Raw genomic sequence first — 72,089 nt, 5'->3', positions numbered from 1 at the left:
ACAGCACTGGTCCTAGGACTGACCCCTGTGGGACCCCGCTGGTCACAGGTGCCCACTCTGACACCTCGCCACGTACCATGACTCGCTGCTGTCTTCCTGACAAGTATTCCCTGATCCATTGCAGTGCCTTTCCTGTTATGTGTGCCTGATCCTCTAGCTTTTGCAGTAACCTCTTGTGAGGAACTGTGTCGAAGGCCTTCTTGCAGTCCAAAAAAATGCAGTCGATCCACCCCTCTCTCTCTTGTCTTACTTCTGTCACCTTGTCATAAAATTCCAGTAGGTTTGTGACACAGGATTTCCCTTCTCTGAAACCGTGCTGGTTGTCAATTATACACTTGTTTCTTTCCAGGTGCTCCACCACTCTCCTCCTGATGATCTTCTCCATGACTTTGCATCTAAGTTAAGGAAAGACTATGAGAAGACTGGCTGACCGGGGATCACCCAGAGCATAAGAAGCATATGTAATGGTAGTAGTAATAGTAGTAGTAGCAGTAGTAGTAGCAGAAAGAATGTGTTAGAAGTAGAGGGAGTGTTAGAAGTAGTGGGAGTGTTAGAAGTAGTATACACGTTAGTGATACAAGTCTGTAGTTTAGTGCCTCATGTCTGTCTCCCTTTTTAAAAATTGGGACTACATTTGCCATCTTCCATACCTCATGGAGTTGCCCAGATTCAATGGATGTGTTGAAAATCTTTGTTAATGGCACACACAGCATCTCTGCTCCCTCTCTAAGGACCCACGGAGAGATGTTGTCTGGTCCCACCACCTTTGAGGTGTCAAGTTCACATAGCAGCTTCTTCACCTCCTCCTTGGTTATGTGTACCTCATCCAGCACTTGCTGGTGTACCCCCCTGTTCTGATTTCCTGGAGTCCTACTGGTTTCCACTGTAAATACTTCTTTAAATCTCGTGTTGAGCTCCTCACATACCTCTCGGTCGTTTCTTGTGAGCTCCCCATCACCCTTCCTCAGTCTGATTACCTGGTCCTTGACTGTTTTCCTCCTGATGTGGCTATACAACAGCTTCGGGTCAGACTTGACTTTCGATGCTATGTCATTTTCATATTGTCGCTGAGCCTCCCTTCTTATCTGTGCATATTCGTGTGTGTGTGTGTGTGTGTGTGTGTGTGTGTGTGTGTGTGTGTGTGTGTGTGTGTGTGTGTGTGTGTGTGTGTGTGTGTGTGTGTGTGTAAGCGAGCAAATATCCCTGTTATCACTCTAAATCCAAGGCACATTTATCAAGTTAAACACTCAACACACTTACCCAACAAAACAATAGACAGTAAATAAAAGAGAGCAAGTGAGTGGAGCAAGTGAACCAGTTAGTGAGGCAGAGAGCGAGGCAGTGAGTGGAAGTGACGGGAGTGACAGTGATCATATTAGACAGGTAGTGCAGTATAGTAAGTGCAGTGCGACAGTGTGGTTCGTATTTTCGGGGCTTTCATCCTCTGGACGCTTTGGATACATTCGCAACACTCTGCTTACTGTACTCATAAGAACAAAAGAAAGGAGGAACACTGAAGCAGGCCTATTGGCCCATACTAAACAAGTCCATCTCAAGCCTATTATGACCATAAACCACAAATACCAGCTCTATCGTTGGGATAAAAAAAAGAAAAAGGAAGGGAAAGTCGAACTGTTAACTCTCTATTTGGTTCGTTTTAAACAACTCGTCTTCTATCTTGATAAAAATATTCTTTTTTTTTTTAACTTTTTTTTTTAATTCATTGCAAGGTAAGCACGGAAGGCGGTAAAATTAACCCATTACATTAACGAAGTAATTTTTTTCGGCATCAGAACCTAGATAATCACACGGTTAATTATACGCTGAGACACCAAAACAATCCTCAATTAATGAGTCTACTCATTCAGCGTTCGAACTTTTCTTCTCGATGCTTTATTGGCTCAATTTGTCAGTACAAGGATGCTCAGATCGCTTGTTTTTATATTTTCCCTACGCAGAATTTTTCCTGGTGAAAGTCAGGGAGACGGGAAAGATTCTGTAGATATAAGAGACTGGGAGAATGATGAAACAATACCAAAACTTTTGTCGATACCGATTCTTAATTTTAGGCCGATACTGATACCATCAAAATTAGTCGATACCCATCCATACTAGGCCGATACTGATACCATCAAAATTAGTCGATACCCATCCATACCAATACTCTGGCACACCCCTACTGTGGGACTCAGTAAGAGAAGAGGGTGAGAAGGGTGGGCAGGGAGCCTAAAAACCCTCTTTAAGAAAATAATCTTTATATAAAAAGTCTACGGGGTGACAACTCAAAAATGGCGTCAAATTTGGTGATTAACACCGACAAGTATGTGAAAAAATACGTGAAAAGACAGAAGAAGCCCCTGGTGGGCGAAACGTTTCCTCAATAAATGTTTTGATAATTACATGTGTCATTTTTATTTACAACCCAAACACAAGCCCTTCTAGCACATTACCTTTACTGGCAAAGTGAAGAGACCGGCGGTGAGGGAATAGGCAGTGTGTGAGGCAGACAGTGAGTGAGGCAGACAGTGAGTGAGGCAGACAGTGAGTGAGGCAGACAGTGAGTGGGACAGACAGTAAGAGAGAGGCAGTATGTAAATTAGACAGGCAGCAAGAGGCACTACAGTACACAGAAGGCAATATGAATGCTCTTAGAAGCAAGCATTGAGTAATGCATGTCTCCAGACCCTCCTAGTCAATGCTCCAGCCAATTACATTTATCTCCTTACTAGGGCAAGAGAAATAGGAGGAAGCGAGGGAGCAATGAAGGAAGAAGAGAAGGAAGACCGGAGAAGATGAGAAAGGGAGGAAAAATGTTAGTTAAAGGACGGGTTGAGGAAGTAGTGAAGACGAGCACAGTTGAAGGAAATAGAGAGGAGACTGATATGGCGAAGATAGAATGACATAAAGTTGGATTTAGAGAAGGGAGAGGAAGAAAGTAAGAAAGGAAGCTGGGACCGAGATTGGAAGAAAGTAAGAAGCCAAGAAGATGAAGGAAAAGGAAAAATCAATATTTTTGGAGGAAAAGGGAGTTTTAGATAAAAGAAGAGGCAAGAGGAGTGTTGTGAAGTGCAAGTAAGAGCAGGTTCTGGGAGGTGAGCATCACAACAAGTCTTGGTGTCTCCTTATATGTCCTCACTATACTCCCTCCCTCCCTGTACACACTATAGTGCTCAGCCTCCCTCCCTCCCTTTCTTCCTCCCCCTCTATGCACGCACCCTCATTAAGTGCACAATCCTTCCCTCCATTCCTTCCTCCAGGTACACACTATGGGACTCAACTTCCCTTCCCTTGGTTGATAGGTTTTCTACCACATAAAAGAACAAAGTATCAGCACCAAGTAGTGCCCTAAGATGTAACAGAGGAGAGAGTCGTCTGGAAGGCGCCGTTGGCTGCAGACTTGTCTGGAGCGCGCGTGGACAAGAAGCCAGACACCCTCAACTAAGTGCATTCCATTTTCTTGCTCATGGTCACGTGGCGCATCATACTGAACATAACCTAAATGCTTATTACGTGCAACCTTAGAACTCCTTACGAACGTCATTTCTGTAGACATCAAGAAATTTTCCAACGAGATCCCACCAGAGGGAGCGACTTAATTTGACTCAAGGAACTGGCGCTACCCTTCCCTTCTGGGATCAAACCTGATTGCCCCATCCTACTCATTTCCAAACAACTTTATGACCACTGCGGATTTAACTCCTCCACTTGAATATAATAATAATAATAATTCCAAATGAGATGTAGATAACAAGTGACAGAAAGACATTTCCGTGTGGTTTATGGACATCTGATGACATTAGAAAAATTACTCCTGATAATATGGATATTCCAGACATTTTGTAATGTTAATGTTAGGATATTTACCAAGGGCTGGGCCGCGGGAGCGTTGACCCCCGGAACGACCTCCAGATAGATATTATATAAAAACTTAGCGTGATCAGTGCGCGCGCTTAACATTTAATCTCAGTCACTGGGGATGTATGAAGCAAGGAGGAAGAAGGTAACTGGCAGCAGTGCGTCTTCGAAGATACTAAACCAATATGAATAGGGAGTTGTTACTATTGTTATTTGCAGATGACAGTGCAATTTCTAGATTGGTTTAAAAAAACACGCGAACAAATATTAGGAAAACGTTTTGGTTCTGGGACTTTAATCAAGGTCCCAGAACCGGAACATTTTCTAATAAATATCCTAGTGTTGGTTCACATGTCTTTTTCAACCACTTGTCAGTATCAAATACCAAGGTTTATACCAATTTCTAGACCCAAAACTGAAGTGCAAAAACCGGTGAAGGAATTTGAAAAGATGTGCAAAGGAGTGTCTGCAGAAATCATAAACAGGGTCTTTATCAGCGATTAGGCAATGGATAGCCTGCCTGTGCTTACTGGGGCTAGGTTTTCCATCCCATTAAAAAATAACAACTCACATTTTCATGTCCTGGCATTTCTCAGTTCGATATATCCGTGGCCAGTTCCCAGAACCAACTGCAGCATTGTCTGCGATGACAGAGAACCCTCGGAGCCAGCCACAAGTAAACTGACAGAACAACCTAAAAATTAAGTGATTATATTTGGAAGTTGCACATCCCTCACGGCATAAATCAGAACACAAATATTTAGTGGAATTTTTTTTCATGACAGCTCATTCCACCGTTTTCATAGTTTCCCCTCGGAAGATAAGAATAGTTTAATATTCTTAATGTATGCAAGGAATTTTTCTAAAGTCGAGAGGTTTTTCTAAAGTAGGCAGGAAGTTTTGATAAAGTAGACAGGAAGTTTTTCTAGCGTTGGTAGGAAATATTTCTACGGTAAACAGAAAGTTTTTCTACAGTTGGCTGGAAACACGGAATTAAATATGTACCGATGTTCTCGAGTCGAAGTAAAAAAAAAAAAACACAAATATAATCTATACGAGGATCGGTTAGATGTTGCATTAATTAAAGAACAAGGATGGCAGTAAAGGGTACTCACCCTTTCAGCTTCTTCTTGAATGCCTCTACCTGGAGGCAGCTAGCTAGCTTTGGTTTTTTCTTCCCGTTTCGTTTCCGTACGGCTTCTGTGCCAGTGCCCAGTAGGAGGAACACCAACAGAAGCAGCAACAGCAGGCTGACCCCCAGCACACGGTGTGGGGGGCCCCAGCTTCTCGTCGAAGCCATCACCAACAACTTGTCATGAAACTTCTGAAAGGTGTTGGAAATCTGGGTGTTACCTATGTCCCAAAAATCCCCCCCCCCCCCAAAAAAAAAAAAGTACCACAAATGAGTATATACACCACGAGGTGTATAAAGTGTATATCTGTGTATTTACACTAAGAGTATACTGTAATCCTTACTGTAAGCATTAAGGTAATCTTAGCTGATGAACTCAGGTGACAGGCAGCCTAATGATGTTCTTTAGTTGGTAAGCTTTAAAACAATATACCGGAGAATGAGCTACGAACAAGAACAGAGAAAGTGGCATAATACCAGCGGTCGGGAAAAGAATGAAACATTTCCAGATCACAAGAGGCACTGTTTCATGAAGATGACAAATTAAGATTTACAAGGGGCCATAATAGAGTCGCACAATTTCATTTCGATAGGTAATCCTATGTTCAATGCCTATGACATTTATGTTTTCAGAAAGACTGTAAAAAAAATATACTACTGTCTGCAAAATTATTGTAGACATTATGAACACGGCTTATTTTATCTTGGGACACATAGGCACATCAAGAGGTGTATCTAAGGGTATACTTCCTGACAGTTTACTTAAATCCCTATTTTAGGGATTAAAGCATTCTTGCCTCGGTGAAAAAGTTATGTGGTGTAAAAAGTATTTTTTTTTTACCCTAATCCCAAAGAAAACATTGAGAAATTATCCTCAGAATGGCAGACTACAGCTGTATACAATAGTCTACCACTCGATATAGTTTTTAAAAACGCATTTCACCAAAACCCGCATTTAGGCAAGGAGCCTTATGATGATATTTTGATCCTCCCTGAACCACTGTCAAGTCATAATGGTCTAGACAACAGGTTTATCCGGGGCCACAGGCATAATTACGGGAATGATTACAAATTATAAAGTAAATCAGGTAACGATAGTTGCAGATATATAATAAACGCCTTTATAGCGGTCAAAGGTAACCCGCTTGTTATATTTAGAAGAGCTAAGCCTGTAGGGGTTATACAGCGCCTGTGGAATAAGGGGTAATGAGGCTTGATCCTGGGAAGGAAAGGGCACGCCAAATTAATTGGATCAAGAGCTCCTCACCAGCAGGGGAAACGGACTTCTATAACAGTTCAATAGTTCTTGTAAAGACAAACTGTCCACTGACTGGAAGAAAGATACCGAGTACTGTATATGAAATGGATTCTCTTACGTTCTATTTTGTTCTTGTTCTTATTATTATTACAATCATTAGGAAGCGGTAACCTCGTAGGGGTCATACAGCGCCTTGGAATGGGAGGTAATCAAGTCTGATCCAAGGGGAGGGTGGATCTGATTACTTGAATCAAAATCCCTTCACCAGCATCAAGGTAACCGCTCCCCTCCTTGAGAGGAAGTCTTCCTTATGCAAGATGAGGAGTAGGTTAAGTCTCGCTGGGTTACTGAATCCCAACTATTGACCACATGTATATCGTTGAGACAAGGAAGATTGTGTTTGCTACCTGTCTGGTTCATAGCCACGTTATCTCTTATATTACTTGATCTAAATGTAACAACTCATTTAAACTAATTTCAACTTTTTTTTTGCCAGTTATAAAACATACTTTTTGCAAATGTTTACATTATTTTAATTATAGTATGTGGCTTCTTACAAGTCCACTCTTCAATAACTACGAGCATCAGTCACTTACCTCTTGTAGTTATATAATTTTAAAAGGATGGTTCGTTATAATAAAATCGTAGGGGGTCGTAGAGCGCCTGGGGTAGTAATGAGAGGTAATTATGTTTGGATATATCGATCTAATGAAGGGAGAACTCAGGTCTATTTCCTTGGATCAAGAGTCCCCTTACCGGCATCATGAAACCTTTCCCTGAAGGAGGGGAAGAACTGCCTTACATGTTGCCTCTTTAGTTTTAATTTTTCGACCTAATTTATTAGGTTTAAAACACATTAGACAGGGGTCATTGAAGTCGTTGTTCATCTATAAACTAGCATCAAGAACACTTCAATTTATAAAATATAAAGTCGACTCAAGTGTTTATACACATATATACATTACTCATGGTATAATTCATATATGTACCTCTAGGTATATATACCGAGATGTACGATTGTGTATATAACCTAAAACCTACTGCATACACTTATAAGTGAATGTACACTAAGAGATGCACATTTACAAATACATATATACACCTGTGTATATATGGCAAGATATACTAGTGTATATACAAATACATACCTATCAGTATATATCCTAAAATATACAACTACCAGTGCAAAACCTAAGATATACACCACTCAGTATATAAACCCTAAAATATATATCCTTCTCAGCATAGATACTCTGACAAAGTAAAAACACAAAACACTGGTCGAGTGCTTTACCTTCTCCTTGAGTGGAGTGCCAGGGGTTAACCTCACGCTGGTTTTGAAGAGACTGCGGCCCATGAGACCCGTCATCTTGCTTGTATAACCAACCTGCCAACCCCACTCCTAGCGTTGCAATATTGAAAGTGCCGCTTATAATCTCTCAGATATTTACTTAATGTATCCCTTAGTTTTCAGGACGTGGTTTATGATCTCTCCTCCTGCTATTGCTGCTACACTTGAAGAACTGTCAATGATTAGAGGTGTAATTTATTAACTACTGCTGATTGACGGCAGGTTCTGTGTTGCATGGGAGTGCGTGCGTACACTCTTGCGTGAGAGTCTGCCGTTAATTATATTTTTAATGTTTTTTTTTTGCATAAATTATGACACAGGATTAAGTTATTACTGTGGCAGACGTAACTGTTAAAGAAGAAAGTCTTAGCATATTTTTTTCATATATATATATATATATATATATATATATATATATATATATATATATATATATATATATATATATATATATATATATATATATATATATATATATATATATATATATATATATGCAAAACAACCACTGTGAAAGAATAGAGAAATTCCAAGCGCTTTCGTGACTACTCACATTATCAAGGAACAATTGTTCCTTGATAATGTGAGTAGCCACGAAAGCGCTTGGAATTTCTCTATTCTTTCACAGTGGTTGTTTTGCATATTCTGAAATCACCTGTTTACTGTGATCTTATCGGATATATATACATATATATATATATATATATATATATATATATATATATATATATATATATATATATATATATATATATATATATATATATATATATATATATATATATATATATATATATATATATATATGTCGTGCAGAATATGTAAAACTGGTCAATTAGCAAGAACTCATTTAAAATTAAGTCCTTTCTGAAATTTTCTCTTATACGTTTAAAGATATATTTTTTTCATTAATGTTAATGTAAAAATTTTTAACTTTGCACCAAAAGAATCTTAGAAAACTTACCTAACCTTATTATAACAAGAGCAATTTATTTTAGCCTAACCCAACTAAATATATTTTAAATACGATTACAATAATTTAGTAATAAACAAACACAATCAAATATATTTTTTTCGTTAGGTTCAGAATGATTTTGGCGAAATTATTGCATACACAAATTTTCACTTGTCCTATATGGCAAGATGAGCGTTGCTATTTAAGCCAAGATCGCAAGTTCTGCCTATTCGGCACGACATATATATATATATATATATATATATATATATATATATATATATATATATATATATATATATATATATATATATATATATATATATATATATATATATATATATATATATATATATATATATATATATATAGTGTGCGTGTGTGTGTGTGTGTACTCACCTATTTGTGGTTGCAGGGGTCGAGACTCAGCTCCTGGCCCCGCTTCTTCACTGAATGCTACTAGGTCCTCTCTCTCCCTGCTCCATGAGCTTTATCATACCTCATCTTAAAGCTATGTATGGTTCCTGCCTCCACTACTTCACTTGCTAGGCTATTCCACTTCCTGACTACTCTATAACTGAAAAAATACCTCCTAACATCCCTTTGACTCATCTGAGTCTTCAACTTCCAATTGTGACCACTTGTTTCTGTGTCCTCTTTCTGGAACATTCTGTCTCTGTCCACTTTGTCTACCCCACGCAGTATTTTTGTAAGTTGTAATCATGTCTTCCCTAACCCTTCTGTCCTCCAGTGTCGTCAGGCCGATTTCCCTTAACCTTTCTTCGTAGGACATTTCCCTGAGCTCTGGAACTAGCCTTGTTGCAAACCTTTGCACTTTCTCTAATTTCTTGACGTGCTTGATCAAGTGTGGGTTCCAAACAGGTGCTGCATACTCCAGTATGGGCCTGACGTACACAGTGTACAGTGTCTGGAACGATTCTTTAATAAGGTATCGGAACACTATTCTCAGATTTGCCAGTCGCCCATATGCCGCAGCAGTAATCTGGTTGATGTGTGCCTCCGGAGACGTGTTCGGTGTTATGGTCACCCCAAGATCTTTCTCCTTGAGTGAGGTTTGCAGTCTTTGGCCACCTAGCCTATACTCTGTCTGCGGTCTTCTTTGCCCTTCCCCGATCTTCATGACTTTGCATTTGGCAGGATTAAATTCGAGAAGCCAGTTGCTGGACCAGGTGTCCAGTCTGTCCAGGTCTGTGTGTGTGTGTGTGTGTGTGTGTGTGTGTGTGTGAAATTTTTGTAACTATTTGGAAAATAATGGCTGCTATCATCCACAGTGCTATCATTCGCGGCTAGTCATATTCTCTATCCAAGTGCGTTGCGAGCTATAGAACTTTCTAGTTTTTCTACCCAGTTATTCTTTACATTCAGCACTGTCATCTCATCAGTAAATATAAAGAATAATCTTTTGAAGGGTACCTAATCATTGTGATTTTCAAAGGTATAAACTTGCGGACGCCTCTGTACCTTCAACAGTTCGAAAACTTAAAAAATCTCCTTCAGTCAGTTACCATTTTCCTGACACAACGCTTGAGAGAGAGCGTTGATTTACACTAAGTTTTTTTCAATAAACTCTTACTGTCCTGCCCACCTTACTCTATATACTCTCCTCTCTGAAAATCCTGTCTTTAATGGATATGCCATATAATGACCATTAAACAAACGAAAAATTAATATACGAAATCCCTCTAATATTTCAACCCTAAACTTTTCGGTAATGGGCTTAATAATAAATTTATCAAATAAATGCCCCTCGATAAACAAAGTCGAGAATAATATATAATGGCTTTAACAACTATGCCACCATAAGTTCCAAATACTACATGTTTAGACATCATTTGAGGATTGGAAAGTGTTGTATTCTTAAATGCAGTCCAAAAAAAAGGCCTGAGCTTGCTACCACCTGCAGCTCACAAGACTGCCATCCCCACGAGCCCCTTTGGGGCGGGGCAGATGGCAGACCAGAGGCCTAGCTTCTCCCTACGAGCACCGTGAGGGCGGGGAATGTGGCTAGGCCTGGGGACAGTTGGTCCCAAAGATGAGGAGGTACTTGTACCTCCTCCCATGGGAGACTTAAGTCTCGAGACACTCCCCAGATAGGGAGCCAAGGCCGGGTCACCACTACTTGGAAAAGACCCGGGCCGGGAGAATACCGGCGAATAAAAAAAAAAAAAAAAAATGCAGTCGATCCTAACGGGTTTAGCGCTTTTTTTTAATTAAATGCTGTCACAACCATTATGTTACTATTATTATATCGTGACTGGCTGTTTAAACAAGATGGCTATATTTATAAACAGGAAAATATAAATAAATGTGGGAATATGAAATATCCCTGGTAAACTATACAAATTTAATAGAATCAGGTAACTCGACACAAAAAAAAAATAAATATCCTCCCCTTCAATTTGTCCGTCCAGAAGCACAAGGCTATCCTACATTACCATGGCCTTACACTTTTCCTAAGTAATGTCTTCCCACAGCTAAAGTCAGTACATACAAAGGCACCTGAAGTCGGTACCTGACCAGCCGGGCTGTGGTTCTTACTTCAGCTTGCGTGCGGCCAGCAGTAACAGCCTGGTTGATCAAACCCTGATCCACCATGAGGCCTGGTCTCAGACCGGGCCCCGGGGGCGTTGACCCCCGAAACCCTCTCCAGGTAAACAGCGCGAAAAATTTAAAGGTAACCAGAAGAGGTGTGTAAAATTTTGAATTTTCCTAAATTCAGCATGTGTAAATTTGAATAACATAATAACTGCATATTAAAATGGGATGCTATTTGGACCCTTCGAGAAATTTTAAGTGAAGGGATGTGTGGAACAGCCGCAGAGTGAGTGGACGGGGGGGGGGACGCCATAGTGAAACTGAATGAGTGAACACTGGTCTGTTAATTAAGCAATGTAATCAGGCGTCATTGAAGTTTATTTGGTGTATATTGAATTCAATCCATAATTTAGAAATTGTTGACACATTCCCGCTGAAGAATTGGGATAAATAGTGTGGAAAGTCCTTACAATTCGGCTACAAGGGCTCCGATCCTTCCCAGCAGCACAACTTTGCTAAGTGATGCTTACCCATAACATATAGTAGTTTTACATTGGCCATCGTAAACTCTAGCTATTGGGGTAGCATTAGGGTGTGTTACAAATAAAATTGTGATCCAGTAATTAAACAGTAAATGGTAATACGAATTTCTTTTCTAATAACACTATTATAATTTATGTACAATAATTATATTCTGTGCACCAAGCAAGCTAAATCTTATACAGTTCACATTATTTTATAATTTACCATTATTGGTATTAATGGTTAATGTTGTAATTATTAATTTAATATTAGGTCTATCTTTTTGTGAGAGCAGTGATGAAGTGGGCATCAAGGGAGTGACAGTTCTGTGACCTATTCTAAGTCCCACTTATCTCACCCAAATAACTTGCATGTAATAATTCAGGTAATACCCTATAAATCTCATGTAGGTAATTTCTCACATAATAATTCATACAAAGCATTCTCTAATTACTGAACAGAATCCAATAAAATTTGCACCTGTGGAATGAGGAGCATTCAGATTCGATTCAAGGAATGGGAGGATTAGTCCAGTTTCTTGGACCAAGAGTCCCTCACCAGCATCAAATTATACGATGTTAAATATTATTATAACATTTCGAGATTAAAAATGGCGCCTCCACTCTTCATAAACAATGCCAACTTTCTAAGTAGGATACACCAATGCAAACCAATTTCGGGATTGGTCTATATAAAAATGAACAGAGGGCACCTGCACTTATCAATTGCTCCACGAACCTTCAGCTAATAATAGTGCTAGAGCCATTGAATACTGAATCCATTCAAAAGAGGTAGACTCAAATATTTGTAACATGATTTAAAGGAATTTAAAATTTCCCACTTTTACACTTATCCACTTGAATTTCACTCTCCTCTATCATAGAATTAGAATCACTTTTTTTTTTAAGTTTGATGAAACGCCACTAAGGGTTTTGGAAGTTATCAGAGCCATTTCAGGATGCTGAGAATGGAGTCAACAACTTTGATCACAGTGCACGTGCACAAGCCGAATGTTCCTAGAATCTGACCCTAGTTACTCTACACAAGCGTTCAAAATTTGAAGCCGACATTATGACGGTTTCTCGAGTTTGAGCAAAATCAAATAAAAAAGTTTAAAGAATAAAAAAATTCAGGGGAACATTTAAAGGTTTCCCCTCGGGGAAATCTGATAAAAGTTTAAAATGCAGCGAAGAGGAAGCTGGAGTTAGTGGAGATGTGCATAAAGGCACTGTGTGGTGTTATTATGCAGAGAATTCAGTGCTTGGAAATGAGGTGTGGGGGCTACCAAACGTATTATTCAGATGGCTGATGAGGGGATGTTGACGTGAATGAGAGAATGGAGTAAAATAGTTGACCAGGCGTATATATCAGGAGTAGAGGGAAAGAGGGGCGAGGGTCGTCCTAGGAAAGGATAGAGGGAATAAAGGAGGTTTTTGAGTGCTAAGGGCTTGTACATCCAACAGGCTTGTGTAAGCATGTTACACGTAAGCGGAGGCAAGTGGTTTTTAGGATTTGACGTGCTGTTGGAGTGCGAGCATTGTAACATTTGCGAAAGGATTCAGAGAAACTGGTCAGCCGGACTTGCGTCCTGAAGGTGGAGAGTGCAGTGCCTGCACTCTGAAGGAGGGTTGGGGATGCTGCAGTTCGGAGAGCCATCTGAATTGTGATGTCAACATACTTCTTGAAAGACTGACTGAATGAGTGACGGTGGAAGTGTTTCTTCTTTTTGGGGGTGTACCTCAGTGGGAGATGGCCGGTGTGTTAAAAAAAATTCCTGCATACATGAATAAAGCAAATTTAAAACATAACAACTCACTTGTAATATATTCACTTTCGCCCTCACTCTCCCTGTAAATATGTTCAAATGGCCAACAACTGATATGGTGTACAAAATTCAACATACTCCTAAAATCTTAGTCTACACTATACTGAAGAAAAGACATTGCAGAACAAGCCTTTGTTAGGGCAAAGTTTCACAATGTTTCAGAGTGTGATGAGAAACAAGACTGACACCTCACTTAGTACTCTTAATTAATGCCTTGCACATACTCTTCTAAAAGCCCCTCGAAACATTATTATTAGATATTTAATAATATTTTACACTACTTCATTTGCAAGATAAGATTTGTTCTGTTTTTAACCCAGAAGGCTACCCACCCAGGATAACCCAAAAAGGTTAGTCATTGAGGGCTGCCCTATCTCCATTGGGGTCCTGTCTTCTACCCCAGGATGTGATTCACACCAGTCGACTAACACTCAGATACCTACTTACTGCTAGGTGAACAAGGACAACAGGTGTAAGGAAACATGCCCAGCATTTGCATTTCCTCCCGTATCGGGGATCGAACCACGAACTCTCAGTGTGTGAGGCGAAAGTATTGCCAACCAAGCCAGGTAGAAAGTACAGGGACAATATACAAATATTATGACACCATTAATTTTCGAACCGATTATGAATTATAGCTTATATGCTGTCATGTGACCTATGAAATCTGACGTGGGGACTGAATTATGTATTATAATTTTTAGTATGATAAAGCAAATGCCGTTTGTCTTTTTATTCAGGAGATACCTAGAGATACCTGTTAATCCATTGTACCAGTTTTGATGAATGTATCCTCGTTCTTTTGCTACCCATGTTAATTGCCCTCTGCATCCTGCTCCCGAGTGTTTATCTCCTGATGTATCAGCCACATTCACATAGAATTTTTTAAGTTGATAATATATACTCTGGGATACATACCTCTCAAGTGTATATATTCTTGTGAATTATTCTAAATTACGTTTCAGGGTTTAAAGTATTCTTGATGTTTTGTAGCGGTAAGTTGCGGACGTACCCACATGCAATCGATAAGTTTAAAACCTAAGTTTTGAAATCATTTATTTTCCTTTCATCTTGCTCTTCACTGAGAAATGTGTGATAATGATGTGTTGGGTAGTGAAAGCAAGTAGTTATATGCAAGACATTTATGGGGTCTCATAACAGGCCCTAGATCACATACAAGCTAGATTAAAATACCCTGTCCCTGTGTTTAGAATTGTTGCTAGTTTATTCTTCAGTAAAAAAAAAAAAGTCCTGACATGGGTCTTTGTCACAAGATGACCCGTTCAGTGGTGGTGTCAGTGTGGTGAGGACGAGGACACATGAAGGTGGGAAGGTAATGGCAGTATGGAAACAAGCGACTGCTAGCTTACCCGTGCTGGGCTCACTGGTCCGTGCGGGGCTCACTGGTCCGTGCTGGGCTCACTGGCCCGTGCTGGGCTCACTGGTCCGTGCGGGGCTCACTGGTCCGTGCTGGGCTCACTGGCCCGTGCTGGGCTCACTGGTCCGTGCGGGGCTCACTGGCCCGTGCTGGGCTCACTGGTCCGTGCTGGGCTCACTGGCACGTGCTGGGCTCACTGGTCCGTGCGGGGCTCACTGGTCCGTGCGGGGCTCACTGGTCTGTGCTGGGCTCACTGGTCCGTGCGGGGCTCACTGGCCCGTGCTGGGCTCACTGGCCCGTGCTGGGCTCACTGGCCCGTGCTGGGCTCACTGGTCCGTGCTGGGCTCACTGGTCCGTGCTGGGCTCACTGGTCCGTGCTTAGCTCACTGGTCCGTGCTGGGCTCACTGGTCCGTGCTGGGCTCACTGGCCCGTGCTGGGCTCACTGGTCTGAGTGTTAGGAGTTGGTTGATTTATTAAGTTTCAAACCTATCGACTACATGAGGGGTAATTAAAGTTGCATGTCACCTATATACCATCAATCACGAAAATTCTAGTATCTTAAATATGGATTAAAGTAAACTTATTGTTTATATACTGAGATACATACCTCTCGGTGTATATAACCTTATTTGGATTTATTGTTTTTTATATATAAATTTTGTTTCTATGTAATAATTTAAACGAAGGTGAACTTTATATACACATATTTAAAGAATTAGAATTTAAATTGTATAAAATTCACGATTACGTTTATATGTATGAAAAGTGGCAGCAAGCAGTATAATGCCTACAAGACGGTGTCTTGTATATATTATACTGTACAATCTACCAACCATAAATTTACGTTGCTATTCAGGCTGGCCATATAGGCTGCCACTGCACCTGTGACTGAGACGCCTGTGTTTAACATCACACTAAGGCATCTTGCACTAAGGTATCTGCACTGTGTTGATGGCAGACTTAAGTGAAAAATTGTTCTAATCAGAGTCACAAACTGGAGCGCATTATTTAATAGTTTTGTATGACATTTTAATGCGGACTTTCAAAACGAGAGATGCCAAGCCCATGATGATCCTTTTCAAATCACTTGTTCTCTCTAGGCTGGAATACTGCTGTACATTAACATCTCCATTCAAAGCAGGTGAAATCGCAGATCTAGAGAGTGTACAGAGATCCTTTACTGCACGTATAAGTTCTGTCAAGCACCTTAACTACTGGGAACGCTTGGAAGCACTTGACTTGTACTCGTTGGAACGCAGGAGGGAGAGATATATCATAATCTACACTTGGAAAATCTTGGAAGGAATGGTCCCAAATCTCCACACAGAAATCACTCCCTACGAAAGTAAAAGACTGGGCAGGCGATGCAAAATGCCCTCAATAAAAAGTAGGGGCGCCATTGGTACACTAAGAGAAAACACCATAAGTGTCCGGGGCCCAAAACTGTTCAACAGCCTCCCATCAAGCATTAGGGGAATTGCCAATAAACCCCTGGCTGCCTTCAAGAGAGAGCTGGACAGATACCTAAAGTCAGTGCCGGATCAGCCGGGCTGTGGTTCGTACGTTGGACAGCGTGCGGCCAGCAGTAACAGCCTAGTTGATCAGGCCCTGATCCATCGGGAGGCCTGGTCATGGACCGGGCCGCGGGGGCGTTGATCCCCGGAATAACCTCCAGGTAACCTCCAGGTAACCTCCAGGTAACCTCCAGGTAACACTCTTCAGGTCACTTGTTCTATCTAGGCTGGAATATTGCTGCACACTAACAGCACCTTTCAAGGCAGGTGAAATTGCCGACCTAGAAAATGTACAGAGAACTTTCACGGCGCGCATAACGGAGATAAAACACCTCAATTATTGGGAGCGCTTGAGGTTCCTAAACCTGTATTCCCTGGAACGCAGGAGGGAAAGATACATGATTATATACACCTGGAAAATCCTAGAGGGACTAGTACCGAACTAGCACACGAAAATCACTCACTACGAAAGCAAAAGACTTGGCAGACGATGCAACATCCCCCCAATGAAAAGCAGGGGTGTCACTAGCACGTTAAGAGACCATACAATAAGTGTCAGGGGCCCGAGACTGTTCAACTGCCTCCCAGCATACATAAGGGGGATTACCAACAGACCCCTGGCAGTCTTCAAGCTGGCACTGGACAAGCACCTAAAGTCAGTTCCGGATCAGCCGGGCTGTGGCTCGTACGTTGGTTTGCGTGCAGCCAGCAGCAACAGCCTGGTTGATCAGGCTCTGATCCACCAGGAGGCCTGGTCTCAGACCGGGCCGCGGGGGCGTTGACCCCCGGAACTCTCTCCAGGTAAACTCCAGGTAACTTCCAGGTAACCTCCAGGATTGGAAAGCCGCCCTATATATTTCATTATGAAGTGTTTCTTCATTCTCATGTTCTTACTTCACACAATGAAAAATGAGTGCACTAGATTATATTATATATTTAAACTATGTTACAGTATTTAGTAAATCATGTTTATTTACATAAATGGCATACAATATGTTCATTATACATCTGGTTAATACGTTTAAATACTATCGACTATGTGATATCACTAATACACTACCAGTCAAAGATATTTTAATCCCTAAAATGGGGATTAAAATTAACTTTCAGTTTTTATTTATATATATGCAATAAGATCACAGTAAACAGGTGATATCACAATATACAAAACAACCACCGTGAAAAAAGTATAGCGAAATTCCAATCGCTTTTGAGATTTCTCACTTTATCAAGGACCTACGATAATGTGTGAAAGTCTGCTGATGCCTCATCCACTGGTGATCAGTTTTTACATCATTTCGTCAGTTCCTTGCTTTCAGCTGCCACTTTTGCTATTCCATGAACCATAGAAAACATTTTCACAAATGTGTATTCCGGTGGTCTCAGGAGAGAAGTAAATAATTAAAATGATTGTTATAGGAATGCAGTTAGAAGCCTGAGTAGATCTATAACCCACTATGATAACATGAACATAGATAAGTATGTTTATGGAGCAACGTACAATGTGAACAGACTGACTGATGTTGTAGTGGCCAGGCTTAGACTTGGTTACAGGTACACTTCTGGCAGTTTGGGAGACACACAGATGATGATCAAACTAAATGTAAATTATGGTATCAGGCACATGGTCACTGTCTTGAACACTATGTGCTTAATTGTCCACTTATTGAGGAATACAGAGACAGACAGTATAATAACCTATGTGACATGTCAAGATATCTTATTAATGAAAATAAGTTACCAGATATACTAAGCAAATTTCCTAAATTTGCTAAATTTGCTTGTAACAGATAGTTGAACTATAGATGTGAAGATATAAATCCATATGTATTCCTGTTAACCCTTTTGGGACCTAGTTCCTAGGCCTTTTGTGTATCCACATGCTCTTGCGCTACCCTCCACAGGATGGATGTGGGGTGCACAATAAATTAGCCACTTCGGTGGCAAAATCTAAAAAAAAAATCTCGACCATGCTCAAAATATTAAAAAACAAAAAGACTCAATACCGTAACTGGAACAATACACATATCTCGCACACAGGAGAGGTGTTGGTGACATAGTCAGCAGGTTGGATAATATTATGGCAGGTAATGGGAACAAGCCCATTATCTGTCTTAGTGCTGGGGGTAATGACATTGGGAAGGGAAGGAGACAGGAGCTGCTGGATAAGTACAGGTCAGCCATAGAAGTAATTAGGTCTAAGGGAGGGATCCCAGTCATATGTAGCATCTTGCCTAGAAAGAGAGTGGGCAATGAATGGATGGTCTAGGGCAATTGGTATAAATTGCTGGCTAGACAGGTACTGCAAGGAACTTGCAATCCCATTCATTGATAACTGGGACCTATTCTTTGGAAAACGTGATATGTATGCAAGGGATGGGGTTCATCTCTCTGGGGATGGAGTGGTTGCATTAGCCAATTCAATTGAGAGGGTAATTGATGACTTGTCTAGGAATTTAAACTGATAGATTATAGAGGTATGGGTGTTTGTGGGAAACAATCAGGCTGCAGCATTAGGGTTAAAAACAGCAGTTATTACCGGGATACCTCAGGGATATGTTTAAAAGACAATATTCAAAATAAAGTTGCTAGTAATGGCAAATCAATTGATCAACAAACAAAGAGGGATAGTAGAGGGCAACGAGTGACTAGCTCCTTTAAGGTTTACTATACAAATAGTAGGAGTCTAAGAAATAAGATATATGAGCTAAGATTACTTGCAAGTGTAGGTAATATAGATATTATTGGTATAACAGAGACCTGGTTCAACCTGAAAGATAGAGAAATGCCTTCTGAATGCAACATACAGGGTTATAAACTATTCCACACTGATAGGGTCAGCAGGAAGGGTGGTGGTGTGGCGATGTATGTCAGAGAAAATTTAAATTGTTGTCTTAGACATGATGTAAGATTAGAAACATCGAACACAGAATCTGTTTGGCTACAGTTTTTCGAGGGACATGACAAATTAATTTTGGGTGTGATTTATAGGCCCCCAAACCTTGATAGGGAGGGCAGTAAGCTGTTATGGGACGAAATTCATAAGGCATCTAGATATGAAAATGTTGTGATAATGGGAGATTTTAACTTTAGACAAATTGATTGGAACAATATGATAGGAAATCTTGAGTCTAGTGACTTTCTTGATACAGTTCAAGATTGCTTTTTAGAACAGGTTGTGACAGAACCAACTAGAGGAAACAATCTGCTGGACTTGGTTCTTGCCAACAAAGATTCACTAATTAATAATCTTGAGGCTAATGATGAGCTTGGGGAAAGTGATCACAAATCACTTAGTTTTAATATATCATGGAATTACCCAGATAACTGCAATCAAGTCTCTGTTCCAGATTTTCGCTTGGCCGACTTCATGGGACTGAAAAATTACCCGGGTGGGCTAAATTGGGATGTCCTGACTATGGGTCAGGTAGGTGATCTTGGTTGCCAATATGATGTTTTTCAGAGCATAGTTCTAGCTGCCCAGACAACTTTTGTTCCGAGTAGGGAAATTAGATCTAACAAAAATGATCCCAAATGGATGAACAATAGATTAAAACATCTCATTGGTCAAAAGAGAGGCATATATAGGCATATCAAAAGAGGGGATGGGCAGTTAAGAAATCAATATATTCAATTAGAGAGAGAAGTAAAGAAAGGAATAAGAAGAGCAAAAAGGGATTATGAGGCTAAGGTCGCAAGGGATTCAAAGACTAACCCAAAAGGGTTCTTTCAGGTATACAGAAGTAAGATTAGGGACAAGACTAGCCTCTCAGTTTTCACCCAGGAAAATACTAGCGATATTCCTGAAATAATAGATTATGTAGAACAGGATGATAATAAACTATGTACGATTGCGGTAACTAGTGACACGGTCCTCAGACAAATAGAGAAACTAAAACCTAACAAATCCCCAGGTCCTGATGAACTGTTTGCAAGGAATATAAAGAGGAACTTAGCATACCTTTGGCTAATCTTTTTAACATATCACTACAAACTGGCATAGTGCCTGATAAGTGGAAAATGGCAAATGTAATACCTATTTACAAGGCAGGTGACAGGTCCCTGGCTTCGAACTATAGACCAATAAGCCTTACCTCCATAGTGGGAAAATTTATGGAATCAATAATTGCCGAAGCAATTCGTAGCCATCTTAACAGGCACAGATTGATTAATGAATCTCAACACGGTTTTACAAAGGGGCGTTCCTGTCTTACGAATTTACTAACTTTTTTCACTAAGGTGTTTGAGGAGGAAGATCGTGGTAATGAATATGATATTGTGTATATGGACTTCAGTAAGGCTTTCGATAGAGTTCCACACCAGAGGCTGTTGAGGAAACTAAGGCACACGGAATAGGAGGAGAATTTTTTTCCTGGGTAGAGGCATGGCTGACAAATAGACAGCAGAGAGTTTGCAAAATGGGGAGAAATCAGAATGGGGGCACGTCACAAGCGGTGTTCCTCAGGGGTCAGTGTTGGGCCCGTTGTTGTTCACAATTTACATAAACGGCATAGATGAGGGAATAAATAGCGACATAAGCAAATTTGCTGATGACACCAAAATAGGCCGTCCAATTCATTCTAATGAGGACACTAGAGTACTCCAGGATGATTTGAATACACTGATGCAATGGTCGGAGAAGTGGCAGATGCAGTTTAATATTGACAAATGCAAAGTTCTAAATGTTGGACAGGTAAATAACCATGCCACATATAAACTAAATAATGTAGATCTTAATACTACTGATTGCGAAAAGGATTTAGGAGTTCTGGTTAGCAGTAATCTAAAACCAAGACAACAGTGCATTAGTGTTCGCAATAAAGCTAACAGAATTCTTGGGAAACACTAATTAATAATCTTGAGGTTAATGATGAGCTTGGGGAAAGTGATCACAAATCACTCAGTTTTAATATATCATGGAATTCCCCTAATAATGGCAATCAAGTCTCCGTCCCTGACTTTCGCTTGGCTGATTTCATAGGACTGAAAAATTACTTAGGTGGGCTGAACTGGAATGACCTGACTAAGGGTCAGGTAGGTGGTGATGGTTGCCGATATGATGCTTTCCAGGGCATAGTTCTAGCTGCTCAGTCAAATTATGTTCCAAATAGGGAAATCAGATCAAACAAAAATGATCCTAAATGGATGAACAATAGATTAAAATATCTGATTGGTCAAAAGAGAGGCATATATAGGCAAATCAAAAGAGGAGAGGGGCAATTGAGAAATCGATATATTCAGTTAAAGAGAGAAATAAAAAAGGGAATTAGAAAAGCAAAAAGAGATTATGAGGTTAAAGTTGCAAGAGAATCGAAGACTAACCCAAAAGGATTCTTTCAGGTATACAGAAGTAAGATCAGGGACAAGATAGGCCCACTCAAAAGTTCCTCGGGTCAGCTCACTGACAGTGATAAGGAAATGTGTAGAATTTTTAACACATACTTCCTCTCACTTTTTACACAGGAGGATACCAGCGATATTCCAGTAATGATAAATTATGTAGAACAGGACGATAATAAACTGTGCACTATTAGGGTCACAAGTGACATGGTCCTTAGGCAAATAGATAAATTAAAACCTAACAAATCCCCAGGCCCTGATGAACTGTATGCAAGGGTTCTAAAGGAATGTAAAGAGGAGCTTAGCACACCTTTGGCTAATCTTTTCAACATATCACTACAAACTGGCATGGTGCCAGATAAGTGGAAAATGGCAAATGTGATACCTATTTTCAAAACAGGTGACAGGTCCTTAGCTTCGAACTATAGACCAATAAGCCTAACCTCCATAGTGGGAAAATTTATGGAATCAATAATTGCCGAGGCAGTTCGTAGCCACCTTGAAAAGCATAAATTAATCAACGAATCTCAGCATGGTTTTACAAAGGGGCGTTCCTGCCTTACGAATTTATTAACTTTTTTCACTAAGGTATTTGAGGAGGTAGATCATGGTAATGAATATGATATTGTGTATATGGACTTCAGTAAGGCTTTTGACAGGGTCCCACATCAGAGACTATTGAGGAAAATTAAAGCACATGGAATAGGAGGAGAAATTTTTTCCTGGATAGAGGCATGGTTGACAAATAGGCAGCAGAGAGTTTGCATAAATGGGGAGAAATCAGAGTGGGGAAGCGTCACGAGCGGTGTTCCACAGGGGTCAGTGTTGGGCCCCCTGCTGTTCACAATCTACATAAACGACATAGATGAGGGCATAAAGAGCGACATCGGCAAGTTTGCCGATGACACCAAAATAGGCCGTCGAATTCATTCTGACGAGGACATTCGAGCACTCCAGGAAGATTTGAATAGACTGATGCAGTGGTCGGAGAAGTGGCAGATGCAGTTTAATATAGACAAATGCAAAGTTCTAAATGTTGGACAGGACAATAACCATGCCACATATAAACTAAATAATGTAGATCTTAATATTACGGATTGCGAAAAAGATTTAGGAGTTCTGGTTAGCAGTAATCTGAAACCAAGACAACAGTGCATAAGTGTTCGCAATAAAGCTAATAGAATCCTTGGCTTCATATCAAGAAGCATAAATAATAGGAGTCCTCAGGTTGTTCTTCAACTCTATACATCCTTGGTTAGGCCTCATTTAGATTATGCTGCACAGTTTTGGTCACCGTATTACAGAATGGATATAAATTCTCTGGAAAATGTACAAAGGAGGATGACAAAGTTGATCCCATGTATCAGAAACCTTCCCTATGAGGATAGACTAAGGGCCCTGAAACTGCACTCTCTAGAAAGACGTAGAATTAGGGGGGATATGATTGAGGTGTATAAATGGAAGACAGGAATAAATAAAGGGGATGTAAATAGTGTGCTGAAAATATCTAGCCTAGACAGGACTCGCAGCAATGGTTTTAAGTTGGAAAAATTCAGATTCAGGAAGGATATAGGAAAGTACTGGTTTGGTAATAGAGTTGTGGATGAGTGGAACAAACTCCCAAATACCGTTATAGAGGCCAGAACGTTGTGTAGCTTTAAAAATAGGTTGGATAAATACATGAGTAGATGTGGGTGGGTGTGAGTTAGACCTGATAGCTTGTGCTACCAGGTCGGTTGCCGTGTTCCTCCCTTAAGTCAATGTGACCTGACCTGACTAGGTTGGGTGCATTGGCTTAAGCCGGTAGGAGACTTGGACCTGCCTTGCATGGGCCAGTAGGCCTTCTGCAGTGTTCCTTCGTTCTTATGTTCTTATGTTCTTATCTAGAAGTATAAATAATAGAAGTCCTCAGGTTGTTCTTCAACTCTATATATCCTTGGTTAGGCCTCATTTAGACTGTGCTGCTCAGTTCTGGTCACCGTATTACAGAATGGATATAAATGCTCTGGAAAACGTACAGAGGAGGATGACAAAGATGATCCCATGTATCAGAAATCTTCCCTATGAGGATAGACTGAGGGCCCTGAATCTGCACTCTCTCGAAAGGCGTAGAATTAGGGGGGATATGATCGAGGTGTATAAATGGAAAACAGGAATAAATAAAGGGGATGTAAATAGCGTGCTGAAAATTTCCAGCCAAGACAGGACTCGCAGCAATGGTTTCAAGTTGGAAAAATTCAGATTCAGGAAGGATATAGGAAAGCACTGGTTTGGTAATAGAGTTGTGGATGAGTGGAACAAACTCCCGAGTACAGTTATTCAGGCTAAAACGTTGTGTAGTTTTAAAAATAGGTTAGATAAAAACACGAGTGGGTGTGGGTGGGTGTGAGTTGGACCTGACTAGCTTGTGCTGCTGGGTCTGGTGCAGTGCTCCATCCTTGAGTGGAGATGATCAGACTGGGTGGGTCATTGGGCTAATCCGGGGGAAGGGGCATTGGTCTAATCCGGGGGGAGGGACATGAACCTGCTCCGCATGGGTCAGTAGGCCTGTTGCAGTGTTCTTTCTTATGTTCTTATGAAGACGTTTCGGTCCGACTTGTAAATGGTCTAAGTCGGACCGAAACGTTGTCATAAACTTCTTTCTCCTATGTGTGAGATATATGTGTATCAAAATATCAGTTTTACTACTGATTTCTGTCTCAACTTCGAGAAAGTCGGCGTGCTATACAGCTAAGTGTACTTGAGGTCCACTGGTTACTAGTAGTAAGTTTGTTCAGGTATACACAAATACAGTTACATAGATTATCATACATAGCAGCATATGTGTAAAGAACCTGGGATAACCCAAAATAGGTCAGACAAAGTGATTTATTTCCATTGGGGTCCTTACTTATTTTCCATATAGTTGATAGCATTTAAACCTAATTAACCAACCAGTCAACAAATCAACTAACCAAAGATCAAGAATATATGCGCTGACAGTTTACCTTAATTAGGCATTAAAGTATTCTTGAACAGTGAAGCCTTAATGACTCTCGTATAGTCGACAAGCAATCAAGCAACCAGAGAGCAAAAATATATGCATCAGGAGGTATGTATCTAAATAAATAAATAACAAAAAGGCACAATACCGTGACTGGAACAATACACAAATAACCCGCACATAAAAGAGAGAAGCTTACGACGACGTTTCGGTCCGACTTGGACCATTGACAAAGTCACATGTATGTATCTATGTGTATATACACTAAGAGTTTACTTTTATTGCTAGTTTAGAGATTAAAATGGTCTTGATTGGTGGTCAACAGACTACGTGAAGCTAAATGACCCTTGTGTAGTCCATAGGATTGAAATCTAGTTAACAAACCAACAATCGAAAAAGTGCATCACAAGAAGAGCTACCAGAGAGGATGGAAGTTCGGAAACCTAGGTAGACACTTGACGGGAAATATTCTGTGGCATACTTTAGGTTAGTGCGTTGCTGCAACCTTTGCTGGGCCCATAAACCTATGCGTTATTGACCTAACAGAAATATTGGATTGCACTGCAAGGAGTACGAGCGGCTCTAACATATCACAAATTTTTACAGCTTGATAAGTAACCAAACCAAGATAACCTATTTCTTGTGTTGTAGGAACACTGTTTAACGCAATCATCGCAGAAAATTTTTGATTTGTAAAATCACTTGTGTAATTAGACTGAACAAGCAATACATTTTTTGGTCCAAATATTGCTCTGGAACAATTCACGTGTATCAATTCAAGTGAAATGCACAAGCACGCTGGTGGATTTTTTTTCTGCTCAAAGAAATAAATTTTATTTGGTTGGTTTTATCTGCATATATATATATATATATATATATATATATATATATATATATATATATATATATATATATATATATATATATATATATATATATATATATATATATATATATACATATATATATATATATATATATATATATATATATATATATATATATATATATATATATATATATATATATATATATATATATATATATAGGGAGGTACCACCTCTAGAACTTTACTGGGGACCCTCATCCTCAGAGAAGACAATAAACGTACCTCAAGGAAAACTCAAGGTTCTCCCAGGAGCTGTTTGAATATTTTCTTCTACCACCCCCTATATTTTTATGCTACATGCTAACTTTATTAATAGACAGAATACATTGATAGAAAACACAAACATGAATACATTGGTACAATATATCAAAGGTTATGAATCTCCTCCAGCTCCTCCGAAGCCAGACGCGAGCCCAGTATGCAGCATGCATTTACCCTCTGGATGGCCACACTGAGGCGCTGGAACATGAAAGTGGCTGCTCTTGGGTCCCTGGTGGTGTCTATGAGTCTGGAACCCAGTTCTTTAAGGAAACGTGTGGCATTTTTTCCCCATGATCCCAAGGTCTCTGATTCCACTGGGACAAATTGATACTGTTGGCTTATGTCCCTGTACTTGCCGATCTTGCACTCCTCCCTGTGGTCAGCAGCTCCTCCCTGTCGCCCGACACTGTGATGGATATAGGTGTCAGCCATTGTGGACACACAGGTATAGTCCCATGCTAAGAGCTTGCCGTTCTTCCAAGGGTAGATGGTGATCCCATCGGGGAGGTTTGCTGGGTTGTGGGTATTGTTGGCTAGTGATCGGAGCTTCCTCTCGGCTGGGCATCCAGCTGTAGCAAGGGTTCTCTTTATAATGTCGTTGACCTCATTGTGTCTTGCGTGCCAGCCCTTGGTTTTGGAACAGTTAAGACCATGTAGACCATATTGGTTGGCTTGCGCATCGCCGCAAATACATATATATTCCATGTGAATTGGGGCAGCAAGGCGCAGAGCCACTGCAGTATGGAGGGTCTTAGGGTCGAGGCATGTTCCCATTGCCGAAATGGGAACTGTTTGGAGGAAGTCCCTGGAGTGATGTGCGCTCACAGCTTGGAGATGGGCAGTCTCCCTGTCTGATGTTACAGCCCTGAGCATGTTGGCAAGCACCTTTACAGCGATGGGGCCATCCCAGCTTGACTGTTTGTAGGCCAGTGCTGCACTAGGGTTTGGTGATGGAGCAGCAAGAGTCTCCCATTCAGTGATGGCACTGGCATAGTTAGGGTCCTGTATTCCTGCTGAGTCACTGAAGTTGTCTGGAGGAATTTGTCTTATTAACTTGTTTGATGCTATGGAAGAGGATAGGATGTTGTGATAGAAACACAGGCCTTATCTCTAGGCTTTATTGAACATAGAATCTTCATAGTACTTCTGCAACAACAAAATATAATGACTAGTACATCTAATAACGGCTTCTACAGGGATGGTGATGTCTTGCATATGTCAAGAGAAAAGTTATAACTACAGGCCACATATTTAAACTCACCATGTAATCTGCATCACTAATATAGGGATAGTAGAAGAGAAGAGAATCACACACCATGTGTTGGCGCCCATGACACACACCAAACTGTTGTTGTTGTTAAGGGCCCCGAGAGGTGGTGCAGTATTATCCTGCTGCTGCTCCCCACAGGAGCAGTATCACTACAATCTCCCCCTTCTAAAATATCAGAGACAGTAATCTCCCAAACTGTTAGGTGGGCGACGTACACGTCCCGACCTTCGTAGCCCTTGAGGCTCTTCACCAGGTTCAATATTTTCCAGCGGGGTTTGACTAACTGCTGGAGCAGAATCCTCTATTTCCGTAGGGGTAGTCTCAAGGGGCTTTCCAGGAGAAAACGAAGCATCTTTCACATCTATTGGTGTATCTTGAGATTCCACACTAATGGGGATTTCAACTGGGGCTAAATGTCTTGTAGATACTGTAGTCTCTTCACCATTTTGGTAGCGAATGTGGGCGTAATGTGGATTAGCTTGCAGGAGCTCTACCTCTTCCACTAAAGGATCCGTCTTGTTCATCCTACGGTGACTCTTCAGGAGAACGGGTCCAGGATGACATAACCAAGTGGGCACGGAGGCTCCCGTAGAGGAACGACGTGAATAGTTGAGGAGTCTTTCATGAGGGGTTGCATTAGTAGCTGTGCACAGCAATGATCTAATAGAGTGAAGAGCATCAGGTAGGACAGTTTGCCAGTGTTGAACAGGTAGATTGCGCGACTTCAATGTCATTGTAACTGCCTTCCATATAGTACCATTGAACCGCTCCACTTGACCATTGCCTTGAGGGTTGTAGCTTGTTGTTCTGCTGCAGGCAATACCTTTGCTAGACAAAAACTCCTGAAGTTCGTTACTCATGAACGAGGATCCCCTGTCTGAATGGATATAAGCTGGCATACCAAAAATAGAGAACAACTGTGAAAGACAACTAATAACAGTTGAAGCAGTCATATTTGCACAGGGGAATACAAAGGGAAACCTTGAATATTCATCTACTATGTTAAGGAAATACCTATTCTGATTTGTGCTTGGTAGAGGTCCTTTGAAATCTATATTCAGTCTCTCGAAAGGCTGGGTGGATTTTATGAGATGAGTCTTCTCTGGCTGATGAAAGTTTGGCTTGCACTCTGCACATACTCTGCATGCTCTGATCACTTGTCGCACATCTTCCACTGAGTAGGGCATGTTCTTTGATTTGACAAAATGGTACAGGCGTGTAACTCCTGGGTGACACAAAGCCTTGTGGAGCGCTGAGAGTGATTGCAAATCATGACATGCTGCTCCACAGTGGGACCTAGAGAATGCATCAGGTGAGATGTTCTCTTGACCCGGTCGGTACAGAATATCAAAGTCATAACACGATAGTTCCATCCTCCAGCGTAATATCTTGTCATTCTTTATCCTACTTTTGTGCTTCTTGTCGAACATATACATCACGGACCGTTGGTCAGTCCTTATGGTGAAATGTCTACCAGTTAAATAATGCCTCCAGTGGCGAACTGCTTCTATGATGGCCTGGGCTTCCTTTTCTACAGCAGCATAACATTTCTCTGATCCTTGAAAAGTTCTCGAAAAGAAGGCTACTGGTCGTCCTGCCTGAGATAAGACTGCAGCAATGGCAATGTCAGATGCATCCGTTTCCACTTCGAATGGTAGGGACTCATCAATGGCTTGAACTACTGAGTTTTCAATGTCCTGTTTGAGAGTATGGAAAGCGGCTTCTGCTTCCTTTGTCACAGGAAATGTGGTAGCACTCAATGGGCGGACTTTACTTGAATAGTTGTAGATCCATTGTGAGTAATAAGCAAAGAGACCAAGAGTTCTTCGGAGTGACTTTTTGTCTTGAGGCATTGGAAGTTCCCGTAGAGGTCGTAGTCGTTCAGGGTCTGGGAATATTGAACCTCCTTCCACTACATAACCAAGGATACTAAGCCTTTTAGTTGAAAAAGTGCACTTTTCCTCATTGTAACTGATATTTTTCTTCTTGGCGGCTTCCAAAAACTTATCAAGGTTTGCATCATGTTCCTCCTGGGTCTTGCCACAAATGGTAACATTATCTAAATACGCGTAAGTTCCCATGAGTTGCTCTTCCTGAATGAGTGAATCCATAATTCGTTGGAAGCAGGCTACCCCATTGGTGACTCCAAAAGGGACTCTGGTAAACTGATACAGGCCATCACTAGCCTGAAATGCTGTGTATGGTTTATCTTCATTCCTTATAGGGACTTGATGATAGGCACTCTGTAGATCAATTGTGCTAAACACATAGTACTGAGCAATTTTGTTCACTGTATCATCAATTCGAGGTAGAGGGTACCCATCAAGAAGTGTAAATTTGTTGATTGTCTCAGAGTAATCGATAGCCAGTCTCCGTTTCCTATAATCATCTTTAACAACAACAACCTGTGCACGCCAAGGGGAATTACTCGGTTCTATAATACCCTCCTTCAGCAGCCTCTGAGTTTCTTTCTCAATGAACATCCGATCCTCATAAGAATAGCGGCGTGACTTAGCTGATATAGGATGGCAATCCGCGGTAAGATTTGCAAACAGCTTTGGTGGGTCTACCCTTAAAGTGCTAAGTCCACAGACAACAAGAGGAGGCAGTTCACCTCCATATGTTAAGGTGACACTACCATGCAGCTTCTGAAAGTCCTGACCAAGGATAACATCAGAGCACAGTTGTGGCAGAATAGCTAAATGTACATCTTGATAATCCTTTCCATTAACTCTGAGATTTACCTTACAAAACCCTAAGGTCTGAATAGAGAGAGATGTTGATGCCATGGAAACGGTACCTGATGAGTGATGTACAGTCAAGGAGTGGCGTTTAACTAAGTCAAGATTGATGAAACTCTCTGAGCTGCCACTATCAATAAGACCATCTACTTCTGTTCCTTTGATGAATACTTTCACAACTGCCTTTGACAGTGAATTTGGAGTAGCCGCAGAAGTCACTGTTGCTAGTGTCGCATGATCACTGGAATGTGTGGAGGCACTAGCTCTTGTTGATGCATTAGCACGACATACTTTAGCAAAGTGACCTTTCTTGTGGCATTTACGGCACATTGCTTCACGAGCAGGACACTTTGGACGTGGATGTCTTGAAAAACCACAAAAGAAACACACCGTACCTGCTGCTGCTGTCACTGAGGCAGGTTCCACAGTAACTTCATTGCAAGAGTCTTGGTCAGGAATTGCAGCACTTACCACTCGAGAAGGCTGAGTGGTACTGTATACTTCAGAATTCTTCTGGGCTGAATCTAGAGCTCTTGCCTGGTCAAAGGCAGCGGCTAAGTCGAGAGTTTTATTCTCCAATAAACGCTGCCTTATTATTGGTGATTGCAGGCCACTGATAAAAGCATCCCTGATGGACTCTTCACAATACTGAGCAGCTGTCACTGCTTGGAAGTGACAGTCCTTACCTAAAATTTTCAGTGCTTGAAGGTATTCCTCTAAGGATTCATCAATCTGCTGGCGGCGAGTTGCAAGGCGATAGCGTGCAAAGATTTCATTTGTAGGTTTAATATACTGAGACTTGAGGGTTTTGATAGCATCTTCGTAGGTATTACACTCAGAAATAGCCTCATATATCTTAGGTGACACAAAATTGATGAGCAGACTTAGTTTATCTAGATCTTCTTTAGGAAGGGCTCCCAAGAAGTTTTCGAAAGTCTTAAACCAGTGCTTCCATTCCTGAGCAGCCGTTGATAAGCTGGGGTCACAGTCTAGCCTCTCAGGTTTCAGTAAACGCTCCATGTTGTGATGTAGTCTAGCGCAGGATCACCACCAGGTAGCCCAGGATTCTATGTTCAATAAATTGTTGTGATAGAAACACAGGCCTTATCTCTAGGCTTTATTGAACATAGAATCTTCATAGTACTTCTGCAACAACAAAATATAATGACTAGTACATCTAATAACGGCTTCTACAGGGATGGTGATGTCTTGCATATGTCAAGAGAAAAGTTATAACTACAGGCCACATATTTAAACTCACCATGTAATCTGCATCACTAATATATGGATAGAAGAGAAGAGAATCACACACCATGTGTTGGCGCCCATGACACACACCAAACTGTTGTTGTTGTTAAGGGCCCCGAGAGGTGGTGCAGTATTATCCTGCTGCTGCTCCCCACAGGAGCAGTATCACTACAAAGATAAGCCTTACTCAGGAAATCTACAGATGATTTTTACATTTTTCGTGATCAGAAGGAACCGTTAAATTCGTAGGAGACATTTAGCGCCGGGGAAATAGGAGGCAGTCACGTTCAATACAAGGAAGGGGACGATAAGTCCAGTTCCTTGGATCAAGAGTCCATCACCGGTATGCTCCCTGAGGAACAAAGTAAAGAAAATAGTATAATGGTTATGAGAGCGCAGGAGTGTTAAAGAAGACTTTGATGACTGAGACACATCTGCAGCCAGACTCTAGTGTCTATATTCTGAAGATGTTTCACAAACAGTGACTTTATCACATTAATACAGAGGTTCAACTCTCTGTATTGAATTGATAAAACCACTGATTATCGAAACATTTTCAGAATATACATATATATATATATATATATATATATATATATATATATATATATATATATATATATATATATATATATATATATATATATATATATATATATATATATATATATATATATATATATATATATATATATATATATATATATATATATATATATATATATATATATATATATATATATATATATATATATATATATATATATATATATATATATATATATATATATATATATATATATATATATATATATATATATATATATATATATATATATATATATATATATATATATATATATATATATATATATATATATATATATATATATATATATATATATATATATATATATATATATATATATATATATATATATATATATATATATATATATATATATATATATATATATATATATATATATATATATATATATATATATATATATATATATATATATATATATATATATATATATATATATATATATATATATATATATATATATATATATATATATATATATATATATATATATATATATATATATATATATATATATATCCTGCCGAATATGTAATACTGGGCAAGAAAGACCCGGGCCGGGAGAATACCGGCGAATAAGAAAAAAAAAATTCGTTAGAATCAGAATGATTTTTGCGAAATTACTGCATACACAAATTTTCGCTTGCCTTATTCAGCAAAAAGATCGTTGCTATTTAAACCAGAATCGCAAGTTTTACCTATTCGTCTGTCTTCATTAGCATTATAGGTAAGTTTATTTAGGCACAGGTACACATATGTACAATTATCATACATAGCACATAGTGTAAATTACCTAGGATAACACCAAAAAAAATTCAGACATCTGGACGTGAGTAACTTTCACTGTCACTGAGAGTTTAATTTTAACTGTTGGTGAGGTTAGGTTAGGTAAGGTTTGTCAGGAAACATGACAAGTGTTTCATGACGTGGGTCTTAGTCATATGATGACCCGTAGCTGGAGCTTTTGGTAATCTGACCGAGGCCTTCCACTGGCTTACCCCTCGACCCTTTTAAAATTATGGTAAGTTTATTCCGGTATACACAAATACAGTTACATAGATTATCATACATAGCAGCGTATGTGTAAATTACCTAGGAAAACCCAAAAAAGTCAGACAGAGTGACTTATTTCCGTGAGATATTTATTGTTGACTGTTAGAGGTCAGGTTATATGTAGCCTCAATGACCCTCGTTTAATCGAAGGCTGTAAGCCAATAACTAAATAATAATGATAATGACTAATAATAATAATAATAATAATAATAATAATAATAATAATAATAATAATAATAATAATAATAATAATAATAATAATAATAAAAATAAAAATAATAATAATAATAATAATAATAATAATAATAATAATAATAATAATAATAATAATAATAATAATAATAATAATAATAATTGTAATAGTGACAACGCTAGATAATTCGTACATATTTATCTTTTAATACTGAATTTATTTTTATTGCCTGCAAAATGTTCGTGTGGGTTATTCTGCGAAACTTTCTGGTTGAAGGTTTCCTGAAAGTCACTTTCGAATGCTGTCTTCTTTTGCTCCTCCACAACAACAACAACAACACGTGGCTTTGTTTACTCTCTGTGGCCCACAGCTGCTCCTCATATTTCACGTTTTTTCCTCTTAATAGAGGAAGGTTTTTCCTGTTTGAAGGTAATCACTGCCTTCAGTAGACCTGTATCTTTCCTGTGGCTCAGTAGCACAGGAGATTATTATTGGAAATTCCAGTTTAATTAATGTTCGTAGGTTGTGCATGCTGTTTCTAAGGGAGTGGGAGGCGGGGCTTATGGAACCCTCGACCCCATTAGTAGTTTCTTGTGTGTGGTACTATTACTAATATGTGTTTTATAGTGATTATAGAGATGTAAGCAAATCTCTTCTTGCCTTTACTACTAAAGAAGGGGTAGTTTTAGTGAGATTGTGTGAAAGTTAACTGATGTTGCAGGGGGTAGTATGAAAGGTTGTGTGTATGAAGAGTGTAGGTGAAGGTGAGAGCTATGACAAGTTCAAGGTGTTTCCAAGGTAAAACTGGACCACCAAAACGGTACTCTGTGGAATCTGCGACGTAACTTTGTGTGGACATTATTATCTATCACTTATCACTTTTCATAATGAATATTACTTAAATCATAAAGAAATGTATAAGTTTTATTCGGGATATTTTTTACAAATATTTTGTTGACTGGCTTTTGTATTTCTACTTTGCCTGCATAAGTTTATGATTATTACAATGAAGACTTAACCAAAGATAATGCAAGAAAGCCAAATACAGTAGAATAATTTATTTCTAAGTATTCATTGAATGACTTACTGATAGTAAATACATCATTTATGTTTACTAAGTGAAATGTTAAACAATTAAGAGATAATTAATCATAATTTTGTATCTAAAACTAATATTATAGACTATTTTCTTTATTGCTATAAAAACATTAAAAATGCTCATTTATCCTATTTTAAACTAATGATAACTTGTACAGATGGATATATATTCAGTATATGCAAGTTTACACAGCTACTGGGTTTAAATAAATTACACATATGCTTCAAGATAGTAAAAACTAACACACTACTCCACAATTGTGAGGGGGTCAGTTAGTATCTGTCTGTCTGTTTGTCTGTCTGTCTGTCTGTCTGTCTGTCTGTCTCTCTCTCTGTCTCTCTCTGTCTCTCTCTGTCTCTGTCTCTGTCTCTCTCTCTCTCTCTGTCTCTCTGTCTCTCTGTCTGTCTCTCTCTCTCTCTCTCTCTCTCTCTCTCTCTCTCTCTCTCTCTCTCTCTCTCTCTCTTGCTGTCTGTCTGACACACTGCAGCCAAAGAGAGAGTTGACTCACACTCTATCATAGGTAAGATGAAGAAGGTATCGAGTACCAAGTGTTGCACAATCATTTCCTGGCCTCCACCTTTTACCGTCTGGTCCATTGTGTGAAAGTCTGGGGTTCCAGTGAGGTTAAACTACTGTACTTATTTTATTTGCATTCCTGATTGACAGTGTTACTTTATAGTAACTGCATTTAAGTGCTAATATCACTAGATTGAGATGTACTATGTTCATTTATAAAAATAACATAAGTGTGAAAGAAATGTGCTTAAATCCCTGAGATGTGCATAATTCTAGCAAGAATGCCTAGCATAAAACCTTTGTAATGTTCATTGTCCATTTACTGTGGTAAAGGCTCCTCTTGACACAGGAAAAGTAATCTTCATATATTATTATATTATTATTACTTACATTTTCTGCATTAATGAGGTACAGGTTTAGCACATCTTGGGATTTTTTAAAAGTGTGCCATTTTATAGACATTCTTCATTCCTTTGCAATTTAAGTACATATTTGAATAAAATTATATAATGTGGAGCTGTTTTATGCATGTGACAGCACTGTTTAAGGCATCTGCTAAATTTGAGTGTAGGGCATTAAATGGTTGGATTTTAATTTTGCTATACAAATATTGGCAGATAAATATATATTATTTGAAATTTCTATACATACATTATATTAATTTTTTTCTGTTCAGTTTTTGTTATACATATAGCTGATTTGCAGTTATTGTTATTTGTGAATTAATATCCATTTAATAAAATATTTACTTAAAACCTTCAGACTGAAGAACAATGAGAAAGTGGAATTGGAAAGCAAAGTGGTAGTATTAGATATTAATTAATTTACTACTGTATATTAGCAACTAAAATACAGTAAATGATTAGTTTAATGTGATAATACATTTAGTACATTATTTAACTACTTTTATTATTGTAGTACAAATTCAGTGAAGAATGGATGAATTAATATAGTGATATATTTTTATAGTGACTATTGAGTAGAGATTATATAAGTAATGAAATGATTTACAGGTGTGAGAAAATAGATTTCATAATAACCTAAAATAATTCAAAATGTAAAATAAAATTTATAGTTGAATGCAAGAATTTCCAGTTACTAGTTAGCATGTTGAGTTTTAATAAATCAGTAACTCCCTAGAGGGAAGGGGTGGTAGGGTGCTCTGTAGGCTATAAAAGCAGGCAGCTGCCATGTTGCCAGTCAGTTTGATATTGCTTTTTGCAGAGAGCAGAAGAGACAAGGTTTCCTGTGCATTTGCTAACAGAAATGTCTGTTTGGTTTCAGGTAGATAAATGGCTTTATACACAGTTGTTTATGAAGAGTATGTATGTGTGTGTACTCGCCTATTTGTGGTGTGTATGTGTGTGTACTCGCCTATTTGTGGTGTGTGTGCATGCATGCACATGTGAGCACGTGCAGTATGTATGCATGTGCCAGGGTAAAGAAGAACGAACACCTTTATATGGATGTGAGGCATGGGTTTTGAACATTGCAGTGTGTAAGAGGCTAGTGGCAAAGAAGCTATGTTTGAGAGTAATTTGTGGTGTGAATATTATGCAGATATAATTTGGAATGTAGTTATTAGAACTTGGTGTGGGAATTTATTCCGAGAGATCAGAGTGGTTGCTGAGATATTTTGGACATTTAAAGAGGTGGGAGAGGGATAGGATGACAAAGATGGTATATAAATTTGGTGAGGGAGGAAGGGAGGGAGGAAGGGAGGGAGGAAGGGAGGGAGGAAGGGAGGGAGGAAGGGAGGGAGGAAGGGAGGGAGGGAGGGAGGGAGGGAGGGAGGGAGGAAGGGAAGGAGGGAGGAAGGGAGGGAGGGAGGGAGGGAGGGAGGGAGGAAGGGAGGGAGGGAGGAAGGGAGGGAGGAAGGGAGGGAGGAAGGGAGGAAGGGAGGGAGGAAGGGAGGAAGGGAGGAAGGGAGGAAGGAAGGAAGGAAGGAAGGAACGAAGGAAGGAAGGAAGGAAGGAAGGGGTAGGAGTCATCCCAGAAACAGTTGGAAGGAGTGGGTAAAGGAAGTTGTGAGTACAAGGGCTCGGGCATGCAGCAAGCTTTGTCTGTGCAGTTAGATAAGAGTGGAGATAAGTGGTTTTTAATGCTTGACATGCTGTTAAATGTGAACAAGGCTACTTTTATAAAGAGATTCAGGAAAAACTGGTTAGCAGGACTCGAGTTCTGGAGATGAGAAGGGCAATACCTGTACTCTGGTGGAGATTCGGGGATGTTGCAAGTGGAGAGTTATCAATTATGATATCAGAACACATCTGGCAAGAGAGTAGTTGAATGAATGATATTGAGTGTTTTCATTTTTTAGGTCACTCTACTTTGGTGGGAGATGACTGGTAAGGTAAGCAAAAATAATGAAGATATTTTTTAACACACCAACTGTCTCTCACTGAGATAGAGTGAACTGAAAAAGAAGAAACACTTTCACCATCACTTACTCTAGCACTATCTTGGCAGAGGTGTGCCAACATTACAGCTCAGATGTTCCTGCAGATTGCAATATCCCCACCCTGCCAGAATGCATGTACTGTACTTCCCACCTCCAAGTCCAGCTAACTCTTTTTTTTTTTTTCCTGAATCCCTTCATAAATGTTACCTTTCTTGCATGCTACTTCACTTGGAAACACTACTGAAAATTGTCAAAAAAAATTATTTCTTTATGAATTCCTTGGTAGAACACATTTTCTTTTGTATAATACTTCATAAAATTTTTATTTATTTTTTTATTAACACACCAGCCGATTCCCACCAAGGCAGGGTGGCCCGAAAAAGAAAAACTTTCACCATCATTCACTCCATCACTGTCTTGCCAGAAGGGTGCTTTACACTACAGTTTTTAAACTGCAACATTAACACCCCTCCTTCAGAGTGCAGGCACTGTACTTCCCATCTCCAGGACTCAAGTCCAGCCTGCCGGTTTCCCTGAATCCCTTCATAAATGTTACTTTGCTTGCACTCCAACAGCACGTCAAGTATTAAAAACCATTTGTCTCCATTCACTCCTATCAAACACGCTCACGCATGCCCGCTGGAAGTCCAAGCCCCTCGCACACAAAGCCTCCTTTACCCCCTCCCTCCAACCTTTCCTAGGCCGACCCCTACCCTGCCTTCCTTCTGCTACAGACTGATACACTCTTGAAGTCATTCCGTTTCGCTCCATTCTCTCTACATGTCCGAACCACCTCAACAACCCTTCCTCAGCCCTCTGGACAACAGTTTTGGCAATCCCGCACCTCCTCCTAACTTCCAAACTACAAATTCTCTGCATTATGTTCACACCACACATTGCCTTCAGACATGACATCTCCACTGCCTCCAGCCTTCTCCTCGCTGCAACATTCATCACCCATGCTTCACACCCATACAGGAGCGTTGGTAAAACTATACTCTCATACATTCCCCTCTTTGCTTCCAAGGACAAAGTTCTTTGTCTCCACAGACTCCTAAGTGCACCACTCACCCTTTTCCCCTCATCAATTCTATGATTCACTTCATCTTTCATACACCCATCCGCTGACACGTCCACTCCCAAATATCTGAATACATTCACCTCCTCCATACTGTCTCCCTCCAATCTGATATCCAATCTTTCATCACCTAATCTTTTTGTTATCCTCATAACCTTACTCTTTCCCATATTCACTTTCAATTTTCTTCTTTTACATACCCTACCAAATTCATCCACCAACCTCTGCAACTTCTCTTCAGAATCACCCAAGAGCACAGTGTCATCAGCAAAGAGCAACTGTGGCAACTCCCACTTCATGTGTGATTCTTTATCTTTTAACTCCACGCCTCTTGTCAAGACCCTCGCATTTACTTCTCTTACAACCCCATCTATAAATATATTGAACAACCACGGTGACATCACACATCCTTGTCTAAGGATTACTTTTACTGGGAAATAATCTCCCTCTTTCCTACATACTCTAACTTGAGCCTCACTATCCTCGTAAAAACTCTTCACTGCTTTCAGTAACTTACCTCCTATACCATACATCTGCAACATCTGCCACATTGCCCCCTATCCACCCTGTCATACGCATTTTCCTAATCTATAAATGCCACCAAAACCTCTTTAGCCTTATCTAAATACTGTTCACTTATGTTTCACTGTAAACACCTGGTCCACACACCCCCTACCTTTCCTAAAGCCTCCCTGTTCATCTGCTATCCTATTCTCCATCTTACTCTTAATTCTTTCAATAATAACTCTACCAACTCTGTTGTTCCCTTTGCCTTTATACAAAGGAACTATGCATGCTCTCTGCCAATACCTAGGTACCTTACCCTCTTCCATACATTTATTAAATAATAGCACCAACCACTCCAAAACTATATCCCCACCTGCTTTTAACATTTCTATCTTCATCCCATCAATCCCGGCTGCCTTACCCACTTTCATTTTACCTACTACCTCACGAACTTCCCCACACTCACAACTGGCTCTTCCTCACTCCTACAAGATGTTATTCCTCCTTGCCCTATACACGAAATCACAGCTTCCCTATCTTCATCAACATTCAACAATTCCTCAAAATATTCCCTCCGTCTTCCCAATACCTCTAACTCTCCATTTATGCAAGGGATGGGGTACATCTCTCTGGGGCAGGGGTGGTAGCACTTGCAGACTCGATTGAGAAGGCCATTGGTGAAATGCCTATGATTTTAAACTGATGGAAGATAGAGGTATGGGTGTGTGTGGGAAACATGCAGGTTGCAACACTAGGGTTGGAAACAGTAAATGTATAGAAGGCAGTCAGCATGAAGTTATAAATAAAGACAATAGATCAGGTCAGCAAACAAAGGGGGACAGCAGAGGGCAGCAAGGGACTAGCTCCCTTAAGGTTTACTATACTAATAGCAGGAGTGTAAGAAATAAGATAGATGAGCTAAGATTAATTGCAAGTGCAGGAAACATAGATATTATTGCTATAACAGAGACCTGGCTCAATCTGAAAGATAGAGAGATGCCCTCTGAATGTCACATACAAGGCTATAAATTATTCCACACTGACAGGGTCAACAGGAAAGGTGGTGGAGTAGCGATGTATGTCAGAGACAATTTAAATTGTTGTGTTAGACAAGATATAAAATTAGAAGCGTCAGCCACTGAATCTGTTTGGTTACAGCTTCTCGAGGGCCGAGAAAAACTAATTTTGGGTGTGATTTACAGGGCCCCAAATCTTGATAGGGAGTGCAGTAAACTTCTATGGGACGAAATTCGTAAGGCATCTACATACGAAAATGTTGTGCTAATGGGAGATTTCAACTATAGACAGATTGACTGGAGCAATTTGACAGGAAATTTAGAGTCAGGTGACTTTCTTGATACGATCCAGGATTGTTTTTTAAAACAGTTTGTGACAGAGCCAACTAGGGGAAATAACCTCCTTGACTTGGTTCTTGCCAGTAGGGAAACACTAATTAATAATCTTGAGGTTAATGAGCTTGGGGAAAGTGATCACAAATCACTCAGTTTTAATATATCATGGAATTCCCCTAATAATGGCAATCAAGTCTCCGTCCCTGACTTTCGCTTGGCTGATTTCATAGGACTGAAAAATTACTTAGGTGGGCTGAACTGGAATGACCTGACTAAGGGTCAGGTAGGTGGTGATGGTTGCCGATATGATGCTTTCCAGGGCATAGTTCTAGCTGCTCAGTCAAATTATGTTCCAAATAGGGAAATCAGATCAAACAAAAATAATCCTAAATGGATGAACAATAGATTAAAATATCTGATTGGTCAAAAGAGAGGCATATATAGGCAAATCAAAAGAGGAGAGGGGCAATTAAGAAATCAATATATTCAGTTAAAGAGAGAAATAAAAAAGGGAATTAGAAAAGCAAAAAGAGATTATGAGGTTAAAGTTGCAAGACAATCGAAGACTAACCCAAAAGGATTCTTTCAGGTATACAGGGACAAGATAGGCCCACTCAAAAGTTCCTCGGGTCAGCTCACTGACAGTGATAAGGAAATGTGTAGAATTTTTAACACATACTTCCTCTCAGTTTTTACACAGGAGGATACCAGCGATATTCCAGTAATGATAAATTATGTAGAACAGGACGATAATAAACTGTGCACGATTAGGGTCACAAGTGACATGGTCCTTAGGCAAATAGATAAATTAAAACCTAACAAATCCCCAGGCCCTGATGAACTGTATGCAAGGGTTCTAAAGGAATGTAAAGAGGAGCTTAGCACACCTTTGGCTAATCTTTTCAACATATCACTACAAACTGGCATGGTGCCAGATAAGTGGAAAATGGCAAATGTGATACCTATTTTCAAAACAGGTGACAGGTCCTTAGCTTCGAACTATAGACCAATAAGCCTAACCTCCATAGTGGGAAAATTTATGGAATCAATAATTGCCAAGGCAGTTCGTAGCCACCTTGAAAAGCATAAATTAATCAACGAATCTCAGCATGGTTTTACAAAGGGGCGTTCCTGCCTTACGAATTTATTAACTTTTTTCACTAAGGTATTTGAGGAGGTAGATCATGGTAATGAATATGATATTGTGTATATGGACTTCAGTAAGGCTTTTGACAGGGTCCCACATCAGAGACTATTGAGGAAAATTAAAGCACATGGAATAGGAGGAGAAATTTTTTCCTGGATAGAAGCATGGTTGACAAATAGGCAGCAGAGAGTTTGCATAAATGGGGAGAAATCAGAGTGGGGAAGCGTCACGAGCGGTGTTCCACAGGGGTCAGTGTTGGGCCCCCTGCTGTTCACAATCTACATAAACGACATAGATGAGGGCATAAAGAGCGACATTGGCAAGTTTGCCGATGACACCAAAATAGGCCGTCGAATTCATTCTGACGAGGAAATTCGAGCACTCCAGGAAGATTTGAATAGACTGATGCAGTGGTCGGAGAAGTGGCAGATGCTGTTTAATATTACCTGGAGTTTACCTGGAGAGAGTTCCGGGGGTCAACGCCCCCGCGGCCCGGTCTGAGACCAGGCCTCCTGGTGGATCAGAGCCTGATCAACCAGGCTGTTGCTGCTGGCTGCACGCAAACCAACATACGAGCCACAGCCCGGCTGATCCGGAACTGACTTTAGGTGCTTGTCCAGTGCCAGCTTGAAGACTGCCAGGGGTCTGTTGGTAATCCCCCTTATGTGTGCTGGGAGGCAGTTGAACAGTCTCGGGCCCCTGACACTTATTGTATGGTCTCTTAACGTGCTAGTGACACCCCTGCTTTTCATTGGGGGGATGGTGCATCGTCTGCCAAGTCTTTTGCTTTCGTAGTGGGTGATTTTCGTGTGCAAGTTCGGTACTAGTCCCTCTAGGATTTTCCAGGTGTATATAATCATGTATCTCTCCCTCCTGCGTTCCAGGGAATACAGGTTTAGGAACCTCAAGCGCTCCCAATAATTGAGGTGTTTTATCTCCGTTATGCGCGCCGTGAAAGTTCTCTGTACATTTTCTAGGTCGGCAATTTCACCTGCCTTGAAAGGTGCTGTTAGTGTGCAGCAATATTCCAGCCTAGATAGAACAAGTGACCTGAAGAGTGTCATCATGGGCTTGGCCTCCCTAGTTTTGAAGGTTCTCATTTTCCATCCTGTCATTTTTCTAGCAGATGCGATTGATACAGTGTTATGGTCCTTGAAGGTGAGATCCTCCGACATGATCACTCCCAGGTCTTTGACGTTGGTGTTTCGCTCTATTTTGTGGCCAGAATTTGTTTTGTACTCTGATGAAGATTTAATTTCCTCATGTTTACCATATCTGAGTAATTGAAATTTCTCATCGTTGAACTTCATATTGTTTTCTGCAGCCCACTGAAAGATTTGGTTGATGTCTGCCTGGAGCTTTGCAGTGTCTGCAATGGAAGACACTGTCATGCAGATTCGGGTGTCATCTGCAAAGGAAGACACGGTGCTGTGGCTGACATCCTTGTCTATGTCGGATATAAGGATGAGGAACAAGATGGGAGCGAGTACTGTGCCTTGTGGAACAGAGCTTTTCACCGTAGCTGCCTCGGACTTTACTCTGTTGACGACTACTCTCTGTGTTCTGTTAGTGAGGAAATTATAGATCCATCGACCGACTTTTCCTGTTATTCCTTTAGCACGCATTTTGTGCGCTATTACGCCATGGTCACACTTGTCGAAGGCTTTTGCAAAGTCTGTATATATTACATCTGCATTCTTTTTGTCTTCTAGTGCATTTAGGACCTTGTCGTAGTGGTCCAATAGTTGAGACAGACAGGAGCGACCTGTTCTAAACCCATGTTGCCCTGGGTTGTGTAACTGATGGGTTTCTAGATGCGTGGTGATCTTGCTTCTTAGGACCCTTTCAAAGATTTTTATGATATGGGATGTTAGTGCTATTGGTCTGTAGTTCTTTGCTGTTGCTTTACTGCCCCCTTTGTGGAGTGGGGCTATGTCTGTTGTTTTTAGTAACTGTGGGACGACCCCCGTGTCCATGCTCCCTCTCCATAGGATGGAAAAGGCTCGTGATAGGGGCTTCTTGCAGTTCTTGATGAACACAGAGTTCCATGAGTCTGGCCCTGGGGCAGAGTGCATGGGCATGTCATTTATCGCCTGTTCGAAGTCATTTGGCGTCAGGATAACATCGGATAGGCTTGTGTTAATCAAATTTTGTGGCTCTCTCATAAAAAATTCATTTTGATCTTCAACTCTCAGTCTGGTTAGCGGCTTGCTAAAAACTGAGTCATATTGGGACTTGAGTAGCTCACTCATTTCCTTGTTGTCATCTGTGTAGGACCCATCTTGTTTAAGTAGGGGCCCAATACTGGACGTTGTTCTCGATTTTGATTTGGCATAGGAGAAGAAATACTTTGGGTTTCTTTCGATTTCATTTATGGCTTTTAGTTCTTCCCGCGATTCCTGACTCCTAAAGGATTCTTTTAGCTTAAGTTCGATGCTTGCTATTTCTCTGACCAGTGTCTCCCTACGCATTTCAGATATATTGACCTCTTTTAGCCGCTCTGTTATTCTTTTCCGTCGCCTGTAAAGGGAGCGCCTGTCTCTTTCTGTTTTACATCTACTCCTCCTTTTTCTTAGAGGAATAAGCCTTGTGCATACATCGAGTGCTACCGAGTTAATCTGTTCTAGGCATAAGTTGGGGTCTGTGTTGCTTAGTATATCTTCCCAGCTTATATCGGTTAGGACTTGGTTTACTTGGTCCCACTTTATGTTTTTGTTATTGAAGTTGAATTTGGTGAATGCTCCCTTGTGACTAATCTCATTATGTCGGTCTGGGGCTCCGCGCATACATGACTGAACCTCAATTATGTTGTGATCTGAGTATATTGTTTTTGATATGGTGATATTTCTTATCAGATCATCATTGTTAGTGAAGATGAGGTCTAGTGTATTCTCCAGTCTAGTAGGCTCTATTATTTGCTGGTTTAAATTGAATTTTGTGCAGAGATTTAAAAGCTCGCGTGAGTGTGAGTTTTCATCAGAGCTGCCTCCTGGTGTTATTACTGCAACAATATTATTTGCTATATTCCTCCATTTTAGGTGCCTTAAGTTGAAATCCCCCAGGAGCAAGATGTTGGGTGCAGGAGCTGGAAGGTTTTCCAGACAGTGGTCAATTTTTAACAGCTGTTCCTGGAATTGCTGGGATGTTGCATCCGGAGGCTTGTAGACTATCACAATGACTAGGTTTTGGTTCTCGACCTTTACTGCTAAAACTTCCACTACATCATTTGAGGCATTTAGCAGTTCTGTGCAAACAAGTGACTCTGCAATGTACAGGCACATGCATATAGACACATGCAAAGTTCTAAATGTTGGACAGGACAATAACCATGCCACATATAAACTAAATAATGTAGATCTTAATATTACGGATTGCGAAAAAGATTTAGGAGTTCTGGTTAGCAGTAATCTGAAACCAAGACAACAGTGCATAAGTGTTCGCAATAAAGCTAATAGAATCCTTGGCTTCATATCAAGAAGCATAAATAATAGGAGTCCTCAGGTTGTTCTTCAACTCTATACATCCTTGGTTAGGCCTCATTTAGATTATGCTGCACAGTTTTGGTCACCGTATTACAGAATGGATATAAATTCTCTGGAAAATGTACAAAGGAGGATGACAAAGTTGATCCCATGTATCAGAAACCTTCCCTATGAGGATAGACTAAGGGCCCTGAATCTGCACTCTCTAGAAAGACGTAGAATTAGGGGGGATATGATTGAGGTGTATAAATGGAAGACAGGAATAAATAAAGGGGATGTAAATAGTGTGCTGAAAATATCTAGCCTAGACAGGACTCGCAGCAATGGTTTTAAGTTGGAAAAATTAAGATTCAGGAAGGATATAGGAAAGTACTGGTTTGGTAATAGAGTTGAGGATGAGTGGAACAAACTCCCGAGTACAGTTATAGAGGCCAGAACGTTGTGTAGCTTTAAAAATAGGTTGGATAAATACATGAGTGGATGTGGGTGGGTGAGAGTTGGACCTGATAGCTTGTGCTACCAGGTCGGTTGCCGTGTTCCTCCCTTAAGTCAATGTGACCTGACCTGACTAGGTTGGGTGCATTGGCTTAAGCCGGTAGGAGACTTGGACCTGCCTCGCATGGGCCAGTAGGCCTTCTGCAGTGTTCCTTCGTTCTTATGTTCTTATGTTAATAACTCTCCTCTCCTATTTTTAACTGACCAGTCCATTTGTTCTCTAGGCTTCCTTAACTTGTTAATCTCACTCCAAAACTTTTTCTTATTTTCAACAAAATTTGTTGATAACATCTCACCCACTCTCTCATTTGCTCTCTTTTTACATTGCTTCACCACTCTCTTAACCTCTCTCTTTTTCTCCATATACTCTTCCCTCCTTGCATCACTTCTACTTTGTAAAAACTTCTCATATGCTAACTTTTTCTCCCTTACTACTCTCTTTACATCATCATTCCACCAATCGCTCCTCTTCCCTCCCGCACCCACTTTCCTGTAACCACAAACTTCTGCTGAACACTCTAACACTACATTTTTAAACCTACCTCATACCTCTTTGATCCCATTGCCTATGCTCTCATTAGCCCATCTATCCTCCAATAGTTGTTTATATCTTACCCTAACTGCCTCCTCTTTTAGTTTATAAACCTTCACCTCTCTCTTACCTGATGCTTCTATTCTTCTTGTATCCCATCTACATTTTACTCTCAGTGTAGCTACAACTAAAAAGTGATCTGATATATCAGTGGCCCCTCTATAAACATGTACATCCTGAAGTCTACTCAACAGTCTTTTATCTACCAATACATAATCCAACAAACTACTGTCATTTCGCCCTAAATCATATCTTGTATACTTATTTATCCTCTTTTTCTTAAAATATGTATTACCTATAACCAAACCCCTTTCTATACAAAGTTCAATCAAAGGGCTCCCATTATCATTTACACCTGGCACCCCAAACTTACCTACCACACCCTCTCTAAAAGTTTCTCCTACTTTAGCATTCAGGTCCCCTACCACAATTACTCCCTCACTTGGTTCAAAGGTTCCTATACATTCACTTAACATCTCCCAAAATCTCTCTCTCTCCTCTACATTCCTCTCTTCTCCAGGTGCATACACGCTTATTATGACCCGCTTTTCGCATCCAACCTTTAATTTAATCCACATAATCCTCGAATTTACACATTCATATTCTCTTTTCTCCTTCCATAACTGATCCTTCAACATTATTGCTACCCCTTCCTTAGCTCTAACTCTCTCAGATACTCCAGATTTAATCCCATTTATTTCTCCCCACCGAAACTCCCCTACCCCCTTCAGCTTTGTTTCGCTTAGGGCCAGGACATCCAACTTCTTTTCATTCATAACCTCAGCAATCATCTGTTTCTTGTCATCCGCACTACATCCATGCACATTCAAACATCCCAGTTTTATAAAGATTTTCTTCTTCTCTTTTTTAGTAAATGTTTACAGGAGAAGGGGTTACTAGCCCATTGCTCCCGGCATTTTAGTCACCTCATGCGACACGCATGGCTTACGGAGGAAAGATTCTTTTCCACTACCCCATGGACAATAGAAGAAATAAAGAAGAACAAGAACTATTTAGAAAAAGGAGAAAAAACCTAAATGTATGTATGTATGTATGTATGTATATATGTATATATGTATATATGTATATAATGCAGAGAATTCGTAGTTTGGAAGTTAGGAGGAGGTGCGGGATTACCAAAACTGTTGTCCAGAGGGCTGAGGAAGGGTTGTTGAGGTGGTTCGGACATGTAGAGAGAATGGAGCGAAACAGAATGACTTCAAGAGTGTATCAGTCTGTAGTGGAAGGAAGGCGGGGTAGGGGTCGGCCTAGGAAAGGTTGGAGGGAGGGGGTAAAGGAGGTTTTGTGTGCGAGGGGCTTGGACTTCCAGCAGGCATGCGTGAGCGTGTTTGATAGGAGTGAATGGAGACAAATGGTTTTTAATACTTGACGTGCTGTTGGAGTGTGAGCAAAGTAACATTTATGAAGGGATTCAGGGAAACCGGCAGGCCGGACTTGAGTCCTGGAGATGGGAAGTACAGTGCCTGCACTCTGAAGGAGGGGTGTTAATGTTGCAGTTTAAAAACTGAAGTGTAAAGCACCCTTCTGGCAAGACAGTGATGGAGTGAATGATGGTGAAAGTTTTTCTTTTTCGGGCCACCCTGCCTTGGTGGGAGTCGGCCAGTGTGATAATAAAAAAAAAAAAAAAAAAAAATGTATATATGCAAAACAACCACTCTGAAAGAATAGAGAAATTCCAAGCGCTTTCGTGACTACTCACATTATTGATAATGTGAGTAGTCACGAAAGTGCTTGGAATTTCTCTATTCTTTCAGAGTGGTTGTTTTGCATATTTTGAAATCACCTGTTTACTGTGATCTTATTGCATATGTATATATGTATGTATATACATACATACATACATACATATATATATATATATATATATATATATATATATATATATATATATATATATATATATATATATATATATATACTGTATATATATATATATATATATATATATATATATATATATATATATATATATATATATATATATATATATATATATATATATCATAGTTCCTTGATAATGTGAGTAGTCACGAAAGCGCTTGGAATTTCTCTATTCTTTCAGAGTGGTTGTTTTGCATGCATATATATATATATATATATATATATATATATATATATATATATATATATATATATATATATATATATATATATATATATATATATATATATATATATATATATATATATATATATTTTTTTTTTATCACACTGGCCGATGGCCGATTCCCACCAAGGCAGGGTGGCCCGAAAAAGAAAAACTTTCACCATCATTCACTCCATCACTGTCTTGCCAGAAGGGTGCTTTACACTACAGTTTTTAAACTGCAACATTAACACCCCTCCTTCAGAGTGCAGGCACTGTACTTCCCATCTCCAGGACTCAAGTCCGGCCTGCCGGTTTCCCTGAATCCCTTCATAAATGTTACTTTGCTCACACTCCAACAGCACGTCAAGTATTAAAAACCATTTGTCTCCATTCACTCCTATCAAACACGCTCACGCATGCCTGCTGGAAGTCCAAGCCCCTCGCACACAAAACCTCCTTTACCCCCTCCCTCCAACGTTTCCTAGGCCGACCCCTACCCCGCCTTCCTTCCACTACAGACTGATACACTCTTGAAGTCATTCTGTTTCGCTCCATTCTCTCTACATGTCCGAACCACCTCAACAACCCTTCCTCAGCCCTCTGGACAACAGTTTTGGTAATCCCGCACCTCCTCCTAACTTCCAAACTACGAATTCTCTGCATTATATTCACACCACACATTGCCCTCAGACATGACATCTCCACTGCCTCCAGCCTTCTCCTCGCTGCAACATTCATCACCCATGCTTCACACCCATATAAGAGTGTTGGTAAAACTATACTCTCATACATTCCCCTCTTTGCCTCCAAGGACAAAGTTCTTTGTCTCCACAGACTCCTAAGTGCACCACTTACCCTTTTCCCCTCATCAATTCTATGATTCACCTCATCCTTCATAGACCCATCCGCTGACACGTCCACTCCCAAATATCTGAATACATTCACCTCCTCCATACTCTCTCCCTCCAATCTGATATCCAATCTTTCATCACCTAATATTTTTGTTATCCTCATAACCTTACTCTTTCCTGTATTCACTTTTAATTTTCTTCTTTTGCACACCCTACCAAATTCATCCACCAATCTCTGCAACTTCTCTTCAGAATCTCCCAAGAGCACAGTGTCATCAGCAAAGAGCAAATGTGACAACTCCCACTTTATGTGTGATTCTTTATCTTTTAACTCCACGCCTCGTGTCAAGACCCTCGCATTTACTTCTCTTACAACCCCATCTATAAATATATTAAACAACCATGGTGACATCACACATCCTTGTCTAAGGCCTACTTTTACTGGGAAATAATTTCCCTCTTTCCTATGTACTCTAACTTGAGCCTCACTATCCTCGTAAAAACTCTTCACTGCTTTCAGTAACCTACCTCCTACACCATACACCTGCAACATCTGCCACATTGCCCCCCTATCCACCCTGTCATACGCCTTTTCCAAATCCATAAATACCACAAAGACCTCTTTAGCCTTATCTAAATACTGTTCACTTATATGTTTCACTGTAAACACCTGGTCCACAAACCCCCTACCTTTCCTAAAGCCTCCTTGTTCATCTGCTATCCTATTCTCCGTCTTACTTTTAATTCTTTCAATAATAACTCTACCGTACACTTTACCAGGTGTACTCAACAGACTTATCCCCCTATAATTTTTGCACTCTCTTTTGTCCCCTTTGCCTTTATACAAAGGAACTATGCATGCTCTCTGCCAATCCCTAGGTACCTTACCCTCTTCCATACATTTATTAAATAATTGCACCAACCACTCCAAAACTATATCCCCACCTGCTTTTAACATTTCTATCTTTATCCCATCAATCCCGGCTGCCTTACCCCCTTTCATTTTACCTACTGCCTCACGAACTTCCCCCACACTCACAACTGGCTCTTCCTCACTCCTACAAGATGTTATTCCTCCTTGCCCTATACACGAAATCACAGCTTCCCTATCTTCATCAACATTTAACAATTCCTCAGAATATTCCCTCCATCTTCCCAATACCTCTAACTCTCCATTTAATAACTCTCCTCTCCTATTTTTAACTGACAAATCCATTTGTTCTCTAGGCTTCCTTAACTTGTTAATCTCACTCCAAAACTTTTTCTTACTTTCAACAAAATTTGTTGATAACATCTCACCCACTCTCTCATTTGCTCTCTTTACATTGCTTCACCACTCTCTTAACCTCTCTCTTTTTCTCCATATACTCTTCCCTCATATATATATATATATATATATATATATATATATATATATATATATATATATATATATATATATATATATATATATATATATATATATATATATATATATATATATATATATATATATATATATATATATATATATATATATATATATACACACACACACACACACACACATACATACATATACACGCATGTGCGTGTCTGTGAAGTGTGACCAAAGTGTAAGTAGGAGTAGCAAGATATCCCTGTTATCTAGCATGTTTATGAGACAGAAGGGCACCAGCAATCCTACCATCATGTTAAACAGTTACAGGTTTCTGTTTCACAGTCATCTGGCAGGACGGTAGTACTTCCCTGGGTGGTTGCTTTCTACCAACCTACTACCTATTAGTTTTAGGACAGTTAATATTGATTTGTTATTGTTTCCAGATGAAAAGTGATTATATGTCTACAAGAATCTGCACATGATAAAAGTCTCATATGAAGCAATTAATATTATATAATTAAAAAACTCTTTCATTATTTTAAAATACTTTTTTTTACTAGAGTACTGGGAGGAAAATGAACAACAGCAGTGAGGGCCAATTAGATAAGATATGCGAGTCCCTTAGCCAGGCTGAGCTAGTGGCAATGATTGAACTGCAGCTGTCAGAAGTGGACATGCTACAAGTAAGAGAGTTACATGTTAAAATTATTATTATTATTATATTGAAGGGGAAACATTAAAGCAATGGGGGTCACACAGTGGGGTTTGATCCAAAGAAGGGGAGAGTGGCTCCAATTCCTTAGATCAAGTGCCCTTCATCAGCATTATTTAATAGTACCCTTGATTAAGTATTTTAAGTCTTGTGCATCTAATTGGTTAGTTTGTTAGCTTTAAGACCTATCGACTACAAGGAGAGCATTAAAGTCACAATCCACATTAATATTAACATCAGGAACAATTTAATCCCTAAGATAAGAATTAAAGGAAGCTCTCAACTACTTATACTGACTAACATCTTTACTATCACCGGTTTTGTTAGATACTTCCATGCAGCCTTTCACTGCATTTACCTAGTGTATATACACTGAGAGATCCTCACCTCTGGGTGTTCTCTTTTAAGTGTTTTAGCAAGTCTTAAGAAAGTGATAAAATAATTTTATAATTATTTATGTATCATAATGTCATTTTCCATAAATATTCATAATTTTATGGTGAATAAGAAATCTTCATCAGTTTTGGATACTGTGTCTACATGTTGAAAAAAACAACAGGGATCATTATACAGTATTTATTAAATTGTGCATATGTACAGTATTGGCTTGTAAAAAGTTACCATTCAACTTTGTAACTGTAGCAAAAAGTGTAAAACAAATTATGAGCGGGATGTAATAGCAGTTATATTAACCCATAAACGGTCCAAATGTATATATACATTTTTTCAACATTTGAAAGTATGTAAAAAAAGTAGATCTTTTTGTTTTTCTACATTTGAAAATGTGTAAAAAAACTTTGATCTACTTTTTTTTTGTTATATTTGAAAATATGTAAAAAAAACTTAGATCGACTTTTGTAGCACTACACATGTGAACGTAGATCTGCTTGGACCATTTACGGGTTAATTTGAATATATAGTAACTGTAAGAACAGCAGATAAGTATTAGCATATCCAAGTACAATATTTTTGTACATAATTTTATACCAATTATTTCTTGCATTTATATTTTTATGGCTATAGTATATGTATTAAGCTATGGTATCCAATGTACTGTATGTGTATAGTAATGGGTTGCAATTAAGAAATTGTCATTGCTCTTGACTGAAACCTTACTACAACCTTACAAGTGTTTTTTTCTCTTTCTCTTCATTGATTATGAAGTATCATTACTAACAGTATTCCTTGGTCTAGTCCATGTTTCCTGACCCACGAGAGTTGGTGGTGGAAGACCCATCAGTATTGTGTGATCTGAGGGACTTTGCTGAGGGCCGTACATTGCTTCTTCCTCCACATCTTGATTTAATCATCAATCTGAATGTTGGAAAGGTATTTGGATCTTTTTTTAATGTACATTATTAGGTAAAATATAAAATTATTTATTTACCAAGGTATAGTTAGCCAGTTGTGGTAATAATACCTATTATAGAAACAGTATTCTCATGCCTACATATTGGTCACACCAGACTTGAACATGATCATCTCATAGAGGAGTGCTGAGCATCACTTCATGAGAATAATCAGGTCACTGTGCCAACATCCATGGTTCAAGATTCTTCAGCATACTGCCAGCAAATATGAGAAATACTACCGGAACAAAGATAGAGAGTTTCAAGAAGAAGCTGGACAGTTTTTATACCTGCCGGATTAGCCATGTCGTGATGATTATGTGCGTCTTTAGGTCACTTGTAAAAACATCCTGATTGATCAGGTAGTCAACAGGTGAGTCTGGTCTCAAGCCTGGTTGCAGAGAGTAAGAGTCCTCAGAATTGATCACAGGTATATCACAAGTAAACAAGTAAATGTTTAGTTCGCCATCTGATTGTCCCATTCATGAGAGAGCAACAGACATACATGTATTTTTTGACATCTTTAACACCCTGATGCGTCTACACTTGGTTTATGCTTGGACAGTTCTACTTTTAATCAAGATTTTCACTATGATTATATAACTGAAACTGATTTATCTTTTATGCATTTGTTGCTGTCATGTCCTCTCCAGTAAAATCCTAATACTTTTCATGATCTGCCAATATCATTTTCTGATACTGCATTAGTGTATCTTCCTTAAACTCTCATGTATAGTGTATTTACTTCAACTAACAATGTACCCCTTTTAGTATAACCACCATCTTTTTTCTCCAGCATTTCTTTCTTTTGCAGAACCATCTTAAGACTTTCCTCACTTCTTTTTTTTCCCCCACTTGATCATCTAACATTTTCAGGTTTAGCCTTATCTGTTCTTTTATACCCAGTATTATTTAAAAATTGTTCGTCTCGACTGCTGTCAATTTTGACTTGTTATGCCGAAACACATTATTCTTATCAATATAGGAGTTTGGAATCGGTGAACTTCATGTAACTTCTTACTTGCTTTATATACATGTACATATCAAATCTTTTTCTTCTTTCTTCTATATTTACATATTTCCCATGCCTTGGCTGTCACAGTATCACCCACTTTTCTCACAATTTAAGTTCTTTTTATCAGTTGCTGCCTTTTCCAAACATTGCTCCCAAGTATCTAAACTTGGCTCCTATCTCTGATCATTTACTGCTTCAGTGGACTCTTTGTACATGTTTATTTAATCATAAATTTAGCTTATTGATTTGCTTGGTAATTTGAAGGAGGTACAGTAGGGTAGATTTGTTTATTTTATATATCTATAATGGCAGAATTTTTTAAAATATTGATTATGTTCTGACATTAATATGTAATGATATAATTTATATTACATATTAGTTAAGGCACATGCTTCTCAGTGGAGCTAATTGCATTATCTTGCATAAGTTACCATGTTGCTTAAGACTTAAAACTAATACTGTAGTAAGCATTTTAATTTTAATCTGGTTAGGTTTATCCCTAAAGAGGAAAATATAACCCAAAGGTAACTTCTTTTTCCTGTTTGTTTTGCTTATTTTAATAAGGAACCATAACAGGGTATCTAACATTAGTTTTCTGTGTCAGGGCCGTCTCAGCATGAGTGCCAATCTTCCTCATCACTATCCGGCTGTGCAGCCCAATATATTTGTTCGTTCACAGACACTGAATCGTGATGCCCAGCATCGTCTCAACCAGGAGCTTTTAGGGTGTGTTTGCCAAATTTGCCCTTATGGTTTGTTATATAAATTTTATAACAAATATACTGCACTTATAGACTAGACTTCTTTTCTGCCAAGAACCTGTGCACTTTCTGCTATGTACTGTAGTTGTTTATACAGCTCTTGTACAAACTAAACCTTTCCTTTGGTGGCTTCCTTGTTTAGGACACCTCTCACAATTACCACATTGTCTCTCCTACTCTTATTTTCTGTGTATGTACATATAACTGTCTCTGGTGGAAAACTTGATTCAAGGATCTCTTACTACCTTTCCCTTCCATGGATCAAACTTCACTGCCTCTGATTCCCAAGTACTGGATAACCCTTGCTGGTTTAGCTCTTTTCCATAATTTTATGAAATTTTATGTGCTGTATTTCTTTATACAGCCTTTCCTCACTTAACGATGGAGTTCCATTCCTAAGACCACGTCGTTAAACGAATTCGTCGCTAATTGAGGATCATACTATAATGGTAGTGGGTTTGTGTCAACCATCTTTGATATAGCACCATTTATAACATTTATGGTATATTTTTAAATGTTTATACAGTAGTGTACTGTATATTGATATAAACAGAATAGAGGAAATCAGCTTTAATATACATTACAGTGGACTCCCGCCTTACGATATTAATCCATTCCTGAGAGCTCATCGTAAGCCGAAATTATCGTAAGGCGAATTAATTTTCCCCATTAGAAATAATGGAAATCAAATTAATCTGTGCAAGACACCCCAAAGTAAGAAAAAAAAAATTTTTACCACATGAAATATTAATTTTAATACACACAAACTGAAGAAGACATGCACAATTACTACTCTACTAAGAATAGAATACATGACACTTACCTTTATTGAAGATCTGGTGATGGTTGATGGGATGGGAGGAGGGGAGAGTGTGGAAGTTGTTATTGTTTAGAAGGGGAATCCCCTTCCATTAGGACTTGAGGTAGCAAGTCCTTTTCCAGGGTTACTTTCCTTCTTCTTTTAACCCTTTCAGGGTCCAGAGGCCAAATTTCAAAGTGCACACCAGGGTCCAAGAACTTTAAAAAAAAAATTTTGTTATTTTTTCTTATGAAATGATAGAGAATCTTTTTCTGAAGGTAATAAAACAAAAAGTATGAAATTTGATGGAAAATTGACGAAATTATGCTCTCGCGAATTTTGATGTGTCAGCGATATTTATGAATCGGCGATTTTGCCAACTTTGACTCCCATTTTAGGCCAATTACATTATTCCAGTCAACCAAATTCTTAGCTATTTCACTAGTATTACTTCTATTCTATCGATTGAGCACAAGAAATCGCCAAGTCAACTGTTTGAACTACAAAATAAAGTGACTGGAAATTGGTAGTTTGGCCAATTTAACACAAAGTTCAAAATATTTCAATTTCAAAATAGGGTCCAGAATAAACAATGTAGGTATTCCTGGCACTAAACTAACATTTCCTCTGTTCATTAGTTACATTTTGAGGCTTTACAAATGAATTCCATTTTTATTTTTTATTCACATAATGAATTTTTATTCAAACCAAAAAATAGAAGATTTACTGTTATGCAATATTGTAATAATTGTATAAATATCATCACCACAATTGTGAATGTATATTAGACCCACCAGCTGGCATGTATTAGACGTGTGAGGTCGTTTATTTACTCTTGAACATTGGCAAAAATTTAACATTTCCGCTACTTTGAGCTCAGTTTCAAGCCATTTCCAGTGCTAAAACCAATCAAAATCATCTCTATTTCTGTAATATGTCTTCCATTCTATCAAATGAGGCCAAGAAATCGCAAATACAACTATAAAAAATATACCAAAAAACACTGCAAAGTCGCTGTTTTAATAAAAAATCACGGTCTCAGTATTTTTTCTCTCATTATACACAGTGTGCTGCAGGATTTGTTTCATGTGGTGCACACATACCACATATATGTATTCTCTCATATCTAGGCCCAAATTTACCACTCACAGCTTATCAGAGTGAGCTGAGCTCAGGGCGTAGATCTATGGTTTGGACCCTTAACGTAAAGCCGTACATCTACAGCACGGACCCTGAAAGGGTTAATGCCACTAGGACCAGCTTGAGAGTCGCTGGACCTCTGTTGCACAACAAATCTGTCCATAGAGCTCTGTACCTCCTATTCCTTTAAGACTTTCTAAAAATGGGCCATAACATTGTCATTGTACAGGTTGCCAACACGGCTTGCAGTAGCTGTGTCAGGGTGATTTTCATCCATAAAGGTTTGCAGTACAACCCACTTTGCACACATTTCCTTAATCTCTTTTTTCAATTCCATTCTAATTCTCGCCGTATTAACCACAGGGAGGGCACTAGAAGCTTTCTTGGGGTCCATGGTGACTTATTTTGCACTAAAAACACTGGGATAATGTGAAATGTACCGAATGTATGCGTTGATGCGACCGCACTGGCTGGCTTGTAAACACTGGCGCTGAGGCCACACGTGGGACACGTCCCGGATGAGTCACGTAAGGCGAGGCAAAATTTTTGCTTTAAAATGTGTTGTATGGCGGATTTAACGTAACGTGATACCATTGTAAGGCGGGGGACCACTGTATTTAGGTATAAATACTGGTCAGAGAGCCCGTCGTAAGTCCAATGCGCCAGTAAATGAGTACGTCGCTAAGTGACGAGAGGCTGTACTTCCCCCTCATTTTTTTTTTTTTTCAACAAACCGGCCATATCCCACAGAGGCAGGGTGGCCCAAAAAGAAAAACAAAAGTTTCTCTTTTTAAATTTAGTAATTAATACAAGAGAAGGGGTTACTAGCCCCTTGCCCCCGGCATTTTAGTCGCCTCTAACAACACACATGGCTTACGGAGGAAGAATTCTGTTCCACTTCCCCATGGAGGTAAGATGAAATAAACAAGAACAAGAGCTAGAAAGAAAATAGAAGAAAACCCAGAGGGGTGTGTATATATATGCTTGTACATGTATGTGTACTGTGACCTAAGTGTAATTAGAAGTAGCAAGACGTACCTGAAATCTTGCATGTGAATGAGACAGAAAAAAAAGACACCAGCAATCCTACCATCATGTAAAACAATTACAGGCTTCCGTTTTACACTCACTTGGCAGGACGGTAGTACCTCCCTGGGTGGTTGCTGTCTACCAACCTACTACCTAGGTTCCCCCTCATATTCATAATAATTTTTTATTTTGTTATTGCGTTTAATGTCTGTAATACTGCATTACCTAAACTTGTAAATTGTCAATCACTTCCACTTCAACGTTTCTTCCTTTTTAATTTTCTCACTTATTGTGTAGTTTTTATTGTTAAATTATTTTATTAGTGTAATAGATTGGTAAGTATAAATCTCTGAGCACTTTCCAATGAATGTGTGACATCCCAAAGTCACACATTACCATCAGTTTGTTATTTCACACAAAATATAGGGTCTCAGTACAGTTCATACTGTACACTACCAGATATGTTGCCTGTCGCATGACAAAAACTAAGCAGTGGTATATATGAAGCTTTATCTTGACAAGTATTAAAGCGTAGTTTGACCTTGTTTCCACATCAAAGTTTATGTTTTGAATCCTTCACTCAAACCCCATTGTTCAAAACATACCACGACATTCTGTGTAATCCATGTATTTGTTCCCTTACATTATGAAATGTGCTTTTTTTTTCATTGGGAAGACCTAAATTCTTAGGGGATCATGCAGCAGCTAGAGAATTGGAGGTAAGCAGGTTTGATCCAAGGAAGATAAGGGTAGCTCCATTTCCTTGCATCATCAAGAGCCCTTCACCAGCAACAGGGCACCCTTCTGTTGTTAAAATAACACATGATAGTTTTCATTTGTAAATTCTCTTCAGTTCTATGGTTGAAATTGTTGCAAAATTTTAACAAGTGGATTTAATATTTTACAGATATTTGAAGATGTTGCAACAAGGTGATTTGTGCATAGGACCTGCTGTTACATGGTTGCAAGAGAAAGGAGAAACATTTTTTGATGATCATCCAGAGGAAGTAACAAAATCTGATGCAAATACAATGGAAACAAAGGTCATTAAATTTGCACGACTGTGGATTTATTCTCACCACATATATAGCAAGGTAAAATTGCTAATACAATACACACAGTATGTACTGTATTTTTTTTAATAGTCTCCCACTGAGGTAAAGTGAACTGAGAAAGAGGAAAATGCCTTCATTGTCACTCAATCAATCACTCTCTTGCCAGAAATGTGCTTACATCATGTTTCAAATGACCCTCCAACATCCTCACCCCTCATTCAGAGTGCAAGTACTGTACGTCACACTTCCAGGACTTACATCCAACTAATTGGTTCCCATGAATCCCTTCATAAATGTTACTCTACTCATTCTCCCAACAGCATGTCAAATCATAAAATCACTTTATTTTAGAGTACTATCACTTAATTTTTTTTAAATTATAAGTATTTTATATGCTTTTTACCACTAAAAATATCAGTAGAAATTGTGAGGTTTCAAGGAACAGTAAATGATTGAGTATTATTATTATAATCAGAAAGAAGTGCTAAACCTACAAGGCTCATACAGTGCAGAGTAAATGACTGAGAAAGAGCAAATGGCACACAATGAACCATTTTTATACTTAGTGCACCTTTGCTGTGTTATTATATGCAATATTCATGGGAAAGTGTTAAACCCTTAATATGGTCATACAGCACCTGGGAAATGAAAGCCAAGTTTGATGTGAGGAACGGGAGAGTAGCTCCAATTCTATGGATCAAGTGCCCTTCATCAGGTGCAAGGGTGTTTACATTTATATTATTAGACTAAAGCTTTTAACTAACATTGCTACTACCTGAATTATGGTGCATTCATATTATTCAGCATGGCTATCATCTCGCAGTACTCTTACCTGCCTTATATTCTGAAATAAGCCTCGTAAATTATATTCAGCCATTGATGAGAACTGAGTGCTCAGAGGTGTGTGAAACTTTGAAAGTGTCATCAGGCACTGGTGCTCGGACAGGCTCATTTGCCTTGGAAAACTCGTGGTGATTGATAGCAAGTGACAACACATATGTTCTTCTCCTCTTGTAGTCCATTAAAAACATTACACCTGGCAAGTAATTTGGGAGCTGGGAGAGTGAAGTTAGTTAGGTTAGCTCTAATCTTTAGGTTAGCTCTCATCTTAAGGCATTATAATAACTGAAGTTTTGTATGCAATATGTGATTGTAATTTAGGCCTGCCTGGCCATCTCACTAAGCAATGTTTGGTCCATTGCTTGCCCATTCTATCTATCTTTGCTTTCACAGGTTCAATTTCTGAGCTATCTTGTTCCTTATTGCTCTCTTGTGTTATTCAGGATTTATGTTTTATCACATTGTATACATTGCTACTTTTCTAAAATTGTATGTTCTTGTGTGCAGCAAAGAATTTTGTGTACAGTTCACATATGTCAGCAATATATATATATATATATATATATATTTTTTTTTTTTCACACTGGCCGATTCCCACCAAGGCAGGGTGGCCCGAAAAAGAAAAACTTTCACCATCATTCACGCCATCACTGTCTTGCCAGAAGGGTGCTTTACACTTCAGTTTTTAAACTGCAACATTAACACCCCTCCTTCAGAGTGCAGGCACTGTACTTCCCATCTCCAGGACTCAAGTCCGGCCTGCCGGTTTCCCTGAACCCCTTCATAAATGTTACTTTGCTCACACTCCAACAGCACGTCAAGTATTAAAAACCATTTGTCTCCATTCACTCCTATCAAACACGCTCACGCATGCCTGCTGGAAGTCCAAGCCCCTTGCACACAAAACCTCCTTTACCCCCTCCCTCCAACCTTTCCTAGGCCGACCCCTACCCCGCCTTCCTTCCACTACAGACTGATACACTCTTGAAGTTATTCTGTTTCGCTCCATTCTCTCTACATGTCCGAATCACCTCAACAACCCTTCCTCAGCCCTCTGGACAACAGTTTTGGTAATCCCGCACCTCCTCCTAACTTCCAAACTACGAATTCTCTGCATTATATTCACACCAAACATTGCTCTCAGACATGACATCTCCACTGCCTCCAGCCTTCTCCTCGCTGCAACATTCATCACCCATGCTTCACACCCATATAAGAGTGTTGGTAAAACTGTACTCTCATACATTCCTCTCTTTGCCTCCAAGGACAAAGTTCTTTGTCTCCACAGACTCCTAAGTGCACCACTCACCCTTTTCCCCTCATCAATTCTATGATTCACCTCATCTTTCATAGACCCATCCGCTGACACGTCCACTCCCAAATATCTGAATACATTCACCTCCTCCATACTCTCTCCCTCCAATCTGATATCCAATCTTTCATCACCTAATCTTTTTGTTATCCTCATAACCTTACTCTTTCCTGTATTCACTTTCAATTTTCTTCTTTTGCACACCCTACCAAATTCATCCACCAATCTCTGCAACTTCTCTTCAGAATCTCCCAAGAGCACAGTGTCATCAGCAAAGAGCAACTGTGACAACTCCCACTTTGTGTGATTCTTTATCTTTTAACTCCACGCCTCTTGCCAAGACCCTCGCATTTACTTCTCTTACAACCCCATCTATAAATATATTAAACAACCACGGTGACATCACACATCCTTGTCTAAGGCCAATATATATATATGTGTTTAAATCATCCAGTTACCCTTATCTTAGTGGATTATTATTATAATCAAGACCTAAGTTCTAAACCTACTAGGGTCATACAATGATGCATATCTTAGTGGAAATATTCTGGTGCCACAGCTCTGTGATAGGGTATTCCAGGTGAGCATCAGGTTGTTTGTAAGTAATTTTCATACTGTGACTAGATGTAATTAAATATGGTGATGTTGCATCTGGATCTAGAAAGCATTTTCTAGCACAATTTATTACACCTCCTAAAACAAAAAAACAGAATTTTGACACCAAAATGATAGTTTTTAGCATATCTATTTTGTATTTTATGCTAGGTCTGGATATTGATAGGAACCTAACCCCCTATTCAGTGTGGTAAACTTTGATCATTTTTCTGTGGATGTCTTCCTTGTTTATTTATCTTATTATCTTTTGCAAAATGCAAAATATATGCATTGCTAGTTTTCAGTTTAGTAATAAATACTGTATTTTAGAAAAATTACAGTGTAGTTCCTGATATTAGCCTTGTTAGGACCTTAACATGGCACATTATTTTTTTTAATTTGAATGATTTAGTCATACTGCTACTGTTTAAACATTTCCATGTAAAATGGAGACACTTATGCAGTGGTAGGTAACTTTATTAAGGTAGTTTCACCCACCAGGTGCTTCATCACTCCAAAATAGATTGGATTGATTGAAACTCTCCTTTTATAAAGTTACCTATTGTTGGACAAATGTGTGTCCTATGCTTTTGTCAGTATTATATACCTTGTTTGAAACAATTCCAGGTAAAGCGGAAAGACATCTTAGATTTGTCTAGGGAGTTTGACCTGACGGGATTCTGTTTACCTGGCAAGCCAGGCATCATCTGTGTTGAAGGTTTGTCACGGAACACAGAAGATTGGTGGCATAAGGTAGGACTGATGCTTTTTAAGAAAAGTTAAAGCATTTTTCTAAAATCTATGTATCAAGAACAGTGAAAATAGGTGATATATTATGATTCAGCTGTTTACATTTTGACTTGGGCATCATTTCAGGTTAGATCATGGAACTGGCAAAAGATTCTTTGCAAAAAGCTTGAAGAGAATGAACTTAAAGCTGAAGAAGATATATCAAAATATCGACGATTTTCTGTGTTTGAAGAACTTGGTTCTGAGAATAACATTAGAGTGAAGAGTGGTGGGTTCCATGTAGACATGGGAGATGTCTTTAAGTACTTGGAAAATCACGAATCTGGGTATGTATTTAAAGAGTACTTTGGCATAAGTGGCCGAGCTACTTGACATGCCATATAAATGGGTAAGCTACAGTTGGTAGGTTGAAACAATTCATTTATCATAAGTATATTAAAACTGTTATATCATAGGGGCAGGAATAAAGAAATGGTTTCCTCTGTACTTTCATTCCAGTCTCCAAGAGATGGATTAAATAAAGCTTTACGTATATTATTTTTTAAGATTGTCTAGATATGAAATAAATATTGCTCCATATTTTTCATAGTCACTACATTAATGTTGTCTAAATATGAAATAAATATATAAATATTGCTCCATATTTTTCTTAGTCACTACATTAATTTTGTCTAAATATTGTATAAATATTGAATGTGTGTGAATGTTGTGCGAATGATAAGAAAGAGATGATTGTGGATGTTATGAATGAGAAGAAGCTGGATGTCCTGGCTTTAAGTGAAACAGCTGAAGGGGGTGGGAGAGTTTCAGTGGGGAGAGATAAATGGGATTAGGTCAAGGGTTTCAAATAGAGTTAGAGCTAAAGGAGTAGCAATAATGTTGAAGGATAAGTTATGGCAGGAAAAGGACTATAAATGTATAAATTCAAGGATTATGTAGAGTAAAATAAGGGTTGGATGTGAAAAGTGGGTTATAATAAGCATTTATGCACCTGGAGAAGAGAGAAATGTAGAGGAGAGAGAGATTTTGGGGAATGTTGAGTGCATGGGGAGATTCGAACCTAGTGAGAGAGTACTTGTGGTTGGGGATATCAATGTTAAAGTGGGCAAAAATGTTGTGGAGGAAGTAGTATGTAAATTTGGGGTGCCAGGGGCAAATGAAAATCAGGATCCTTTAATTGAACTATGTGTAGAAAGAGGTTTGGTAATAAGTAATACATATTTTATGAAAAAGAGGATGAATAAGTATACAAGGTATGATATAGCATGTAATGAAAGTAGTTTGTTAGATTATGTATTGGTGGATAAAAGGTTGATGGGTAGGTTTCAGGATGTACATGTTTATAGAGGGGCAACTGATATATCGGATCATTATTTAGTCGTAGCTACAGCAAGTAAGAGAGAGGTGAAAGTGTATAAACTAAGGGAGGAGGAAGTTAGGGTGAGATATAAGCAACTATTGGCAGAAAGGTGGGCTGGTGCAAGTATGAGTAGTGGGGGGGGGGGTGAAGAGGGTTGGAATAGTTTTAAAAATGCAGTATTAGAATGTGGGGCAGAAGTTTGTGGTTATAGGAGGGTGGGTACAGGAGGAAAGAGGAGTGATTAGTGGAATGATGAAGTAAAGGGTGTGATAAAAGAGAAAAAGATAGCTCATGAGAGGTTTTTACAAAGCAGAAGTGTTATAAGAAGAGCAGAGTATATGGAGAGTAAAAGAAAGGTGAAGAGAGTGCAAAAGGAGAACAGATGATAAAGTGGGAGAGGCACTGTCAAGAAATTTTGCAGAAAATAAGAAAAAATTTTGGAGATGAACAAATTAAGAAAACCTAGGAAATGAATGGATTTGTCAGTTAAAAACAGAGTAGGGGAGTTAGTAGATGGGGAGCTGCAGGTATTGGGTAGATGGCAGGAATATTTTGAGGAACTTTTAAATGTCGATGAAGAAAGGGAGACGGTAATTTCATGCACTGGCCAGGGAGGTATAACATCTTTTAGGAGTGAAGAAGAGCAGGATGTGAGTGTGGGGGAGGCACGTGAAGCATTACATAGAATGAAAGGGGGTAAAACAGCTGGAACTGATGGGATCATGACAGAAATGTTAAAAGCAGGGAGTGGTTGGTACTTTTGTTTAATAAATGTATGAAAGAGGGGAAGGCACCTAGGGATTGGCAGAGAGCATGTATAGTCCCTTTATATAAAGGGAAAGGGGACAAAAGAGATTGTAAAAATTATAGAGGAATAAGTTTACTGAGTATACCAGGAAAAGTATACGGTAGGGTTATAATTGAAAGAATTAGAGGTAAGACAGAATGTAGGATTGTGGATGAGCAGGGAGGCTTCAGAGTGGGTAGGGGATGTGTAGATCAAGTGTTTACATTGAAGCATATATGTGAACAGTATTTAGATAAAGGTAGGGAAGTTTTTATTGCATTTATGGATTTAGAAAAGGCATATGATAGAGTGGATAGAGGGGGGGGGGGGTATAATGTTGGAGTGGTTGGTATTTTTGTTTAATGTGTGAAAGAGGGGAAGGTACCTAGGCATTGGCAGAGAGCATGTCTAATTCCTTTATATAAAGGGAAGGGGGACAAAAGAGATTGTAAAAATTATAGGGGAATAAGTTTAAGTATACCGAGGGGCTTGGACTTCCAGCAAGCTTGCATGAGCGTATCTGATAGGAGTGAATGGAGACAAATGGTTTTTATTAATTGACATGCTGTTGGAGCATGAGCAAAGTAACATTTATGAAGGGATTCAGGGAAACTGGCAGGCCGGACTTGAGTCCTGGAGATGGGAAGTACAGTGTCTGCACTCTGAAGGAGGGGTGTTAATGTTGCAGCTTTATAACTGTAGTGTAAAGCACCCCTCTGGCAAGACAGTGATGGAGTGAATGATGATAGTTTTTCTTTTTTGGGCCACCCTGCCTTGGTGGGAATCGGCCGATGTGTTATTAAAATATAAAACCAGGAACAGTGTACGGTAGGGTTATTATTGAGAGAATTAGAAGTAAGACAGAGTAGGATTGCAGATGAGCAAGGAGGTTTTAGAGTGGGTAGGGGATGTGTAGATCAAGTGTTTACAGTGAAGCATATATGTGAACAGTATTTAGATAAAGGTAGGGAAGTTTTCATTGCATTTATGGATTCAGAAAAGGCATATGATAGAGTGGATAGGGAAGCAATGTGGCAGATGTTGCAAGTGTATGGAATAGGTAGTAAGTTACTAAATGCTGTAAAGAGTTTTTATGAGGATAGTGAGGCACAGGTCAGGGTGTGTAGGAGAGAGGGAAATTACTTCCCGGTAAAAGTAGGTCTTACAGGGATATGTAATATCACCATGGTTGTTTAATATATTTATAGATGGGGTTGTGAAGGAGGTAAATGCTAGGGTGTTTGGGAGAGGGGTAGGTTTAAATTATGGGGAATCAAGTACAAAATGGGAGTTGACAGTTACACTTTTTGCTGATGATACTGTGCTTATGGGAGATTCTAAAGAAAAGTTGTAAAGGTTAGTGGACGAGTTTGGGAGGGTGTGTAAAGGTAGAAAGTTGAAAGTGAACATAGATAAGAGTAAGGTGGTGATGGTATCAAATGATTTAGATAAGAAAAATTGGATATCATATTAAAGTATGGAAGAAGTGAATGTTTTCAGATATTTGGGAGTTGATGTGTCAGTGGATGGGTTTATGAGGGATGAGGTTAACCATAGAATTGATGAAGGAAAAAAGGTGACTGGTGTGTTGAGGTATATGTGGAGACATAAAGCATTATCTATGGAGGCGAAGAAGGGAATGTATGAAAGTATAGTGGTACCAAAACTCTTATATGGGTGTGAAGCTTGGGTTGTAAATGCTGCAGCAAGGAGGTGGTTGGAGGCAGTGGAGATGTCCTGTCTAAGGGCAATGTGTGGTGTAAATATTATGCAGAGAATCCGGAGTGTGGAAATTAGGAGAAGGTGTGGAGTTAAAAGTATTAGTCAGAGGGCTTGGTCATTTAGAGAGAATGGATCAAAGTAGAATGACATGGAGAGCGTATAAATCTGTAGGGGAAGGAAAGCGGGGTAGGGGTCATCCTCGAAAAGGTTGGAGGGAGGGGGTAAAGGGGGTTTTGTGGGCTAGGGGCTTGGACTTCCAGGAAGTGTGCATGAGCATGTTAGATAGGAATGCATAGAGACGAATGTTATTTGGGACTTGACGAGCTGTTGGAGTGTGAGCAGGGTAATAGTGAAGGGATTCAGGGAAACCAGTTATTTCTATATAGCCGGACTCGAGTCCTGGAAATGGGAAGTACAATGCCTGCACTTTAAAGGAGGGGTTTGGGATATTGGCAGTTTGGAGGAATATGTTGTGTATCTTTATACGTATATGCTTCTAAACTGTTGTATTCTGAGCACCTCTGCAAAAACAGCGATTATGTATGAGTGAGGTGAAAGTGTTGAATGATGATGAAAGTATTTTCTTTTTGGGCCACCCTGCCTCAGTGGGAGACAGCCGACTTGTTAAAAAAAAAAAAAATCAGGGAAACCAGTTATTTTTATATAGCTGGACTTGAGTACTGGAAATGGGAAGTACAGTGCCTGCACTTTAACCCTTAAACTGTCCAAAGATAGATCTACGTTTACGTGCGTAGCACTCCAACCTTTATTTTCTCCATTTGAAAGCATGTAAAAAAACGTAGATCTATGTTCGGAGCGCTATGCACGTGAATGTAGATCTATGTTAGGACAGTTTAAGGGTTAAAGGAGGGGTTTGGGATATTGGCAGTTTAGAGGGATATATTATATTTCTTTATATATGCTTCTAAACTGTTATGTCTAGGTGCCTCTGCAAAGACAGTGATTATGTATGAGTGAGGTGAAAGTGTTGAATGATGATGGAAGTACTTTCTTTTTGGGGGATGTTCTTTCTTTTTGGGTCATCCTGCCTCAGTGGGAGACGGCCGACTTGTTGAGGGAAAAAATATATATATTGTTCCATATATTTCTCTTATTTTATTAAGAAAGGACCAGAACTGGTAAGTTAACAGTCTAGCCTAATGTGATCCAAATTTGCAACCTTTAATAAAAGGGCCAAACAATCCTAACAGGTAAGGACAGTTTAATTTTTAAGATATGTACTGATGATATTGTCAAATAGATGAATAGACTAGTATATGATGGGATTATGGTTTATGAAATGGCAGTATTTCTAAGATATTTGAATTGTAATGTCTGTACATTTCTAACAAGAAAGCTATTGATTGCTCATTTGTTATTTTTTTTTTTTTTGGTCACTTCGCCTTGGTGCAAGATGGCCAGCATTAAAAATAAATCAGTTTTTTTTATATGCACTTGTTGCATCAGTCAGGCTATTACCTTGCCATTTGGATGTACCTAAACTAGTGAACTGATCACCAATCTTCAGTGGGGTCAGATAGTCAGGGGACTATGTAAAATTTGCACCCACTCAAAAGCTGAGTGGTAGTACAAGGTACATGTCGGCCATCACTAATCCGGCAATCAGTTATCTGGTTCCATCAGTAATCCGGCACTAATTTCAGCTAGCATAATTTCAAATTTCATCATTATATTGACTCAAATTTCATCATTATACTAAGAAATTGTGCAGATGGTTGTAAATCCACAGCAGCAAGCCAGTGGAGGAGAAAGCAGTGATGAAAATGAGGAAAATTTAGCAGTCTCTATTGATAGGTTAATTAACTGTATTCTAACCTAACCATGCTGTAATTCGGCAAACTCACTAATCCAGCACACTATAGGTCCCAATGATGCCGGATTAGTGATGGCCGACCTGTACTATAATTATTATTATAATCATGGGGGAACGCTAAACCCATAGGATTATACAGCGCATGTGGAGAAGGGGGGATGGAAGGTATTCAGGCTCAATTCAGGGAACTGGAGCACAGATCCAATTCCCAAGATCAAGAGTGCCTCACCAACATCAAGGAACCTCTATTGAGGGAAGACAAGATACTGTAAGATACAATACAACCACAGGTTAAGAAACATGTCAGCTGAGCTACTTTGTGCTCCTTCAGTACTTTAAATCAGGCTTTGAAATTCAAATCTGATTTTTAAAATTGTATTTATTTCATGTGATTTTGTAAGAGGATAATAAATGCTCCCACAGCTCTCAAGCTTTAAGCTGATAGACCTTGCTTACCTCTGGTAATTGCTCAATGTTAAGGTGCTTATAACTTAGTTTTTTATAGATTTATGGACAAAGGTTATCTTGGGACAAATTTGTTTAATAGGCAACAAAATTATTTAATTACTGTGAACAACCCTTCAGCCAGTCTATGTTATAACTATGATTTTAATATACTATGTACAATACTGTAATGTGATATAAACTCCCATTTGAGGAGCCCTATATGGACCCATATGATTCCTCCCTCAATGTTACAATAGTAATGATAGTATGACATTTCAGTGTGTAACCTAATGTGCTGTATTCAAAGAAACTTTGTATGATGATGACAAAAATATTTTAGTGTTCAATAACCTCTACACCTCATCTGAACAACCATAAAAAAAAAATCAAAACTGGATTAAGTCTGGCTATTAACCCGTAAACGGTCCAAGCAGATCTACGTTCACATGTGTAGTGCTACAAAAGTAGATCTACTTTTTTTTTTTTTACATATTTTCAAATATAAAAAAAAAAGCAGATCAAAGTTTTTTTTACACATTTTCAAATGTAAAAAAACAAAATGAAGATCTGCTTTTTTTACATACTTTCAAATGTTGAAAAAACATATATACGTTTGGACCGTTTACAGGTTAATCTTGGAAAAAGAATCATTTGCATAACAAAAAATGAAGCATGCAATGCATTTCTTCAGTAAACACATGAATGAAATAAAATACCAACAGCTGTGTAAACAAAATGAAAATTATGCAGTGTGTAAAGATATTATTGCAATACTGGTACATATAAAATCTCATTTAGATTTTTTCACATAAAAGATGCTGTTTAACAGAACCTAAAATATGACTGGGTATACTACAGTATATTACAACTCTGCTGTACAATTAAACTTATTACTAGTTACTTATGCACTTGTATATTAACCAAATTGTTAGCACCATTTAAATTAGTAAAGACTAGTTTATCATAGTAAATCATAAAAATAATCAAGGCCTTGACCAATTTCCCACAGTGATATCCCAGTGCCCAACTCATTTGCTAGTTGTACTCGAACACTGATGGATTGTAATGTTGGGTAAAAAACCACGTGCCGACCAGCCTTAGATCTGAAAAATGAAAATGTAGTATATTTATTACATACTCTAACTTTTGTATTATAATATGCATTTCCCATGATGCCAACAAGAATTAAAAGTTAATTATAAAAGAAATTACAGTCAGAATTTTGCATGTGAAGTGGTTAATTTTAATTAATACATGAAGGATATCTTATAAAGTAAGGAATACTAGGGAATGAGAGAGGTGGGGAAACAATCAGGTTTGATCCAAGGAAAGGTAGTATCAAATGACCCCCTTCCCTGTTCTTTTGAGGTAGGAACAGCTAATAATTTATTTATTATCACACTGGCCGATTCCCACCAAGGCAGGGTGGCCTGAAAAAGAAAAACTTTCACCATCATTCACTCCATCACTGTCTTGCCAGAAGGGTGCTTTACACTACAGTTTTTAAACTGCAACATTTACACCCCTTCAGAGTGCAGGCACTGTACTTCCCATCTCCAGGACTCAAGTCCGGCCTGCCGGTTTCCCTGAACCCCTTCATAAATGTTACTTTGCTCACACTCCAACAGCACGTCAAGTATTAAAAACCATTTGTCTCCATTCACTCCTATCAAACACGCTCACGCATGCCTGCTGGAAGTCCAAGCCCCTCGCACACAAAACCTCCTTTACCCCCTCCCTCCAACCTTTCCTAGGCCGACCCCTACCCCGCCTTCCTTCCACTACAGACTGATACACTCTTGAAGTCATTCTGTTTCGCTCCATTCTCTCTACATGTCCGAACCACCTCAACAATCCTTCCTCAGCCCTCTGGACAACAATTTTGGTAATCCCGCACCTCCTCCTAACTTCCAATAATAATAATAATAATAATCTTTATTACTATTACATATGCATTACAGCCTGGGAGTTAAAGCTCTTTTATATTTTAATTGAATAATACTGTATTACCTTTTATAATAAAGGTAATAGCTAATACTGTATTGCCTTTTATGATAAAGGTAACAGCAAGTATAATAATGAAAAAAAAAAAATAGTGGTAGTAGTAAAACAGTGCTTCCTTCAAATATGAAAGGATTTGTTCCAGGAGGTCCTAGGAAAGCCAAAAACAGTTTGTATTAGGAATAGAATAAAAAATTTTTTGCTGATATCAATATTCAATTTTAGGTCACTACCCACACTTTTTCAATATTTTTTATTTTAAAAATTTTGATAACTATGTTCAATATACATATAAGGGAATGCTTATTGTCAATAGGTATTAAATAATCCAAGGTGATTAAATATAGTAACTTAATTTTTTTGAGATGCCAATGTCATTACTAATTACAGGTATTCCTTATGAGGCTTACAAATTGAAAAAAAAGAAAAAAATTCTGAATGTATTTACATATTTAGCAATCTGAGGATGTGAGCTGAAGTCGGTTATGAAAATATGGAGGGAAATGTGTTGGGGCCACCATTCTATTCAGATATGCTTGAAATTATCCTTGATATACCTCATACAATAAAAATACTTACTTATACTCAAAATAATGCTCCTTTGACACATCGTCATAAATGAATTTGGGTTTGTAAGTGGACAAGATGTTAATATACTGATGACCAAGCACATGAGATCCTCCTGTTACACTGTGGTCCAGCCCATACATATTCAGACCAAGAAGGATCTAAAAGAGAAAATAAACATAAGACAAATTAGAGTACATATGTATATCAAACCTAGGTAGTAGGTTGGTAGACAGCAACCGCCCAGGGAAGTACTACCGTCCTGCCAAGTGAGTGTAAAACTGAAGCCTGTAATTGTTTTACACGATGGTAGGATTGCTGGTGTCTTTTTTTTCTGTCTCATACACATGCAAGATTTCAGGTATGTCTTGCTACTTCTACTTACACTTAGGTCATACTACACATACATGTCTCAAGAAATCGTAATGACACGATTGCAAACAAACCATACCTAGTTGGATGAATCTTATTGTGGCTAGCTGGTCTAGTGGCTAACGCGACGGGCTGGAGTTTTGAGACTATGACCGTGGGTTCAATCCCGGCCGGGGGTATGGTTTACACATACATGTACAAGCATATACACACCCCTTTGGGTTTTCTTCTATTTTCTTTCTAGTTCTTATTCTTGTTTATTTCCTCTTATCTCTATGGGGAAGTGGAACAGAATTCTTCCTCTGTAAGCCATGCGTGTTGTAAGAGGCGACTAAAATGCCGGGAGCAAGGGGCTAGTAACCCATTCTCCTGTATATATTACTAAATGTAAAAGGAGAAACTTTCGTTTTTCCTTTTGGGCCACCCCGCCTCAGTGGGATACGGCCAGTGTGTTGAAAGAAAGATGTATATCAAACTAGTCTAAAATATGCAAATGAAATATAGTGTTAACACACTGGCTGTTTCCCACCGAGTTAGGGTGACCCAAAAAAAAAAAAAGAAACTTTCACCCTCACTCATTCCATGACAGGTGTGCCAACACTACAATTAAGATGCCCCTCCAGATTGCAGTATCACCACTTCCTTCAGAGTGCAGGTACTGTACTTCCCACCTACACACCTCTGGCTAACCACTTTTCCTGAATCCCTTCATAAACGTTATCTTGCTCACACTCCAACAGCACGTCAAGTCATAAAAGCCACTTACAATATTAGCACAGCAAGCTAATATGTACAGTATCATAAAAAAAAAGTCAGTTACAGTATCACATAATGGGGCAATTATGCCATGCACTGGTAATTGCTTCACCAGCCTAGAAATACCAATTATCTGAGTTTACAAAATATATATTACAGTACTTCTGAAAATATACTTACTTGGAATCTATTTTTTTTTAACACACCAGTCATTTTCCACTGAGGCAGGGTGACCCAAAAAAGAAACACTTTCACTATCATTCACACTATCACTGTTTTGCCAGAGGTGCATAGATATGACAGTTCAGATGTCCAGTCAATATTCTACATCTACTCAAATAATGAGTAGTACTTTTAAAATTACACTGCTGTGATCCATAAAAAAAAAAAACGGCCATCTATGCCTCGGTCAGCTGTCAAAGCATCTCTTTAGTTGGTATCCAATCTAATAAATCTTATGGAGAGCTAACATCTCTCCCTCTTGTTGTTACACATGGCACCTAGGAGGATTGCTAGAGATATTGTAAGCCAAAAGATGGAGGCAAAGTTAGAATCTGGGATAATGCTTAAGAAATACTTGCAATGCTAGACCAGTGCCCAACAAATGATTTCCTAATAAAGACCACGTGGGTAAGATCTGCAGCCACATCCTATGAAAACAAAGGCTTAGTCTGAGTTTACACCCCATCAAGCAAGCTCAAGTTCTCTAACCCTATTTTCTATGCTGTTTTATTATTGTTTTCAAAATGGATGTTTTCCACAGTGAATGAAAGGTGCCTTCATTTGTCCCCTTCCCAAGATGCCTTTCTTCAATTGAAAAAAAAAAAAAAAGGCCAAACTATTGTCCTGCTTCAAATCTTCCATTCCATTTTAAATTACCTGAACATGCTATTCTTGATTAATTGTTTCCTTTTCTGGAGTGAAGTAATGTTTTACTGTGTGTACAGTCTGCATATAGACCA

General features: G+C 39.0%; 3 protein-coding genes across 6 annotated transcripts in view; 1 reads left to right on the top strand and 2 right to left on the bottom strand.

The window, feature by feature from the left end:
• Positions 1–7,643, bottom strand: part of LOC128696743 (uncharacterized) — a 318,805-nt gene extending 311,162 nt beyond the window's left edge. For 2 of the 3 annotated variants that reach the window (XM_070094497.1, XM_070094498.1), the window contains exons 1-2: positions 7,540–7,643; positions 4,971–5,179 (exon numbers count right to left, since the gene is read on the bottom strand). In XM_070094497.1, the coding sequence (XP_069950598.1) occupies positions 4,971–5,179; positions 7,540–7,614 (284 nt within the window). In that variant the 5' untranslated portion in view covers positions 7,615–7,643. Of the gene's footprint in view, positions 1–4,970; positions 5,180–7,539 lie in introns of those variants that run through there. The other variant, XM_070094501.1, reaches the window with a different exon arrangement.
• Positions 7,644–33,222: 25,579 nt separating this feature from the next.
• Positions 33,223–61,917, top strand: LOC128696678 (RWD domain-containing protein 2A). 2 transcript variants are annotated; one of them, XM_070094496.1, is made up of 7 exons: positions 33,223–33,364; positions 50,486–50,608; positions 51,832–51,966; positions 53,606–53,727; positions 57,638–57,824; positions 61,159–61,284; positions 61,408–61,917. In XM_070094496.1, the coding sequence occupies exons 2-7, from the start codon at positions 50,501–50,503 to the stop codon at positions 61,651–61,653; spliced, it is 924 nt and encodes a 307-aa protein (XP_069950597.1). In that variant the 5' UTR covers positions 33,223–33,364; positions 50,486–50,500; the 3' UTR covers positions 61,654–61,917. The 2 variants fall into 2 exon arrangements, with proteins under 2 accessions (XP_069950597.1, XP_069950595.1); XM_070094494.1 differs by lacking the exon at positions 33,223–33,364 and adding an exon at positions 35,697–35,834.
• A 5,428-nt stretch (positions 61,918–67,345) lies between these two features.
• Positions 67,346–72,089, bottom strand: part of LOC128696679 (chitinase domain-containing protein 1) — a 53,439-nt gene continuing 48,695 nt past the window's right edge. Inside the window, exons 8-9 of the mRNA XM_053788024.2 lie at positions 70,012–70,160; positions 67,346–68,534 (exon numbers count right to left, since the gene is read on the bottom strand). Of these exons, the coding sequence (XP_053643999.2) occupies positions 68,393–68,534; positions 70,012–70,160 (291 nt within the window). The 3' untranslated portion in view covers positions 67,346–68,392. The remainder of the gene's footprint in view (positions 68,535–70,011; positions 70,161–72,089) is intronic.

Source organism: Cherax quadricarinatus, chromosome 46 (genome assembly GCF_038502225.1).
Source record: "Cherax quadricarinatus isolate ZL_2023a chromosome 46, ASM3850222v1, whole genome shotgun sequence".
Classification (NCBI taxonomy): Eukaryota; Metazoa; Arthropoda; class Malacostraca; order Decapoda; family Parastacidae; genus Cherax; species Cherax quadricarinatus.
Note: the sequence above shows the minus strand (reverse complement) of the source record. Positions and strands in the feature narration are given on the sequence as shown.

Excerpts from the sequence above, each read along its gene's own strand:
- LOC128696678 (XM_070094494.1), top strand. Across the intron at positions 50,609-51,831 it reads CAGAAGTGGACATGCTACAA|TCCATGTTTCCTGACCCACG; the intron begins GTAAGAGAGTTA and ends TCCTTGGTCTAG. Across the intron at positions 51,967-53,605 it reads TCAATCTGAATGTTGGAAAG|GGCCGTCTCAGCATGAGTGC; the intron begins GTATTTGGATCT and ends TTTCTGTGTCAG.